Source organism: Polyodon spathula, chromosome 1 (genome assembly GCF_017654505.1).
Source record: "Polyodon spathula isolate WHYD16114869_AA chromosome 1, ASM1765450v1, whole genome shotgun sequence".
NCBI lineage: Eukaryota > Metazoa > Chordata > Actinopteri > Acipenseriformes > Polyodontidae > Polyodon > Polyodon spathula.
In genome coordinates, this window is record NC_054534.1 from 108,729,047 (window position 1) to 108,801,135 (window position 72,089).

Consider the following 72,089-nt stretch of genomic DNA (forward strand, 5'->3'; position numbering starts at 1 on the left):
TTAGGAGAACCATGCAGAATTACAATATAAGAAAGTTTACAAAAGAGTGGAGGCCATTCGGCCCATCTTGCTCGTTTGGTTGTTAGTAGTTTATTGATCCCAGAATCTCATCAAGCAGCTTCTTGAAGGATCCCAGGGTGTCAGCTTCAACAACATTACTGGGGAGCTGATTCCAGACCCTTGAACAAAGATTCTTCAAGCATTCAAATTTCTAAAAGGTATTGACAGTGTCGACGCAAGGGACTTTTTCAGCATGAAAAAAGAAACAAGGACCAGGGGACAAAAATGGAGTTTAGAAAAAGGGGCATTCAGAACAGAAATAGGAGGCACTTTTTTACACAGAGAATCATGAGGGTCTGGAACCAACTCCCCAGTAAATGTTGTTGAAGCTGACACCCTGGGATCCTTGATGAGATTCTGGGAACACTACTAACACAACCAAACGAGCAAGATTCTTACTGCTAGGTATTCAAGTATTCATGTATTAATTAATAAAGTGCTCCCCCGGTGCTTTTTTTCACAGCAATATGTAATAATATAAAACACGCTACATTAAAAACCGGAGAAGTACATCAATAGCTGCCATCTTTCATTACGTCTTGCAGGACATTGTAAACATCCGGTTCACAGACCATATAAATGAACCGAGTTCACTTGAAAACTGCATTGTGAACACAAAACGAACTCGGACCTGAAAAAAAGTGTAAAAGAACAAAAAAAACAACAACTTTAGTTTGCATCCAAATTAACTCTATCCCTCTGCTTGCAGATAAGCACATTGATGCATTGTTTCAAACGAAATGAAGAAGACCGAGTCTGTTTGAAACGAACCCAGTGTGAATGCAGCCTTAAATTCATACTTACATTTTTAAATACACCCAGAGAACCACCAATCCAACTGTGATGATATGCTTTATTAGTCTTTATTAGAACTTATTCAGTGTATCAGGATCCAGGGGCATATTGAGATGACTGTCTGTAATTAACAGTTAGATTTTTTTCATGTGCATCCATTTTTCACAATACTGATGGCTCTTTTCTAACACAGCCATACCAGGAATGTGCTTTAATGAATGTGAACCAAGGCTTTATTAAAATCCATGTCCATTACCACTTATTGGCACTAAAGCAACGTTACCTTTCTTGCAGTACCGAATTCTTGATCTTTTTTTTTTATTATTAAGATTCCGATACGCTATAAAATCAATGATGCTGCTGCTTTCAGGTACCTAATCACGTCCAGTGCTGTAGATCATATTCACTCTCATGGTGTTGCAGAAATTAGCCTATGTGACCTACAAGAAGCAAATAGGTACCTAGAAGAAGTCCTAATAAAAGGCCTGGTCACAGTAATGGATTTTGCCCTTGGTCAGCCCTCCTTACAAGGATACCACCCCAGGTAACAGAAGCACTGGACTGGGTATCAAGCACTTGGCACTTGTGATGTTCAAATCACATGCTGTCTGTTCTGACCAGACTTATTTGCATAAAAGCACAAAGAAGGATGCTATGAAAGTACCAGGGTTAACTGCAGCACTTAAATACACAAATGGAGACGAGATCAATCCCACATCAAAGTGGGTAGTAAGTAGTACAATTTCTTCACAAGCTATGCCCCAACTTGATTGAGGAATAAAACCTCTGCTAACCGTACTGGCTTCAGGCATCGCAGTGACTTTTGGGTTAGACAAGTTTACAATCAACAAGCACAAAAGCAGGCAGTATCTGAACACCATACATGCTCAACTTCCAGTGTGGCACCTGGACTGCATTTCTAAACAAGTTAACAACAGGCAGAGAAACATTTCACAAGCAGTTACTAGACAGCACTCCTCCCTGCTTTTGGGCTGTCTCATTTAGCCATGGAGGCAGCATAATCCTTCTCCAGGCTGTGGATGAAGCGGTGGTTGGCAAAGAGCAGCTGTCCATGTGGCAGGAACCTGTCGAGCAGCGCTTCTATGCGGTCCGCCTTGAGCAGGACGTCAGTGCCGGGGGGCCCCAGGAGGTGCAGCTGGTCCAGGCAGTGCTGGGTGAGGGTGCGCAGGCTGCTCTCAGCCAGCAGGAGGTTTTCGTGGGGCTCGCAGACCAGGCTGAACCCCAGGGACAGCACTCCCAGCCACAGCACAGTTTTCTCCCCCTGGAAGGGCTCTCCCGCCCCCAGTCGGAACATCCCGCAGTCAGCCTCCTGCACGGCTGCCACCTCATCTGAAGGAGGGGGGCAGGATTCGGGGGGGGGCTTCCCTGCTGCTTCACGGGACAGAGTGCACGCCGATTTCACCTGCCTGGGAGAAGATCTTTATTGACTAGTTTCAACGAGCATGATTAGCGCTTGTCCTGGGCCACCTTTACTCATGTAACATTAGTCAGCCTGCCTGTCCTTGAGCTGGTGCCAATGCCCCTCACTATTCATGAGCACGAAATTCAGAAACTGCTTTTTTCCTTTTGAAAGGCTTTTTTTTTTTTTTTTTTTTTTTTTTTTTTAGATCGGGTGGCGTTCTTAGTCAGCACCCTGCCCCAAAACAATGTGCTTAGAAAGCCAGGTCTCTGTTGTTCTTCTATTTTGCAGTCCCTAAGGTACTTAGCGAAATTGGTTTTAGCTTTATGTACATTCTTCAGAAAGAGCTCAAATTCAGTACATTGGTATCTCTGCATGATTTCAAGTGTGCATCACTGAACAGAAAACAGAAATTTTACACAGTGCTTTATACTTTTTGTGAGCTTGCTGATAATGGCTTTGATGATGTAATCTTTTTTAACTGGTTGATGTGTTTCGGTGGGATATGTGACTCTGTCAATTTTTTTTGCCGACTTTTAAAAGCTCTAGATTTTTAATTTTTAAAGTGATTTCCTGGTAAAATAAAGGTTAAATTAAATACCTCAAGTTGTGTCATTTATATATTTTATATACCTACCTGAATTTCAATTTTCAGTCAGCAATCAATTAGACCACTTTGTGTTTTCATTCGGCATCTTAAACAACTTCTAAAAAGTATGATGCACTTTACCATTTGTGGCTATGTGTTCCTTTACTCCTACTATATTAAATTAGACAATCACACTAATTTGCCCATTTTTACAATTTTCCGAGATTTTCAGTTACAGTGGTTTGATTTCATATGCACAAAAAATCAAAACTACAGAAGCAGTGGGGTGTTGTAATACATTTGCACACTTGTAAATAAATTGTCTGTAATTTCTAATGTCTGATATATGACCCCAAGTGTGCAAGAAAAGGGAAAGCCACAGCTCCAGCTGGTCTGCTCACCTGGCCACCACTGCCACCTGTTCCTTCTGCAGCAGCCTCTCTGCACCTGGGCCCAGTCCAGCAGGGAGCAGAACCTGGGGCTCAGAGCAGAAGGCCCGCGAGTACAGAACCCTGCACACCGAGGAAGAACCAGAACCAGCGCTGCCCGGGCACAGGGTGTGGATCAGGAAGCTATGCACCATCCCGGCAACTCACATCCCTGCAAATACAGCATTGATAAGCACCTTCACAACAGCGCATTGATCCGTATGAAACCTTGTGGATTTGTGTTGATTAGTGGTGCGCAGTGACAGCTACTGGCATCACCAGTTGGTGTTTATCACCAGTACAAATCCTACTGCTTGTAAGAAACCGCCAAAAGATCACTGCAATTAATTTAACGTCAGAGCTAAAGAAACACAAATACTGGCGTTAAGTTTAGAAAAAAGGAAATGTCTAGTTATATAGTATATTACTTAGGGATGCGTTTTGTACACCTACAGTACTAGCAGAAGTAAACAAAAATACCTAATTGAGTGCCAGTAAAAATCCTGCTGGAATTATTAACATCTGCCTTAATAGAATCTGTGTTTAAAAACTTTTGCCGAAACGCCCTGCTTTATCCAAGTCGGAATTGATTTACATTTCCCATGAAAAGCTAAGAGACACACGTTCATGTAAAGTGGTTAATGAAGGACCAGACGTGTGTACCCTAAACTGAAAGAGTTGCGACTAGTTTAAACCTGTTCTTTCAAACTCGATTACAATCTTTGTTTTGACAAACAGCCCATAGAGACAGTAAATGATTATGCGGTAGTATGTAAGCTACCTCACATAAACCGATACGACTCAACTACATGTTTTTCCATTATGATTGGTTGTGTCGTTTGTCTTTTTGTACATTCAGAAATTTAACGTGTTTCTATCAGAAACAACACTGAATATTATTACCTTACCGATTTTTCAGTCAAAGAAAACACAAACGGTCCATCCTTTACAACAGGAAGCCACTGCAGTACTCTGGGAGATAGAGTCCTGTCGAGTCAGAAACTGTGTTTTAATGAATGAGTCAGAGTACAAATAAAAACTACAAATCCATAAATTCAATGGGTGAATTCACTTTCAGCTTGCCTTGACGAGAGGGACATACGAGGGCTGATTTTCTAAGTCTTTTATTCCAAACCGTAAATTACAACTTTTTCTTTTTTTCAGAACGATTAACGATGTACACAATAATACAAACGGATTTATAAATCAGGTATATAATAAAGCAGGTGTATAAATGAGCGCTACTGTTTTGTATTCACATCTATTATTCATTGTAATACATTGTTTGCTGTCGTAAAGCATTACTTAACTGACGGTAGGGGGCAGTCAAGCTCTAACTGTATGTAGTGGGGTTGAATAAGTCTGCAGAGAAGTTTGAGCCATTCCTGAAGTTGAAGTCCATTGTTACCATCACGACAAAGATGTACTGTACTACGTAAGCTACCCTCCATATATATATATATAATATATATATATAATATATTATATATTATATATATATATATATTATATGTGTGTGTGTGTGTGTGTGTGTGTGTGTGTGTTTATCAAATGGTCATTTTGAAATCTTCTGTTAAAGCCAAGGTTTACTATTATGTAATTCTCTCATAGCATAAGCATAGCGAAGTGTAATAAATCACAGTGAAAGCATGGTAGAGCATATGTAAGCATTGTAAAGCCCAACATTAAAAATGGTAAACTATGTACATGCAGAGTGTAGCATGGGGAAATTACAAATTATTCCTGCAGACTTACTGCGGGAAATGGTTATAAGGGCAAGCGCAATGTTATAGAAAAGAGCTGCAGGCAATAAGCATTACATGGTTACTTAGTATGACTCTGATTAGTAATGCCACTCAAACCAGTAAAACAAACCAGTAAGAAAAAAAATCAAAACTCTTACAAACCACTTCAGAATCATAAGTTATTGAGAGTTTTTGATTGTGCAGATACATCTTGTATCTTCAGAAATATGATAATGTACACTCGCCTTCCTTATATGGATAGGAACATTCTGAGTGTAGGGCTTGTCCTGATCGCTCATAGACCGTGCTCAGCACGTGTCAGTTATTTCTGTGAATCTGGTAACAGGCCAGCCCGGCTCCCACCCCTCATGAGGTTTTTATTGTGACAGACAAAGCACTGGAATGGGATAATAAATAGCTCTTCAAGGGAGGCCTGGGGACTTTCCTGTGCTATGGAATGTGCTTCCCTCCTTTCACCTAACAGATGTAAAGGATTGCTCCGAGGGTGACCCTCACTTCCTTGCACTGCCTAACAGCCTGCAAAATGAAGCAATGAAAAGAAAGCAGAAGAATGTCAGGAGGGGTCAGCCTTCTAGTGCTACAGAGCCCTTGATAAGCTATCTTCAACCTCAGAAGAGCTTATACGTGTTTACAGTTCAGCCATTGTTGTCTTGGCTAGTGCTCATTTCACCCTTCTTGTATATATTAATGTTATGAAACAGCAGGGGATTTCAGGCATCCTAACAATGAGACAGAACCCGCCAGGATTGAAAGGTAGATGTCTATGCTCTTCAACCCATGCACTGCTTGTTGTCTCACTTCTCCCACATGAACTGTGTCCTTTAGGTCCCCATCATACCATCTCCCTAGACTTTTCACAGGCTTCTCAGACACTGTTGGTATTGCCTCCCCGTTAATGTAGAATCTTTTATCTACTACTTTACCTTTAATTATAGAGATGCTTCTTGATTTAGTGGGCTTGAATTTCATTCGTGCCCATTCAATGTTATTGGTTAATTTGCCCAATAACCGATTAGTGCAGGCTACGGTTGTAGTCATTGTTGTCATGTCATCCATGTATGCTCGAATTGGTGGTAGTCGCATTCCAGAAGCCAAGTGCTTTTCTCCCACTACCCATTTTGATGCCCTAATAATTACTTCCATTACCATGGTAAAAGCCAGTGGAGAAATGGTACATCCTGCCATTATTCCAACCTCTAGGCATTGCCATGTAGTCCTGAATTCTGAAATTGAAAAACTAAATTGCAAATCTCCAAAGTAGGCTTTCACTAAATTTGTTATTGTCATCGGTACGCTGAAAAAGTCAAATGCTGCCCAAAGAAGTTCATGTGGCACTGAACCATATGCATTAGCCAAATCCAGGAATGTCACATGGAGCGCCTTCCTCTCCTTTTTTCTGATTGAATTTGTTGCCAGATTACCCTGATGTGTTCTAAGCATCCTGGGAAACCTGGACTGCCTGCTTTTTGTACTGAAGTGTCAATGAAGTAGTCCTTTAATAGGTAGGTTGACAACCTCTGAGCAATAATGCTAAAGAAAATCTTGCCTTCTACGTTTAATAGGGAAATAGGATGAAACTGACCTGTGCTTGTAGAATCCTTTTCTTTTGGTATAAACACTCCACCTGCTTGGTGCCATGCTCTTGGTACAACCTGTTTTTCCCGTGTCACTCATCAATTTCCACAGGATTCATAGAACTCCAGAAGCACTCTTGTACACTCTGTATGGAACTCCATTAGGCCCTGGAGATGATGATGCCCTTGCTTTTTTCACACTTGCTCTACTTCTTTCCACTCAGGTGCACAGTCCTCCATTTGGTATTCGGTTGGATTGATAGGTAGAATGTCTGAAGGAATTGACATAGGCTCCTGCCTTTTTTTAATCTGTATGTGTTTCCTCCAAATATCTCTCCAGGTCAAACTTAGATCATTTTAGTGTTCCATTCTTCTCACTGGTGAATATCTTCTTTACAAATTTGAATGGATCTTTATAAAAGTTAGTTCTTGCACGCTCTTTCTTTTTGTAGCATTTCCGTAGGCGCTCAGCTCTGCGCAATGTTGCAAGCTTATCTTTTAAGACCCTTTGTAACAGATGGAGTCCCTCCTTCGGACTTTGTTCTGCTTTTCTCCATTGCTTCCTCAACTGCCTCCTTTCTCTAACTAAGTGTTCAATCTCCTGCTGCTTCTTCCTTTTTTCAATTCCAAACCTCTCACTTCTGTATGCGTAGATGATGTCCCCAAATTTATCCAGCTTCTTTTCAACTGTTCCATTTAACCTTTCCAAAGTAAAACAGAGATCCGTGTTTACTGTGCCCCACGCAGTTTCCTCACAAGCTCTTGGCCATTTAACTCCAGGCTTGTGTCCGTTGAGGTTCTTTTCTCTCTAACGCTGGTTCTTCTGACCGGGTTCACAAGGATCATTGGTTTCATCACTAGTTGTATCCACGCAAGTCCTCCTTACGTCTGTGACGGGTGCTGATATCCTGCGAACTGGTTTGCTTCCTGTCGTTGCATTTCATTCGACTGACTTGACTGACTTTGCAAGAAGTACTGATCAATGCGAGACCCTTGTCCCTTCTACCTCAAGCATCATTGAGTTATCTTCCGCCCCCACTCTGGTAGACTCTAAGGGTATTTTTCTCTTTAATTTCTTAGAATCCTTGGGTGGGTGTCTCCAGAATCCTGTTTACCTTTGAAAACATAGAGCTGGATACTGCCAACCAGGGTAACTAACTATTGCCAGCCCCAATGGGGTCTCTTTCCTCCTGCCAGCTGTCTCTCCATGCTGTCACGAGGTCTTTCCCTTGTTGCCAGCTGCACTATTCACAGCAGTCACTGGATGTATCCAGATCTTCATGATTTCCATTACATGAGAGTAGATGTTGAACTTCATGCTGATTTGAACTCGGCTTTCGCCAAGATAAGCACCAACTAAGACGTGGCTTTGCAGTAAACTAATGTGATCCGTCTGCATCTCCATCCATTTGCATTGTTTTCCATCTGATGATGTAGATATCCTTCTGTCTAGTGTTGATTGCTGAAGTGTAATGCTGGCTCCAGGGATCAGCTTATTTTGCTTCCCCAGCGCATCAGCACACACAACTTTTTTAAACAAATTTTTGTCTGTGACTTTTTTTTTTTGCAATGTGAAAGACATTCATGGCTAAACATTTGCCATTGAATTTAGTATTTATAAATTTAGCGACATTGAGGTGTATACTTAATTGATACATAGTTCCCAGGAAATACAAACTGAATATTTTTCATTTCAGCAACTTGGTGAAAATTTATTTAAAAAGTTCAATAAAGGCCAACAAGGACTACAACAAATTCTTCAGGTACTGATGGGACTTTAAAGTCCCATTTACCAAAATACATGTACAAACTATTTTTTTCCCTCTTTGCATACATACTCAATAAAGGAGTTCCTTTTTTAATTACATAACTTAATTTTGCAGACTTTCACTTCACAAAACTATTTCAGGAGTGAGAGGGTTACCTTGCAGGATAATTAATGGCCTTTCCAGTTACCAGTAATTGGTTAAATCAAGGTAATGGTGATTATCTTCAATCATATATTAATTGTGACTTTTCCCCAGGTACTTCCCCTCCCACATTCACTGACTGTGTGAATTTAAAGCTTATATACTGTACAGTAATGACATTTTCATCTCTCGGGTCCCCAGTACAGAATTGTTATCTCTCGGGTCCCCAGTACGGAACTGTCGTCTCTCGGGTCCCCAGTACGGAACTGTTGTCTCTCGGGTCCCCAGTACGGAACTGTCATCTCTCGGGTCCCCAGTACAGAACTGTCATCTCTCGGGTCCCCAGTACGGAACTGTCATCTCTCGGGTCCCCAGTACGGAACTGTCATCTCTCGGGTCCCCAGTACAGAACGGTCATCTCTCGGGTCCCCAGTACAGAACTGTCAATACCGTGTTGCATTTGCAAACTTACAGTTCTCTTTCAGTTACTGCTGTATATATGGTTCCTAGATCACTGATGCTGAGTTTGATTACTTCACTCAATTCACCAGATCCAGACATAGAGCTCTGTATTGAATTGGGTGGCTCACAGATTCTCAAAACTGAGTTCTCCATCCTGTTTTGTATTTGTTGGCATTCACGTTGTCTACAGTGCATTGGGTTTGTAGATATGCAGCAGTTAGCTCTGTACTGTACTTCATTTTCTCTTCAGTAAGGACTTATCGATAGTACATGCACAGTCTCTCAGCTCTTCAGTTAGTATTATATGTTTAGCAGTTACTTGCAGGGTGTTGGTGGGGGGGTTGGGGGGCTTATCACTGAGAAGGTAAAGAGATAGAAAAGATGTTGAGAGCGGGGGGGGCTTCACATAAATTACACATTTCTTAAACATTTGCTCCACTTCCTTTCAAATTCACCTTCCAGCCCCCAGTGGGAGAAGCAGTGGTCTTGGCAGACTCTCCAGTAATGTTTAACTACAGGTACAAGAGCACTCAGATTCCTACAGGGTTAAGAGCAGTGCTCTAGTTAAATCAAGCAGACTCCTCCTGCCATGACTAATTTGATTCAAGTGTTCTCCATTCACCGACAGCAGGACAGGAAACCCTTCGAATGGGATATCAATCAACACTTCTTCTTGAATTATTTATTTAACCAAGAGATTTACCCATTGAGACCGAGGCCTTGTTTACAAGGGGGGGTTGGTTCATTTGCCAAGTGAACTTTGTTGTTCACACTTCACTTCAAACTAATCGAAAAGTGGGAAACCAACCCAATTAGTTATAATTTCATAAACTCTTGATTTTACACAAATGCGATTATGAGAACCTTCAGAGGGCAGTGTGGATTCTGTGCTCTAGAGCAGCAGTATAGCTGTTCCAGGGGTTTTATACTCATCTCTCTCCTGAGGGATAAGGTAAGCTTTAGGGGACAAAGGCATGTGTTTTACACAGAAATCTCCCAGTTCATCTGGAAGTGATTAAAGGTTAGTTGAAGCCCTGGGCTGCCAGTGAGATAATCCACTTTTTCCTCTTTTCATAGCTGAAACGTTTCAGCATTCAACCTTCTAGTATTACAATCCAAGTGTCACTGCACCCTTTCAGGTATATTTTTGTTAGCTTGCTTTATGTATGTATGTACAGTGCCAATAGAAAGTGTACACCCCCTTGAACATTTTTCACATTTTGTTGTGTCAGTGCCTCAGAGTTTCATGCATTTAAATGAGGATTTTTTTCCACTTATCTAAATACCATTGTTAAGAGGAAAAAAGTATTTATTAAGAAAAAATTATATATTAAAAATACAAAACTGAAAGATCATAGTTGGTTAACTCTCCACCCCCCTGAGTTAATACTTGGTGGATACCCCTTTGGCAGCAATTACAGCTGTGAGTCTGTTGGGATAGGTCTCTACCAACTTTGCACACCTAGACTGGGCAATATTTGACCATTCTTCTTTACAAAACTGTTCAGGCTCTGTCAAGTTCCTTGGGGAGTGTTGATGGACAGCCATCTTCAAGTCATGCCACAAATTTTTGATTGTTTTTAGGTTGGGATTCTGACTGGGCCACTCTAAGACATTTACCTTTTTGTTCCTTAGCCACTCCAGTGTAGCTTTGGCTGTGTGCTTTGGGTTGTTGTCATGCTGAAAGGTGAACTTCTGTCCCAGTTTCAGCTTTCTTGCAGAGGGCAGCAGGTTTCCCTCAAGGACTTCTCTGTACTTTATTCCATTATTTTCCCTTCTATCCTGACAAGTGCCCCAGTCCCTGCCGATGAGAAACATCCCCATAACATGATGCTGCCACCACCATGCTTCACAGTAGGGATGATGTTCTTTGGGTGATGCGCTGTGTTGGGTTTGCGCCAAACATAATACTTTGCATTTAGGCCAAAAAATTCAATTTTAGTTTCGTCAGTCCACAAAACTTTTTTCCACATGGCTACAGAATCTCCTGAGTGTTTATTTGCATACTTCAAACTGGATTCAAGGTGGGCTTTCTTGAGTAATGGCTTCCTTCTTGCCACCCTACCATACAGGCCAGATTTGTGGAGTGCTTGGGATTATTGTTGTCACATGCACACTTTGACCAGTCTTGGCCATAAAAGCCTGTAGCTCTTGTAAAGTTGCCATTGGCCTCTTGGTAGCCTCTCTGATCAGTCTCGTTCTTGCTCTGTCATCCAGTTTGGAGGGACAGTCTGATCTAGGCAGGGTCTTGGTGGTGCCATACACCTTCCACTTCTTAATAATTGTCTTGACCATGCTCGAAGGGATATTCAAGGCCTTTTAAATTTTTTATACCCATCCCCTGATTTGTGCCTTTCAACAACTTTGTTCTTTTGAAAGCGCCTTGGTGCTCATGGTTGAGTCTTTGCTTTGAAATGCACTACCCAGCAGAGGGAACCTATAGGAACTGCTGAATTTATCCTGAAATCATGTGAATCACTACAATTTAACACAGGTGGAGGCCACTTAACTTGGTGTGTGATTTTGAAGGCGATTGGTTACACCTGAGCTAATTTAGGATTGTTGTTATATAGGTGGTGGTGGGGTGGGGGGGGGGGGGGGGGGGGGGGGGGTGACACTTATCCAACCAAGCTGTTTCAGTTTTTATTTTTAATTAATTTTCTACAAATTTCTAGAATATTTTTTTCACTTGGAAGTTGTAAGGTAGGATGTGTAGATAAATGAAAAGAAAAACTATTTTAATGCATTTTAATTCCAGGCTATAAGGCAACAAAAGGTTGTCAGTGTGTAGGCACTGTGTGTATGCGTACAGATGTATTGTTTTGTGGCTGCATGGCAGTCACCTTTGCACAGCCACACAATGTTATTAAAGTTTATTATTGAAATATTTTAAATTGTTGAAATGTTTTAAATTTTGAAGAGTGTTGTTTAAAATCTTTAATTGTTTAAACCTTTAATTTTGTGAAGAATATAAAGTGCTGAATTGCAGTCTGCCACTTCTGCGTCCAATATTCTTACCACTGACCGCAGTTTATTGATCATGAAAGTGATGCTGTGATAGGCTAGGAAAGGGTTCACATCACTTTCTTCTTTACAGACCTGTTGCCAAGGGTGACAGTCCCTAACTTTGTCATCATGGCTTCCCGAATGCATGGGTCTAGGTTTTCTCTGTGTTTTTCTGTGATTTGCCCATTTTTGTAATTACAGTCAAAGTAGTGGATCATTCTGGACTCTGTTTTTAAATATGCGTGTAGTGGAGGGGTGTCTTCTATTGCAACATTTTAAATGTGATGGATTGTTTGTGATGGGAGCAATATCCAGTTTGTTTATGGGTTTGTTTGCCCGGCACTGTCCTTGCACCTCATTTTAGTCAGCATTTGTCAGGGTTGGTTTCACACCATTGTGAAGACATGTGTTCAGATAGTTAATGCCTAGGGCTGAATCCAATACACTTTGGGGTTATTAACTCTAACAAAAGATGTGTTTCCATTTACCAAGGTGTCTGTAGCTCCAGGGCTGGTTTTTGAAAAACCTTGTAATCATCAAAGTGATCCAGATTTTGTAATCCTACATTTTGTGATCAAGATTACTTTTATCTGGGTCGTTTTGATCATTTTTTTCAGAAAATGTCACTGCTGGATTACTTTTATCCAGATTACAAATAATTCTGATTACAAATTATTATTATTTTATTTTTTTAAGGAATCTCGATCACAAAATATAGAATTACCAAGTCCAGATCACTGTTATCTAGATTACGTTTTGAAAAACCATCCCTTGCTTATTTTGCCTGTGGAAGTGGAGACCAGTAGAGATGCAATAAAGTAACATCTGCTGTTCTGCATGTCGTTGTGAAATGACAATGTCCCTGTGGTAGGATAGCCGGGAGGACAGAGACTCAGAGACAGTAAACTGCAGTGAAAGCACTGCTGCGCTGTTTTAATCCACAAAAATGTCAAACAAAAACAAATCTCACACACAATACACTTACAGAATAACTGGCACAAGGGCCAAAACAAAAGTTTAAACAAAACTGTTCAGGCTGGGCAGAGCCTCCACTGAACAAATGAACGAACGAACGAACGAACGAACACCCCAAAACACCTCCACCAAACAAAGGATTTTCTCCTCTTTTAAAGCATGTGGCTGGAGCCTAATTATCAGTTATTCAATTAGCTCCAGCCACATTCTCACATGTATTTTGGCAGGGATAGGAAATTAACCCCATCCCTGCCAACCACCACCAAAACACCACACAACAATATTTACAAACAGGACCCTGCCCTGCCACAGTCCCGCACTGCTCTGTTAGTTTTGTTCTGTGCACTACAGTACATAGCTTGTCCTGTGCACTACACCAGTAGTTTTCAACCTTTTCACCTCAAGTACCAGTGTTTCCAGCAGGAACCACCAGGTGTGCCAGTATCTATGTGCAATCTTAAACAGCTCTTATAAAGCAAAGACATATCCCATTACAATCGGTTTTCTCACTGAAAATGTGACAGCATCATTTAATTATCTTACGATGATGTGATTGAAGGAGTGTTCTGGTTGAGGAATCTTATGCCTCTGTGATTCAGTGGTACAGATTGATACATTACAATGGTGTGTTTGAAGGAGTGTTCTGGTTGAGGAATCTCATGCCCCTGTGATTCAGTGGTACAAACAGATTGATACATTACAATGGTGTGATTGAGGAATCTCGTGCCTCTGTGATTCAGTGGTACAGATTGATCATTACAATGGTTGTTTGAAGGAGTGTTCTGGTTGAGGAATCTCATGCCTCTGTGATTCAGTGGTACAAACAGATTGATACATTACAATGGTGTGATTGAAGGAGTGTTCTGGTTGAGGAATCTCATGCCTCTGTGATTCAGTGGTACAAACAGATTGATACATTACAATGGTGTGATTGAAGGAGTGTTCTGGTTGAGGAATCTCATGCCCCTGTGATTCAGTGGTACAAACAGATTGATACATTACAATGGTGTGATTGAAGGAGTGTTCTGGTTGAGGAATCTCATGCCCCTGTGATTCAGTGGTACAAACAGATTGATACATTACAATGGTGTGATTGAAGGAGTGTTCTGGTTGAGGAATCTCATTCCCCTGTGATTCAGTGGTACAAACAGATTGATACATTACAATGGTGTGATTGAAGGAGTGTTCTGGTTGAGGAATCTCATGCCTCTGTGATTCAGTGGTACAAACAGATTGATACATTACAATGGTGTGATTGAAGGAGTGTTCTGGTTGAGGAATCTCATGCCTCTGTGATTCAGTGGTACAAACAGATTGATACATTACAATGGTGTGATTGAAGGAGTGTTCTGGTTGAGGAATCTCATGCCTCTGTGATTCAGTGGTACAGATTGATACATTACAATGGTGTGATTGAAGGAGTGTTCTGGTTGAGGAATCTCATGCCTCTGTGATTCAGTGGTACAGATTGATACATTACAATGGTGTGATTGAAGGAGTGTTCTGGTTGAGGAATCTCATGCCTCTGTGATTCAGTGGTACAGATTGATACATTACAATGGTGTGATTGAAGGAGTGTTCTGGTTGAGGAATCGCATGCCCCTGTGATTCAGTGGTACAAACAGATTGATACATTACAATGGTGTGATTGAAGGAGTGTTCTGGTTGAGGAATCTCATGCCTCTGTGATTCAGTGGTACAGATTGATACATTACAATGGTGTGATTGAAGGAGTGTTCTGGTTGAGGAATCTCATGCCTCTGTGATTCAGTGGTACAGATTGATACATTACAATGGTGTGATTGAAGGAGTGTTCTGTTTGAGGAATCTCATGCCTCTGTGATTCAGTGGTACAGATTGATACATTACAATGGTGTGATTGAAGGAGTGTTCTGTTTGAGGAATCTCATGCCTCTGTGATTCAGTGGTACAGATTGATACATTACAATGGTGTGATTGAAGGAGTGTTCTGGTTGAGGAATCTCATGCCTCTGTGATTCAGTGGTACAGATTGATACATTACAATGGTGTGATTGAAGGAGTGTTCTAGTTGAGGAATCATATCGTCATAAAGAAAACCTGCTGGTGTGTACCAGTACTGGTACCAGGACCACACGTTGAAAACCACCGCACTAGAGGGACCAAGTTGTTATACTGGGGCCAGTACAGTCAATTCCCATTCAGTCTCTGCCTCTCTTTAGACCCTGTCTACAATGGTGCACAGCACCAGTGGTGCTGAACTGTTTGGTGGTGTTGTGATATGGAAGGAGTACGCTGTAAGTATTCACTCCAGGGGAAAAGGCTGGTGCTGAACCCACTCACTCTGTTAAAGTGTGCCTGAGTTCATCAGGTTCTCTTCAGTTGTAGCTGCCAGCCATAGAAGTATGAAACACAGGCTAGTCAACCAGTGTCATCTAATGAATGACTCCTGGGACTCAGCAGAGAAGCTGTTCAGTAGATGGCTGATCTTTGGACAAATAAAGTCCGGAACGAGGTGGCCTATTAATGCTCGCTCAATTGATGGCAGCTGATAAATCCAAGAACTCTGGGTTTCAGTCAGAATTTTAAAGAATTCCAATGCGAGATCTTTGGGTTTCAGTCAGAATTTTAAAGAATTCCAATACGAGATCTTTGGGTTTCAGTCCGGATTTAAAAGATTCCGATGACTCATCAGTAACAGTGTGGCTTGGTGACCCATTCCATATTATTTCCTACTCTTTCCACATCTTTCCTTGTGTCTTGGTCTCTGAGCTGCTCCTCTCCACTAATCCTTTGTTTCTATTCCCTAACCATGTCTTCAGACCTCTGAATCACTTCAACCCTTGGATTAGTCTGGGGCATGGCACCTCGCACCTCTCGAGAACAATCTCTGAAAGATGCTAACTGTGTGAAGATGTGACAGCTGCACACTAACATGCCTAACAGGGTGCTGGGTGAGGCTGGATATCACTGCACACTAACATGCCTAACAGGGTGCTGGGTGAGGCTGGATATCACTGCACACTAACATGCCTAACAGGGTGCTGGGTGAGGCTGGATATCACTGCACACTAACATGCCTAACAGGGTGCTGGGTGAGGCTAGATATCACTGCACACTAACATGCCTAACAGGGTGCTGGGTGAGGCTGGATATCACTGCACACTAACATGCCTAACAGGGTGCTGGGTGAGGCTGGATATCACTGCACACTAACATGCCTAACAGGGTGCTGGGTGAGGCTGGATATCACTGCACACTAACATGCCTAACAGGGTGCTGGGTGAGGCTGGATATCACTGCACACTAACATGCCTAACAGGGTGCTGGGTGAGGCTGGATATCACTGCACACTAACATGCCTAACAGGGTGCTGGGTGAGGCTGGATATCACTGCACACTAACATGCCTAACAGGGTGCTGGGTGAGGCTGGATATCACTGCACACTAACATGCCTAACAGGGTGCTGGGTGAGGCTGGATATCACTGCACACTAACATGCCTAACAGGGTGCTGGGTGAGGCTGGATATCACTGCACACTAACATGCCTAACAGGGTGCTGGGTGAGGCTGGATATCACTGCACACTAACATGCCTAACAGGGTGCTGGGTGAGGCTGGATATCACTGCACACTAACATGCCTAACAGGGTGCTGGGTGAGGCTGGATATCACTGCACACTAACATGCCTAACAGGGTGCTGGGTGAGGCTGGATATCACTGCACACTAACATGCCTAACAGGGTGCTGGGTGAGGCTGGATATCACTGCACACTAACATGCCTAACAGGGTGCTGGGTGAGGCTGGATATCACTGCACACTAACATGCCTAACAGGGTGCTGGGTGAGGCTGGATATCACTGCACACTAACATGCCTAACAGGGTGCTGGGTGAGGCTGGATATCACTGCACACTAACATGCCTAACAGGGTGCTGGGTGAGGCTGGATATCACTGCACACTAACATGCCTAACAGGGTGCTGGGTGAGGCTGGATATCACTGCACACTAACATGCCTAACAGGGTGCTGGGTGAGGCTGGATATCACTGCACACTAACATGCCTAACAGGGTGCTGGGTGAGGCTGGATATCACTGCACACTAACATGCCTAACAGGGTGCTGGGTGAGGCTGGATATCAGCCATTCTTCTTTTTAGTATCCTTTGTTTCATCTCCAGTGTGATATATATTCAGGGTCAAGGCTTCAGACAAGTGGCACAGTGGTAAATAGGAATTGTATACCCTTGTATAGCCCCTTCTGTCACTCTGTGTGTGATTGTTTTTTTCAAGGTTTTGGCAGGACAACCATAGTGTTCACACAAACTGTTTAAAAATATCTAAAAATTCAAATTAAAAAAATATGACAACATCTGTTAAAAGATTTAATAAAAAAAAACAAAATAAACATTTCCGGTCACACTTTAAGGGTGGTTTTTTTGTTTATTAACTGTTAACAAACAGCTAATAAACAAGTTAATGTACATTATTTATTATCGGTTATCTGTTAGTAAATAATGTATAATAGGCCAGCTAAAACTGCAAACACCAGAGCCTTATGGATGATCAATCAAACACCAGAGCTCTATGGATGATCAATCAAACACCAGAGCTCTATGGATGATCAATACCCAGTCAATCATATGCTTGAAATCAGTTCAAATTGTTACAGTAGCAATGTTTAGCAAATTAAAATAGGTTTTTATTAACCCTAACCCTCAGCTAAAAATTAACAGTTTTTTAACAGGTAATAAACTAAAAAATGACCCTTAAAAAAAAGCATGACCACATTTCCTTCTCTATTCTGTTCTCTAAACTGTGTAATCAGTTTGGCACACATTGGGACCATGTCAAGGAGCAGTGAGTGCTGAGGAACATCTAGTTGAACTTGCTTTTTAGTCAACTCTCTTTTTTCTCCAGCGGCGATTGAACCCTTTAACAAGACTCCTGCAGGACCTCAAAGCTGTTCCAGCTTGGGTCAGTTTCAGGGCTTTACTGATAGCTAGATTGAGATTATGGCCAAAGCAATTTAGCCATGGCACATGCATGAGGTCACTAAAGGCCTCCTTTACATTTGAGCCATTGTTTGTTGTACAGCCCCCACTTTTCCAGTATGTAATTGAAAGCTTCTGCAGTGTGATCCTCTGGCAGGAACAATGTCTCCAGACAATGTGCGTGCAACTTCCAGTCATTTGATATGGAACGAGCAGTTACTGAGATATAAGGCTGTCCAGTGCCACCCGGGCGTGTCCTCATATCTGTTGTTGCTGCAACCACAAGGACTTCAATTATTTTTTTTTACTGTACATCTTTGGGATCTCATTAGATGAAAAATACCCTCCTTTTGGCATCTCATATTGGGGGTTTAGTTTAGCAATAAGTTGTCTGACTGCTTCCTTGTTGACTAATTGAAAAGGCATCATTTCCCTGGCTAAAAAGTTCCCTACAGCTTCATTTAACTCTTGGGCCTCTTTGGAACTGGCTTATAACTTCTTCCCTCTCTCAAAGGCTGCCCTAAGTGACATCTGAGTGCTTCCTGTTGCTAAACCTTTGCTTCCTGCACTGACCCCTGGCCCTGACTTCTGCAAATCAAAGCAATCCTTACATTCAGCCTATCTAAATATTTTCTAATTTCTTTTGTTTTTACCTGATTAGTTTTGATGTTTTCATATTTGTCTGATTACATCTTATTCATAAATAAAACAGCTACTTGTTAATGAATATGTGTTATTATACCACCAGCATAGTCCAAAAATGTGTCACATCACATTCTCTCTAAATTGCAATTTTCAAGTGTATTTTTGCTTTTAAATGTAAATGAAACATAACTCTCAAAAATTGATGTTTTAAAATGATGAACGGTCCTCAACTCCCTTCGCTATGTAAAAACTACTTAACTGCTTGTATAATAATACACCAATATTAATTATAACCTACAAATACTGCTCAGGAGGATATAATTTTCCTTTCTTGTCACTTGACTATCATTTAAAAACAATATACTATGCAAAGCAGCTAAACACAACTTGGTAGCAAAATAAAAAGCAAGAGACCTGTTTTATTCAGCAGTACAGAACGAATTAAAATAGTTAATATGGCCAACGGTTACATCAGTGCTCATGTTTGTGTTAATTATTTTTAAACAGGGAGTCCAAAATGCAAACTGTTCTGTGACTGTACATGATCAAATACATGTTAAACTACAATGTTTGAAAACACTAATATTTAGTTGAAACAAAACAAAAAACTGATTCAAGGATATACAGCGGTAGTCAAAGTTATGTTCAAGTACAGTGCACAGAAAGATCATGTTGAAAATTATAGCAGCTAAAACATAAAATTAAACACAATTCAACTATTATTAATAATTCCTTTAATTTTAAACAGTTCATACTTTGTTCCTTACCGACATTGCTTCTTTATAAAGCGTTCAGTGGTGAGCTCTTAAATGCATGAACATATTTGTTATGTTGCTGCTCATGCAGAGACACTAACTCTGCATACTTTACAAATTGGACCCCTCTCTTCAATGATCTGATTGTTGTAATTTTTTTAAAAACCAAAATAATCCCATATTATTGATTTAATTTGTTTCTTGGGGAGTACTGTTGGTTTCCCTCTTCACTATCTGCCATCTTGTAATGCAGTGCGTGCCACAAACATAATTGATCTTACAGTGGGCCAGGTAACACGACCAATCACAGTATTAGAAAAGTAGATGAGTTTCTACACCGGAAAAGAGTATGCAGGATGGAGTATAAAGTATGGTACTGCCAGATCACTTTAAAAATTCCATCACTGCCATTTGAACTTATTTGTATTAATGATTTAGCGTTACGAATTATGACTTGAGGTTGACGAATCATAAATATAAACAATTACCACGACACTGAAATATTGACGATAGTTGTCGAATTTTTATCACGATCATCTTTTTATCGTAACACCCCTACTCTGGGCACCTGCATTTTTAAGAAATCACATGACCTGAGCTCAGTATTTTGTTATCGCAAGGAACAATACTACTCAAACAATCAACCAACCTATTACCTCACTATTTCAAATGTAAACATTATGTATGTGCCTAGTGAGCCATTGATGAAAAACTTACTGTTATACTTTCACTGTTCATTAGTATATCAGCTGTAGTGTAAGCAATCATGTTCCATTATATAAAATGAATTCCTTGACAGATGTTTACTACGTTTTCTATTGCCGAGCACAAGCTTGGGCACTGTTGGCTGACCAGTTTGTTTACCCCCCTCACACAAGTATTCTCTGCACTCCCTGCTGCAGCATGGAGGGGGCGGGTGAGTAGGTGCAAGCTCCCCCCACCCCTTGAAAACATCAGGTTATTATCATAACCCTGGTTCCCTGAAACATAACCGTGTAGGTGTTATCTTCGAAAAACCTGAATAAGGTTTATCAGAACTGCTCGTAGAGCCTGTGATTCAGTCATGACCCACAAGCACTGCATTCAGACCTCAATGTCACTCTTCCTTCAAGCTTGCTGCAATCATGGACACAGCAACCTCAAAGCTGAATGGTTTCATTTTCATTTCAGGGAACCAGGGTTACAATAACATAACAATGTTCCCTTTCAAGTAGGACATGTAACCATTACCGTATGGGCGAATACCAAAGCCGTTGCAAGGGCAATATTGCAGAACTGGATAAGGTACAAGGCTAATCCGAGAGGCACATGTCTCACTCAAACCTTCTGCAAAAAAATCAGCAAGTCCAAGTAAACTGCCCAAAGCTCCAAAACATTGATGTGGAGACCACAGCCCAGACAGCATGGACCTAGAGTCCAAGCACACTCCTAGATCGGAGGCTGTCCGATAAGGTACATGATTCACTGCAAAGCTCAGCAGACTTATCTTGCTTCATCCCAGAGAATGAGCAACTATTCACTGGCTTCATGTGGGGCACAAGGCCGCAGTGGGACAGAACAAACGGGTTGTAGTGCAGAAATACCTATAATTAGTAAAACAGATTTTAATATTATTTTTAATTGTAAAAACACAAATGCATGCAAAATACAGAAAAACTTAAGTACTTCTGATCCAGCTCTCCTGTGAATTCAACTATTGAAAAGGAAGAGTGGTGTGGAGGTCTGCGAGCAGTGCTTTTGTGCCCTGGGGGTGGGCCTCTGATTTTTCCTATCTAAAGCATCAGATACATGTTCTTACATTAAACATTGAAACAGAGACCTCTCTCCTCCTCTGGGCTTTGAAAGTTTAGAAACAATTCCACAAATGTAAGCACTTGGATAAGATTTAGATGCTATTGATGGATTTATTATGGCAGTGAAATAAGATTTAAAAATAAAAAAATAAGGACACCAAGCAACAAATTAAATGCATGCTGCAAACAGTTTGAGCATAGTTGTTTATTTCTGCCTCACCTATACGCGGCGTAGTTTTACAAGAATTATAGGCTGTTCTTCCCATACAGCAATTCCATATGGAATTCGCACACAGAAATCAGTTATACAGCAAACAATTCTTCTCCAAGTAAGATCCTCAAATCCAAAATATTTGCTTTAAAAATAGAAAACTAAAAAAGGGGGGGGGGACATGGGACAGGATTCAAGAACATGTTCAACTCCAAATTGGTAATTTAGTGATGCACAGGAAATTTATTAGAAGCCAAACTACTTCATACAGCTCTGCTGACCAGCAGCCTGACAGTGGAAAGAAGCTTCTTGGGTTTTATTTTTTGGTGGGATGCAACATTAAAAGTAGTTTCTTTTGGGGTTCTTAAGAACGCTGCATTGCCAAGTCTGTGTACCATTGAAGGGTTTAACCTGCAGAGTGGTAAATGTTTGGATGCCAATTTAGGGAGGGGGCAAAAAAAAAATAAAAGGGGGGGGGGGGGCTCCTACTCAAATCCAAGATGACAAGAGCAGACAAAAAACTTTGTTTTTCTTCCATCACTAAAAGAACCATGATTACTCCTATTCCATATGGCTTCACATTAAAATCAGAAATAAATGACACCCGATTAAAACAATGTAACAGATAAAAGGATTTTTAAAAAAGCAAAAAAGGGGGGGAAAAAAAAAAAAAAACATTGTTGCAAACCAGCCGCAACTTTAGCGAACACAAGACGATTTAAAACAAGTGCTTGAATTCAAACAGGAACAGGGGTTATATGGGGGGGGGAGCCCTGACTACGACGCACTTCTTGAACATTTAGGATTGAGCTTGTTTCCATCTTGCGAGACTGCAGTTTATCCATAGTCAATGTTAAAATGGTTGTTTAAAATTGGGGGATTCATAAAATGAAATACTGCTAGTTGTATGTCGAGCACGGCTATTGGAAAGCAAGAAAGATGAAGTCACAGGCACCAACTGCAGCACTGCTTCAGAGCTGGGAGAGACTGAACTACAGCACAGCTGGGATGTAGCGTTGCTGGATACAGAAACATGTAGCAGAAGGGGTCTCTAGCTGGGTCATCCCAAAAGAAATAGGTTTCTAGTATCTTGGTTTCCATTTATCCCACACAAATGTAGGAAACAGTAGGAGGGTTCAGTTGAGTCGAATGAGGCAATGTCAGATACTGCAGATAACAAAAAGCTACTTAACAGCAGATCAACTAGCATGTCTGAACGAGACATCACACACAGCATCAGTCAGTTTTCTTTAAGTATCCTCACCTCAGGTTTACATGGCATAGGTGTTAAAGCCAATCACACACAGTGTGGAAAACAGTCCCTTTCTTAGGGGTGCCTTGCATGTTCATCAAGGTAGTTTGTAAAAGCTGTGATCCTGCTTACCATCCAAACACACACTACCCTGTCACACTTTTCAGCAGAACTCTTCATTTACCAGTGGTGAAACTGCTGGATCAGGAATCACTGCAGTGCCCTTTCTGAGGAAGGCAACACAGTAGCAGAGACAGATTTCAAGATCCTTGAACGAACTGAAGCACCCCCCCCCCCCCAATATTCTTAAATTGACCCTCAGCCAGAGGGCAGTCTGCCGTAGATGGGGGGCAGCATTAACTGAAGTGCATTGGTCAAACCAGCCCAACCCATTCACGCTCCAAAACAATATGAAGGTGCTGAAACTCAGAGCTTCTTGAGCCGGCTGTACAGGTCCCTCTTGCTCCTCTCGCCCGCCCAGGTGCGGCTCTTGAGACGGAACCCGCGCAGATCTTCCTTGAAGTCCTCGTGGTGCATTGGCCTGTAGCTCTGCGGCCAGCATTGATTCTGCAGAGACAAAATGGGGGACTGGTTAGATTAAGCCACTACAGCAGCATCAAGTCTAGTTTATACATATTTAATGTCCTAGTCATACTACTTCTAGGATGTGCAAGCACTAGTTTTAAATAATTCTATAGTGTGTGGTTTAGTTTAGCCTGAGAATAGTCAGACGTACAACCATTCCCTTACTCACTAGGGTTGGTGAATCGAAATTACTCAAGGCTTACCTGGAATTTGGGGAAGAACTCTTTGTATCCACCCTTGAGGATGTAGAGCTCAGGGTAGTGCAGGTTTGGGTACAAGTTCATCATCCTGTCCTTCTCTCTCACGAAACGACACATGCGGGGACCACGCTCAGAGGAGAACTCGCAGTGGAAGACTAGCACCAGGCGCTTCTCCAGGGTGGAGGGAGTAAGGGGACACTTCAGCAAGTAATCCTCCACCTGCTCCTCTGTGTGCAGGTTCACAGCTCCCTGGAACAAGCAATAACAGCGAGAGAGAGGGATGAGTCAAGGGTGCAAGGTTTTAAAAAAAAAAAAAAAAAACCCCACACACACACACACCTGAGAGGAAAGTTTTAACACCATGTAATGGAAATCATGTACTACCTACTTAAGCGGTCAGTGCAAAGTACCATGAGGATTTTATGAAATTACATTTTCCATTGTTAAGCTGAGGGAACAGAGCCACTTGAGTCTTCAAACTAGCTTCAGGACACTGCATGGCACACCAGGGGAAACATGGTTTGATACAGCAAAGCTGCCTCACACCAGGTCTCCCAGAAGCAGGTTTCAAGCCACTGTTCCTAAAAGTGGCTTTGTGTTCCCTCCGCTTCTGGACAGTATAGTAAATAATGCAAAGTCACAGGTTAAGAAAGTGGTAGACTTGATAACCAAGCAGACTACTCCTGTACAGTTAGTATTACAAGATCCGTTGCATTACCTTGATGTGCCCGCCTTCAAACTCGTAGGGATAGCGGCAATCTACTATCACAATGCGTTCCACCCGATCATCAAATTCCCCACTCAGAGCTACTACCAACTGTAGAGAAAGGAGGGCGATTATTTACAGGGAAGTTAGTCCAGTATGGATGTCTGGAGAAAAAAGTACTACTACATCTAGACAGGAGATATTGCTCACCATTTCAGAAGTGATGTACTTCAAATCCTGGTGCTTCCCATCCACTGTAGGTAGAACAAAGGGCTGCAAAAGAGAACAGAACACAATGAGCAAATTCCTTCACAAGCATGGACTCTTTTCAATGAAGATCTTGCTGCAGCCCCAAAACAGAACTGGAAACTACATCTAGGGAGGAAAAATAAAATGTAACTTGTGCAAGTACTGGGTTTAAGTATGACTATATATTGTCTACCATTGAGCATTCTATTGTTATGGATGTAGATCCTTTACCTTGGTGAAGTCTCCAATCAGCTCCTTCATATCATTGTCTAGCAGCAACTCAATGTCACAGAAGGACTTGGACCTCTGAAGAAACCGAGACTTCTGCAAGAAACCAGGATTCAGTCAGAAACAGCTTGGACAACATGATCTGATTGAAGAAACTGTACTTGCAATCACACCATTAACCAGCTTAAATGTAGAGCAGTTGACAGCTTTTTAATACCAAGTTACCCAGCAGCCAGTCCTGGGATTCAGAACCACTCTGAAGTGTCATCCAAGTTACCAGGAGCGTGTTAATCCTACTGTTAAACAAACCACTCTGAATGGTAAACCACTTGGTGAGACTTGCTCATGCTGCAAGAGGAGATCAGTTCAGAGCAAAATTTACCAGGAGTCTGGCTGTTCAAACTCCTGGCACCAACCTGGTCATTTCAACATAACCAAGGTGCCCAGCATATTAATAGAAAGGAGTACTGACCACTTGTGCCTCTTCCTCCTTGTCTTCCTCCCTGGCCACAGACCCTGCCAGGCTCTTCCTTCTCTTGATCTTCACAGGGGTGTTCTCATCTCGGGGTCTCTCTGGCCTCTTCAAGGCCAGTCTGGTGGCAGAGCAAGGCAGCGAGGGCGAGCGGAACAGACCGCGAGGACAGTTACGGGTGAGCAGCGCCTGCGAGAGACCCACTGAGATTTCAGCAAGTGCTTACAGAACTTAAATGCTCACAAAACATGGTATCCACCCAGGGTAACTGAACTTACACAGCCAGTTTCTTCCTCCTCGTCCTTACGAACCAGTGGAGCAGTCAGCAGGCTGGCCATTCCAGTGGGCACATCCGCATCATTCTGAAGAGAAAAAAGAATCACATCTCATGCTATTCAAACCAAATCGCACATTTGTAGAAGGTAATTTAGTTTAGATTTTTGGCAATATTGCCTCAATATCCCCATTACATGTGGATGATGCATTTATTCATGTGGCTGCAATTTATGCACATAGAGTGACAGTTTTTGCATTGCATCTTGTACACAAGCCAGAATTAAATCATGCATAGAGATATTGCCTTTGGGACATGACTACAAGTTCTTTGTTAGCCCAGCTTTTCTGCCTTACCTCTACATCGTCATCCATAATTTCTAGGAATCCGTCGTCGTCCTCGTCATTAAAGGAGCAGGTTAATGAGGATCGCCGAAGGACCACGGGACTGTTGTCATCCATGAAACACTTCTGTTCCACAGGGGGAGGCGAGAACTGCAGGGAACACAGCAGTTGTTTATACCACTTAAATTTTATGCAACTGTACCGAAAAGGAGGAAAACCCTGAAAGGTTATTTGAAGATCAAGAGCAGTTGTACATGACCACAACAGCAAGCAAGATTAAGAGATTAGATGTAGCTGCTCGCAAGTTACGCAGATACCTGGTCTAAATTTGCCAATAAATCCAGTTTCCTAAATGGCTTTTCTGCTTGCAGTATTATGCATTCTACTGTGAAACAACTCAACCCCCCCCCCCCAATCACTGTGATAAAGTCAAGGGTTCAAAGACTGAGTGCAGAGGGTACATACCATGAGATCAGGGGCAGAATTGGGCCGTTGAGAAAATGGCTCCTTGCCCTCTCCTCCATGGATGGTGCGCAGCCGGCAGCAAGACGCAGGCCATGTCGGCTTCTTGAACTCAAACCCCTCCTGCATCTGCAGAAGACAAATACACAGGTTCGTGATCTGCTTCAATGTGCAACTGTGCATGCCAACACTGCGCCGTTACAACCAGGACCGCTTACCAGTGGTTGCTTCAACACAGTTTGCAATAGCTGGCGTATACCAAACCCCTTACCGATCTTACTAAGGTAATCTTCACTTACATTCTCCTTGTTGCCTCTAGAGACTTGATCACGTCGAACACCGAAGACTCCAAAATCTGAGGAGTCTGAATCTTTGCCTTTGAGAGCAGGGCTAGAGCCCAACAACCTCATCTGCAAGAAAACCATGAGAATGTAAAGAAACACACACGATTCCAATACAGGACCACAAACTGGATGGGGGGGGGGGTCCCAACTAGCCATATCACAATTCTGTGACAGTGAATTGTTGCACTCTTTGTGGACTGATAAATTGCACAGATTAGAAACTAAAGTCAGGTTCACTTGACAGTGTGGTAAAAATACTTTCAAAATCATTCTGAGCCACAATAGTAAATCAGTAACAGCTATTTCAAGAATCTACGTGGTTTCAAACAGCTAACGGTGCAATGCCTCCCAGTGCAAGAAAACTGTGCCAAAATTTTAAATAAATACACAACAGGAAGACTAAATAATTTACAAGGGGGAACAAAACAGTTAACTGGAATCAAGGTGTTATTCTGAAAGTTAATCAATAGAACTTACCGGGAGAGAGTTTATTCTTCTGATTGGGACCTTGCTACTGGGGAGGAAGAAAAAAAAAAAAAAAAAAAAAAGTACATTAACAGAAATGCAGCACACTGACAAGGGCAACTTCATTGATAAGCTTGTTAGCCCAGCTGTGTTAAAGGAAAGAGTCAGGCTGCTGCAACCCAGCACACTGACAGGATGGCAGGTGTGTCTTGTTTGGAAATTTCACCCCCAGGCTCAAACACACACTACAGCAAGTAACCAGACACCATGGAATCTCCTGGCACGGAGTTACCCAGCCTTCCACAGGCAGGATTACCAGGGTTCCTCCAATTCCTACACATTGATACAGGAGTGGGACGACTCAAGTAGTGTGAGCAGACAGGCCCGAGGCAGCAGGCTCCCGCTCACTGAAGCGAACTTCTTAAAATGTTCGATTAAATCAAATCCTTGATTTGTCCCCAAACCACTTCTGCATCCATTCTACATGCAATATCAAAATAAGGCTATTGGACATGTTTTATTGAAAGCAATACACAAAATGTCCCGGTATGTGTAGAAGGTTGCCCAGCTTTAAAAATCACTCACTCTCTCTCTCATTTTGACAGTTAAGTGCCAATTACATTTTAAAACACCCAACCGCTAAGTTTGTAGGTGGGGATAGGTATGAGGGGAAAAAATTAAGTTGATACTTACTCTTTGATCACTTTGCCAGAGTCCAAGATGGCTTTCTCAAACCTACAATAAAAATACAAAAAGTGACATGCACATGGGTTATAATGCTCTTACTTTAAGATCAAAACTCTTACAGCTCAAAAGTTGCATTGGTTTCCAACAAGGCATTTTACATTATATAAAAAAAGACTATCCAGGCTGGACCACCAAAGGGCAGACTCAGGAAACTTCAGACAAACAGAAGAGCCAGCACAAATGGGGAGGGGGCACTCTGCACCCAAGCCAATTGTGTTTACAATTAGACCCTGACCCAGATACAGAGAAGAGCCAGCTAAATAATGAAAAGCAAGCTGGACAGCCAAAGAACTCAATTAAACAAAGAGCAACAAGAGGCCGGGCCCCTTCATAAGGTCAAAGCTTTCTCCTATAGCAACAGCTCTACCCCACCTATATGCAAATCAGGCTTTTTTTATGAAGAGGTAGCTGTTCGTCTGCTATGTCTACCCCGAGGCACCACGCCAACCCCCCACAGCAGGAGCCTTTTGTTACTGGATCAATGTGGGACTGGGAACAAGTGTGGCCTTTACAATAGAGAGGGCTGAGTTTCACTTAGCTCACTCGAGCAGGAAGCTGCAAGGGCTCTATTGAGCACGTGCATTAGAGAGAAACCCCCTCCTGACAATTTACAAAAGGAGGGACAGATGGAAAGTGTGCCGAACCTCACCAACAGCGGTGGGGGAAAAATAGAGTCTATTGATATGCACCACTGGCTGCACTGGAATGCAGTTTCCTACCAGACAGCTGTGCAGTAGAATTTAAATCCGGGCCAGACGTGGAGAAGACTGTTCATTAATACTTTCAGAAATAATGGAGTGCCAAATAATTTGCAGCGCAGATGCCCTTTTGTCTCCAAGGGCCATTCAAGTTACCACACAGGTTAAATGAAGTTCAGTCAAAGTTTAAACCAAGCCTATCTGTTCAAAGAACACCCATTTAATGAACAGAAATTGACTAAAAGACTGATCTGTAATAAACCAGATTTTTTATAGCAAGGGCAATTGCCCTTTAAGGTGTTGGTGGTTTACTATAAAGCTGAAAAAGATGCAACCACATCTGCTGGAAATTCAAGCAAGCCACTAAAGTTTGGGTCAGCATCCCCTCTTGTATTGCAAACACAAACAAGCATAAAATCTTACCTGTTTGCATTCCAGGCTGATAGAAATCTGGCATTACACAGCCCCACACCAGCTTTCAAGAACCAGATAAGGCAAACCGAACAGGTATGTTTGTTGTTCACTCCAATTAGTCCCCCCCCCCAAGCCAACATTCTGACAGATCTATGAAGGAGTCAGTTCTATAGATAGGAGGTGCAAAGGTCTCACTGCAAACCCATGTAAAGCTAACTTTGAAACAATGATGTTCCAGGACGTGGTTTTTAAATTTGCCTAGTAATTTGTGTCAAATTTCAAAGTGGGGGGATTAAGTTGAAATGAATCTGAGTAGATAGTATCAAACCAATAGGAAGAAACGTGTGCTCCTCTGACAGCCAATAGTTTGACACTAGGTCTGGAGCATGCACTATGCAAACTCCCTTTCACATGTAAATAAAGTAATTTGTCATGTAAATTGCTCAGTTATGCAAGTACTTTAGTCATCCTAATTAGAAAGATAATTCCTATTACATCTAGTAAAACACTGCACACCATTTGGCCAAATGTCCAACATTTACATTACAAAAAAAAAGATTTATTGGAAAGATTAGATTGTGCTGCATTTCAATGTTACACCTACAGTTAACACTCAAAATCCTGCTATGACAGAGAACGACAGAATACAAGGACACTCCCAAAATCAGTCTTATTACCACAACAGAAGTAGCGTTGCAAAACAAACCACAGAGCTACACCCTATAACTACAAAAATTCAAAACTTCAATAACCAGCAAGGGAGTGCATGCAGTACTTTGTGCTCCCAATTGCTTTTAAACCACCACTTCCCTGGTGAATGGTCCAGAGTGAGTTGTTGAAGTACAGCACACCCTCGCTATATGAACCTGTTGGCACCCAAGCCTTGTTTGTTATAGCAAAAGGACAATCAAAATGAACGATAAACTAAGTTAGAGATGAGATTGTGAATCAAAGTAGAATTACATGTGCCTGTTCACCTCATGTAAGCAGTATTCTGCCTTTGCTTTATCCTATTTGTTAAAGAATTAAAACGCAATGCAAAAAGCAAATATCCCCCCCAAATTGAAACTGATCCCAAATCTTAATCCAACAAGCAAGAATCCCAAGCATCTTTTGTTCCAAATCAACCTGACAAAGTTGCCCCCAAGTTGAGTCTCAAGCCCCCCCCCCCCCCCCCCCCCCCCCCCCCCCCCCCCAAAAAAAAAAAAATCAGCAATTATACTAATCCCAAAGCCAAGCTACTAGTCAGGGGGAGGTTAAATCAGCCCCACACAAGTAGTAACGAAAGACATAAAATGGAAACTTACGCCTCCTCGTAATCAATGGGGTCTACGGGACTTGGAGAATCCAGACACAAACCTGCAAAAAGAAAATATATTTTAATACATCAAGGGATCACAACACCCCCTGCTCCAGTTAATCTGTCAAACCGTAGAATTGTTACATGAAAACACAATTGCACATAGCACAAACTGGATTGGGTTCAAACCCAAGTCCATTGTTGTTGTACCATGCTATTGGGCACAGACAACCCCAATAATGTTACTTCCAAGCATACTACACACTGCTGGTATAGGACTCCATTGTGCATAGCAGTGCCCACCCCCCCAAAAAAAAAATAAAATAAAAAAAATCATGCGAGACAAAGTTTGAAGCTAACCTGCATCGGAAGTGTCCGAGGCAAAGGATGGCATCTTAAGAGGTACATTAGCTCGTCTCTTCGGGGTGTCGCACTGGCTGCAGTGATGTAAAGGATAGTGTTTGGTAAGGCGATCAATACAAAATCTTGCAATTCACACCACTTAATCCAAAACGGTCCAGCTCCGACACCATTCTGTCAAGCCCATTCCATGCATGCACAGTGACACAAACTGCTGAACTATCACACAAGAGGAAACCAAGTCAACACCCACAGGGTTAACTTTCACTGTACCACCAAGCCAGGACTTCAAATGACCTCCTGCCTGCAAACTACAGGCTTCCCACAGATCAAGCCAATTTAAGCCTCACAATAATACTAAGAATGTGTACAGCTTGTTACAATTTCAGTGGGTGGCTGGCATACCCAAATATACAGGTAAAAGGCCTGCCAGGTGGTCCTATATCAAGCACTGTGAATGCAGCAAGCGCCATAATTGAGAAGGCAACAAAGATAAAAGTATGGGCACCAATTAACTTCACTAGGAGGCATAACATTTTACACAGACCCAAGGCAATACAAGCAGACTAACCTGCTACTTTAGAAACAGCTGGCAAAGGAATTACTGAAACCTGTCCAACAGCGCCCTCAAACCATTTTAGGAGGTTAACCCTACACCTATTTTACATTATTATTTTGTATATTTCAAAACTGTGGACTAGGCATCTGCCCAATTAAAGCACATATGCCAGTAAGATATTCGATGCATTCCATTAATTTCACTGTACAGTTAAGCAACATTATAAAGGCACGTTTTCATACCAATATTTCCAAGTGGTATTGTACATTATGTACAGTGTACCGAGAATGGCAATTGCAAGGTAGAGACTTCTTAGCCAGTCGCTTCGGTACTAGAAAGATTACTGTTCTTTCAAACAAGACTGCAGGGTCACTGCTTACTTTGCCTCCAATAAACAGCCTGTCCACAAGGAAAAGATACGCGGGGAAACACCAATACATGCTGGTATGTCCAAACAATGTGTACCGCCACAAAATTGTATAAGTGCATTGAATAGACTTCCTTTATTTCTAACTTGCGACACACACACACATCTATATACACACCGATAGCATTATATGCAGCGTACAGGAAACACAATAGGAATGCGAAACGCTTTCTAAAACAGTACAAACATAACATTCGCGTCTATGAGAAATATTAAAGAACTCTTACCTTCCGAGGACAGCGAGGCTGTTCATGTTGAGGGCCAGATTGGTAACAGGGGACAGCACGCCAGCAAGCTCTGGAGAATAGAGAGTTTTAAGGCAGGTCGAGCTCATGGCTCCGATCCCAGGTAGAGATAGCGAAGGCATCCCAGTGATACAGCCCGGCCTTCTGCTGGGGCTAAAATCAGCGAGTACTTCATCCATTCTGGCTCCAAACACAATCCAACGATTTACCAATTAATAATACACGACGCTTGTTTCCAGTCTTCAATATATTTTTACTAGTTCTCAGTTAACTTAAAATATGCTTCGTAGATGCAAAAACTGAACTCAGGAACATATAAAGATATATATTCGATTTACAATAAAACAGAACTTTGATTGGTCACATAACTTATATAAATATACAAATCCTACGCTTAAAACTGATAAACACTTTAAGCAATATAACTTATTTCAGAGAACTTAGACTTATCAACATGAAAATATATATTAATTAGTATTATTATTTGTATAGCAAGCTTAAAGGTAGTTTCCAAGTCAGTGATCACCCTGCTTCTTTTTTTTCTCTGACTGTCTCTTGAATTTGAACCAAAAAATATGTGGCCTGAGATGCAGACTTCATTTATATTCGAAAAATAACTAGGACTGGCGCGGCAATACCACCAGCCAATCAGCGATACTGACCAACCAGAGCAATTGTTTCATTCCCACACAAACTGAGGGCATTGACCCAATCATAAAACATGAACCAATGACTGTTCAGGGTGAAGAAATAGGCAGGGAAAATAGGAAATCTTTTTTTTTTTCCCGCGGAACATTTTAAGCATCCAGAACGCCCACATGCATATTCTCAGCCAATCCAAACCACGATTTAGCATCATCATTTCCAAATAGTCCAATTGAATAAGAAATCAGAATTTATTTCTGAAACGGAATGTTCTATGTGGCTAAGATGTCTTTTTCAGGGGTGGACATCTATTTTGAAATTAATAAAAGGACTTTAAATAAAAACAACATACTAATTTGATAACGAGTATTTAATATACTATTAACTGTAGTATGATTAATAGAAAAAAAACATAAATATGTTACATTTAAATCTGCACTTTCCAGTCAAAGCAGCTGCCAAACACCCCCTCCACTGAAAATAACACAAACTCCTGAGCAAACAGCTGTCGATTCAAAATGAAGAGGGAGATTTAAATTTGAAACTATACCTAGAGAAGGGCATATCCTTAAACAAATACCGATAGCACGATAGCGATAAAAGATCAACACAAATATAACACAGCTTTCAAACGTGCATGCGAGTCCGGCACCTCAAGTTATTTTTTATTTGCATTACATTATTGTATGTATGTATGTATTTATTTAGGGGGGTGATTTGCAGAAAATGGCTCACGCATACCACTTTCTGTAATGATCTATGTCTATTATATAGGGAGATTAAACGATGAAACCAAAGGTTTTGTTTTGTTTGCAATGTACCAAAAAGGGTTTAATCTGCAGTGTTCCTCCAGCTTGCTCACATACTACACAGTACTCTGTATTTCATTGATATATTGATCACGATAGCTATACTATCTGGTATTATGTCATGCTTTCTATACATTACTGTGTTTGCCTTTCAAACGAACATTGAGAAGCAGCCTATCAAAGATAGTTATACAATAACCTCGATAAATTACTCATAGGTCAAATCGGTCCTGATATTGCGAGCCTCCTCCACTACCACCCACTCAGTATTTCACAATATCGAACACAGAAAGAAAAAGAGAAAAAGGCGCGGAAGGCAGTGTGCAAAACATCACAGATAATTGTATCAATTAAAGTAAACTGCTCATGACAAAAAATAAAATACACGTTTACACCGTACTGTACAGCCAAGTTGTACGAAACCACGCCCACAAGCGTGCATACATCTTGCACCATCGTACAAAAGACAAATGATCGGTTGGTTAAACTTCAGTTGGTTTCTTTAAAAAAATAATACATGTCTTTATGTGCAAAAGTATTTTTAATATACATCCCATGGTGCTCAAGAGTGCTTTATGCAGAAATATATGAATTCGTGTGAAAGCTCGCGAATAATTATAACAACACGAGTATATATATATTATATATATATAATATATATATATATATATAATATATATATATACGACGTGTGTGTGCTGATTATCCACTGTGTATATTTTATTTGCGTGCTTTCCTTGTAATGTATTGATTTATGAAATACGGCTATCACTCATGTATCTTTTTTATTTTAAGGAAATAAACCCTCATCTCTTTTGTGTGGCCTTTGTTTACAAATACCGTAACACAGGTGCCACTGGTATCACTGAAAATAATAATTCAAATGTAAACATAATCAATAAGTCACCAATACCGAATTGGTCGCGTTCATGTGCTAAACGCTTATTATCTCTGCAATCCAGCGCTATTGTGTTTTTGTTTTGTTTTGTTTTGTTTTTTTGCATCTTTTGAGTAATGGCGGGAGCCTGTGTCAAGGGAGCGCTTCGCACTGCTCCTCATTGGATTAGACCCTATCAATGGGACAGCGCCGGGAGAGGGTGTCAGATAGCAGACAAAATCGCGACACAGTCACCTTGCACAGCAACTCCCCTCTCTCCGCACACACACTGCTGTCCCCTCTCCCTCTTTCTCTCTCTCTCTCTCTCTCGAATTGTGGGAGGAGCCAGGTGGGGAGTGGAGCGCAGGAGTTGCGATTCAGGAGAGTCTAAGCTTTTGCAATTATATATATATATATATATATATATATATATATATATATATATATATATATATATATATATATATATATATATATATATATATTCTGTGTTTTATGCTTGTTGGTTCATATTCGTTGGTAATAGTGTTAGTATCTTTGTGAGTCTTTGTTGTTTGTTAAGCTGATTCTAGATCAGCAAAAAAAGTGCCGATATGGCGTGTAATTGGGGGGAGAGGGGGTATTGACTCGTCCGCATGGCTGCCGCTGTGTAAATAAGCTGGTGGAGGAGGGTCTTTTATTGAAGTTTCACCTTTAGTAATACCCGTAACCAAAGTAATACTGTCTGATGTCCCTCCCTTCTTTATAAACGAGTTACTAGAAAGAGAGTTATCAAGATATGGAAAATTAATGTATCCCATTAAGATGATCACTCTAAGTTGCAAAAATCCTAGTGTGAAACATGTTTTTTTCTTTCAAGCATTTATTTTATAAAATGACAGTAATTTAGTTATTGAGGTAGCGTGAAATTTTAACATAGAGGGGACGAATTGTATCATTTTTGCCAGCTCTGATACGATGAGATGTTTAGAATGTGGAGCTCAGGGACAACAAAGAAAACAGTGCCCGAGAAACAGGGATCGAGCTGAAGCAGAGCAGGATAAGGGAGCTCCTGGTGTGGAGGAGGTTGGGGGCGATCGGGGAGAGAGGGAGGACGAACAGCCCCTGGAGCCAGCAACGCCCAAGTCAGCGGAACCAGCAGAGCCCGAGTCAGCAGAGCACGAGTAAGTGGAGCCAGCGGAGCCCGAGTCAGGGAGCCAGCAGAGCCCGAGTCAGCGGAGCCAGCAGAGCCCGAGTCAGGGAGCCAGCAGAGCCCGAGTCAGCAGAGCCCGAGAGCCAGCGGAGCCCGAGTCAGCGGAGCCAGCGGAGCCCGAGTCAGGGAGCCAGCAGAGCCCGAGTCAGGGAGCCAGCAGAGCCCGAGTCAGCGGTGCCAGCAGAGCCCGAGTCAGCAGAGCCCGAGTCAGCGGAGCCAGCAGAGCCCGAGTCAGGGAGCCAGCAGAGCCCAGAGTCAGCAGGAGCCAGCAGAGCCCGAGTCAGCAGAGCCCAAGGAGCCAGCAGAGCCCGAGTCAGCGGAGCCAGCAGAGCCCGAGTCAGGGAGCCAGCAGAGCCCGAGTCAGCGGAGCCAGCAGAGCCCGAGTCAGCGGAGCCAGCAGAGCCCGAGTCAGCGGAGCCAGCAGAGCCCGAGCCAGCAGAGCCAGTCAGAGCGGAGCCAGCCCGAGTCAGCGGAGCCAGCAGAGCCCGAGGCAGCGGAGCCAGCAGAGCCCGAGTCAGCGGAGCCAGCAGAGCCCGAGTCAGCGGAGCCAGCAGAGCCCGAGTCAGAGGAGCCAGCAGAGCCCGAGTCAGCGGAGCCAGCAGAGCCCGAGTCAGCAGAGCCAGCAGAGCCCGAGTCAGCGGAGCCAGCAGAGCCCGAGTCAGCGGAGCCAGCAGAGCCCGAGTCAGCCAGGAGCCAGCAGAGCCCGAGTCAGCGGTGCCAGCAGAGCCCGAGTCAGCGGAGCCAGCAGAGCCCGAGTCCAGCAGAGCCCGAGTCAGCGGAGCCAGCAGAGCCCGAGTCAGCGGAGCAGAGCCCGAGTCAGCGGAGCCAGCAGAGCCCGAGTCAGCGGAGCCAGCAGAGCCCGAGTCAGCGGAGCCAGCAGAGCCCGAGTCAGCGGAGCCAGCAGAGCCAGCAGAGCCCGAGTCAGCGGAGCCAGCAGAGCCCGAGTCAGCGGAGCCAGCAGAGCCCGAGTCAGCGGAGCCAGCAGAGCCCGAGTCAGCGAGCCAGCAGAGCCAGCAGAGCCCGAGTCAGCAGGAGCCAGCAGAGCCCGAGTCAGTCAGGGAGCCAGCAGAGCCCGAGTCAGCGGAGCCAGCAGCGGAGCCAGCAGAGCCCGAGTCAGCGGTGCCAGCAGAGCCCGAGTCAGCAGAGCCCGAGTCAGCGGAGCCAGCAGAGCCCGAGTCAGCGGAGCCAGCAGAGCCCGAGTCAGCGGAGCCAGCAGAGCCCGAGTCAGCGGAGCCAGCAGAGCCCGAGTCAGCGGAGCCAGCAGAGCCCGAGTCAGAGCCCGGTGCCAGCAGAGCCCGAGTCAGCGGAGCCAGCAGAGCCCGAGTCAGCGGAGCCAGCAGAGAGAGCAGCAGAGCCCGAGTCAGCGGTGCCAGCAGAGCCCGAGTCAGCAGGAGCCAGCAGAGCCAGCAGAGCCCGAGTCAGCGGAGCCAGCAGAGCCCGAGTCCAGCGGAGCCAGCAGAGCCCGAGTCAGCGGAGCCAGCAGAGCCCGAGTCAGCGGAGCCAGCAGAGCCCGAGTCAGCGGAGCCAGCAGAGCCCGAGTCAGCGGAGCCAGCAGAGCCCGAGTCAGCGGAGCCAGCAGAGCCCGAGTCAGCGGAGCCAGCAGAGCCCGAGTCAGCGGAGCCAGCAGAGCCCGAGTCAGCGGAGCCAGCAGAGCCCGAGTCAGCGGAGCCAGCAGAGCCCGAGTCAGCGGAGCCAGCAGAGCCCGAGTCAGCGGAGCCAGCAGAGCCCGAGTCAGCGGAGCCAGCAGAGCCCGAGTCAGCGGAGCCAGCAGAGCCCGAGTCAGCAGAGCCCGAGTCAGCGGAGCCAGCAGAGCCCGAGTCAGCGGAGCCAGCAGAGCCCGAGTCAGCGGAGCCAGCAGAGCCCGAGTCAGCGGAGCCAGCAGAGCCCGAGTCAGCGGAGCCAGCAGAGCCCGAGTCAGGGAGCCAGCAGAGCCCGAGTCAGCGGAGCCAGCAGAGCCCGAGTCAGCGGTGCCAGCAGAGCCCGAGTCAGCGGAGCCAGCAGAGCCCGAGTCAGCGGAGCCAGCAGAGCCCGAGTCAGCGGAGCCAGCAGAGCCCGAGTCAGCGGAGCCAGCAGAGCCCGAGTCAGCGGAGCCAGCAGAGCCCGAGTCAGCGGAGCCAGCAGAGCCCGAGTCAGCGGAGCCAGCAGAGCCCGAGTCAGCGGAGCCAGCAGAGCCCGAGTCAGCGGAGCCAGCAGAGCCCGAGTCAGCGGAGCCAGCAGAGCCCGAGTCAGCGGAGCCAGCAGAGCCCGAGTCAGCGGAGCCAGCAGAGCCCGAGTCAGCGGAGCCAGCAGAGCCCGAGTCAGCCAGAGCCCGAGTCAGCGGAGCCAGCAGAGCCCGAGTCAGCGGAGCCAGCAGAGCCCGAGTCAGCGGAGCCAGCAGAGCCCGAGCCAGCAGAGCCCGAGTCAGCGGAGCCAGCAGAGCCCGAGTCAGCGGAGCCAGCAGAGCCCGAGTCAGCGGAGCCAGCAGAGCCCGAGTCAGCGGAGCCAGCAGAGCCCGAGTCAGCGGAGCCAGCAGAGCCCGAGTCAGAGCCAGCAGAGCCCGAGTCAGGGAGCCAGCAGAGCCCGAGTCAGCGGAGCCAGCAGAGCCCGAGTCAGCAGAGCCCGAGTCAGCGGAGCCAGCAGAGCCCGAGTCAGCGGAGCCAGCAGAGCCCGAGTCAGCGGAGCCAGCAGAGCCCGAGTCAGCAGAGCCCGAGTCAGCGGAGCCAGCAGAGCCCGAGTCAGCGGTGCCAGCAGAGCCCGAGTCAGCGGAGCCAGGAGCAGAGCCCGAGTCAGCGGAGCCAGCAGAGCCCGAGTCAGCGGAGCCAGCAGAGCCCGAGTCAGCGGAGCCAGCAGAGCCCGAGTCAGCGGAGCCAGCAGAGCCCGAGTCAGCGGAGCCAGCAGAGCCCGAGTCAGCGGAGCCAGCAGAGCCCGAGTCAGCGGTGCCAGCAGAGCCCGAGTCAGCAGAGCCCGAGTCAGCGGAGCCAGCAGAGCCCGAGTCAGCGGAGCCAGCAGAGCCCGAGTCAGCGGAGCCAGCAGAGCCCGAGTCAGCGGAGCCAGCAGAGCCCGAGTCAGCAGAGCCAGCAGAGCCCGAGTCAGCGGAGCCAGCAGAGCCCGAGTCAGCGGTGCCAGCAGAGCCCGAGTCAGCGGAGCCAGCAGAGTCAGCGGAGCCAGCAGAGCCCGAGTCAGCGGAGCCAGCAGAGCCCGAGTCAGCGGTGCCAGCAGAGCCCGAGTCAGAGGAACCAGCAGAGCCCGAGTCAGCGGAGCCTGAGTCAGCGGAGCCAGCAGAGCCCGAGTCAGCGGTGCCAGCAGAGCCCGAGTCAGCGGAGCCAGCAGAGCCCGAGTCAGCGGTGCCAGCAGAGCCCGAGTCAGCAGAGCCCGAGTCAGCGGAGCCAGCAGAGCCCGAGTCAGCGGAGCCAGCAGAGCCCGAGTCAACAGTGCCAGCAGAGCCCGAGTCAGCGGAGCCAGCAGAGCCCGAGTCAGAGGACCCAGCAGAGCCCGAGTCAGCGGAGCCAGCAGAGCCCGAGTCAGCAGAGCCCGAGTCAGCGGAGCCAGCAGAGCTCGAGTCAGCGTAGCCAGCAGAGCCCGAGTCAACAGTGCCAGCAGAGCCCGAGTCAGCGGAGCCAGCAGAGCCCGAGTCAGAGGAACCAGCAGAGCCCGAGTCAGCGGAGCCAGCAGAGCTCGAGTTAGGGGAGCCTGAAGCCGAGTCGACACCGCAACAAAAGAGACACAGCCACAACCAAGCGCGGCAGCCTCAGGAGAAGAGGCTGGACAAAACGAAGAGTTTGAAATGGTAGCGAAAAAAAGAAAAAGAAAAGCAAATGGCTTGAAGAAGGAGAGATAAAGCGGGACTGTGTTAGTGTCTGTGGGCAGCTGTGCCACCTTGTCTGGAGGAAGAAAGCAGTACAGAACTGCCCCAGTCTGACTATGAGATAGGTAGTAAGACAGGGGGTACTGAGGCTGAGGCTGAGGCTGAGGCTGAGGCTGAAGCTGTGGCTGTGGAGAGCGGCGAGGCTGCTGAAGACGGGGCACACGGCGAGGAAATTGAGGGCTTGTAATTGAGTCCTTGTTAATCTCGGACGCCCCTGATAGCCAACCCGTCAGCAAAATACTATATACATTACAGTATAGTAATAACTTTGTTGACAGTACCGAAGGTGCAGTGGCTTGCAAAAGTATTGATCCCCTTTGGCATTTTTCCTATTTTGTTGCCTTACAACCTGGAATTAAAATTGATTTTTTGGTGGTTTGTATCATTTGATTTACACAACATGCCTACCACTGTGAAGATGCAAAATATTTTTTATTGTGAAACAAACAAGAAATAAGACAAAAAAACAGAAAACTTGAGCGTGCATAAGTATTCACCCCCCCAAAGTCAATACTTTGTAGAGCCACTTTTTGCAGCAATTACAGCTGCAAGTCTCCTGGGGTATGCATCTATAAGCTTGGCACATCTAGCCACTGGGATTTTTGTCCATTCTTCAAGGCAAAACTGCTCCAGCTCCTTCAAGTTGGATGGGTTCCGCTGGTGTACAGCAATCTTTAAATCATACCACAGATTCTCAATTGGATTGAGGTCTGGGCTTTGACTAGGCCATTCCAAGACATTTAAATGTTTCCCCTTAAACCACTCAAGTGTTGCTTTAGCAGTATGCTTAGGGTCATTGTCCTGCTGAAAGGTGAACCTCCGTCCCAGTCTCAAATCTCTGGAAGACTGAAACAGGTTTCCCTCAAGAATTTCCCTGTATTTAGCGCCATCCATCATTCCTTCAATTCTGACCAGTTTCCCAGTCCCTGCCGATGAAAAACATCCCCACAGCATGATGCTGCCACCACCATGCTTCACTGTGGGGATGGTGTTCTCGGGGTGATGAGAGGTGTTGGGTTTGCACCAGACATAGCGTTTTCCTTGATGGCCAAAAAGCTCAATTTTAGTCTCATCTGACCAGAGTACCTTCTTCCATATGTTTGGGGAGTCTCCCACATGCCTTTTGGCGAACACCAAACGTGTTTGCTTATTTTTTTCTTTAAGCAATGGCTTTTTTCTGGCCACTCTTCCGTAAAGCCCAGCTCTGTGGAGTGTACGGCTTAAAGTGGTCCTATGGACAGGTACTCCAATCTCCACTGTGGAGCTTTGCAGCTCCTTCAGGGTTATCTTTGGTCTCTTTGTTGCCTCTTTGATTAATGCCCTCCTTGCCTGGTCCATGATTTTTGGTGGACGGCCCTCTCTTGTCAGGTTTGTTGTGGTGCCATATTCTTTCCATTTTTTAATAATGGCTTTAATGGTGCTCCGTGGGATGTTCAAAGTTTCGGATATTTTTTTATAACCCAACCCTGATCTGTACTTCTCCACAACTTTGTCCCTGACCTGTTTGGAGAGCTCCTTGGTCTTCATGGTGCCGCTTGCTTGGTGGTGCCCCTTGCTTAGTGGTGTTGCAGACTCTGGGGCCTTTCAGAACAGGTGTATATATACTGAGATCATGTGACAGATCATGTGACACTTAGATTGCACACAGATGGACTTTATTTAACTAATTATGTGACTTCTGAAGGTAACTGGTTGCACCAGATCTTATTTAAAGGCTTAATAGCAAAGGGGGTGAATACATATGCACGCATCACTTTTCCGTTATTTATTTTTTAGAATTTTTTGAAACAAGTTATTTTTTTCATTTCACTTCACCAATTTGGACTATTTTGCGTATGTCCATTACATGAAATCCAAATAAAAATCCATTTTAATTCCAGGTTGTAAGGCAACAAAATAGGAAAAATGCCAAGGGGGGTCAATACTTTCGCAAGCCACTGTATATATATCAGCTCTTAAGTAAATAAATGATATTATTACCATGCATTTTGGAGTTTATTCTAAAGAGAGTATGTAGTGGGAGTAAGTACCCTGTTTAACCTAACTAGTAATTGATCAATTCTGCAATACTGTAAATCGAGGCAGATGGTCTTGGATTTGTGTGCTAATGTTGGTGAAACAGAAAACTCTCCTTTCTTTGACACAGAACCTGTTGAATGTACTGTAATTAGAAAAGAAAATGATTTGCTTTTCAGTGAAAGAACTCATTCTTAACCATGTCATGTAACATCCCCCACCGCCACGACCACAACGACTGTAACTTCAAAGTTAGGGTTAGGAGATGAAGCTGCCGACATTCACAAAGTTAGAGTTAGGGTTAGGAGAGGAAGCTGCCGACCATCACAAAGTTAGAGTTAGGGTTAGGAGAGGAAGCTGCCGACCATCACAAAGTTAGGGTTAGGGCTAGGGGAGGGAGCTGCGGATGATCACAAAGTTAGGGTTAGGGTTAGGAGAGGGAGCTGCCGACATTCACAAAGTTAGGGTTAGGGTTAGGAGAGGGAGCTGCCGACATTCACAAAGTTAGGGTTAGGGTTAGGAGAGGGAGCTGCCGACATTCACAAAGTTAGAGTTAGGGTTAGGAGAGGGAGCTGCCGACGATCACAAAGTTAGAGTTAGGGTTAGGAGAGGGAGCTGCCGATGATCACAAAGTTAGGGTTAGGGTTAGGAGAGGGAGCTGCCGACGATCACAAAGTTAGAGTTAGGGTTAGGAGAGGGAGCTGCCGACGATCACAAAGTTAGGGTTAGGGTTAGGAGAGGGAGCTGCCGACATTCATAAAGTTAGGGTTAGGGTTAGGAGAGGGAGCTGCGGACGATCACAAAGTTAGGGTTAGGGTTAGGAGAGGGAGCTGCCGACGATCACAAAGTTAGGGTTAGGGTTAGGAGAGGGAGCTGCGGACGATCACAAAGTTAGGGTTAGGGTTAGGGGAGGGAGCTGCGGACGATCACAAAGTTAGGGTTAGGGTTAGGAGAGGGAGCTGCCGACGATCACAAAGTTAGGGTTAGGGTTAGGACAGGGAGCTGCCGACGATCACAAAGTTAGGGTTAGGGTTAGGGGAGGGAGCTGCGGACGATCACAAAGTTAGGGTTAGGGTTAGGGGAGGGAGCTGCGGACGATCACAAAGTTAGGGTTAGGGTTAGGAGAGGGAGCTGCCGACGATCACAAAGTTAGGGTTAGGGTTAGGAGAGGGAGCTGCCGACGATCACAAAGTTAGGGTTAGGGTTAGGAGAGGGAGCTGCGGACGATCACAAAGTTAGGGTTAGGGTTAGGAGAGGGAGCTGCCGACGATCACAAAGTTAGGGTTAGGGTTAGGGGAGGGAGCTGCCGACGATCACAAAGTTAGGGTTAGGGTTAGGGGAGGGAACTGCCGACGATCACAAAGTTGTTGACCATGTCAGGTTGCCATCTGTCCCTGTTTTCCCTGGATCATCATGGTTTGGAGGAAGGTATGGCGGGGTTTCAATGTGCCTTCCCGGGACACTAAAAGATAAAAATGTGTAATGTTATGCATCCATGTAGATTACTACAGGAACATCTTAATGCCACACTGTAAATTGAGCCCATGTTAGATATGGTATTATTATTATTATTATTATTATTATTATTATTATTATTATTATACTATTAATTAATTTATTTGTTTATTTATTTATTAGCAGACGCCTTTATCCTGGGCAAATTACAATTGTTACAAAGTATCACATTACAGAATATCAGATTATAATAAAGAGCAGATTACAGACTATCACATTACAGTAAAGAGCAGTTATAAGGTACAGTAAAATCAGTAGAAAATAAGATCAAATTCAAATAAGAGTGAAATAAAGCATACAGTAAGTAATTACATTTAAGACCGAGTTCGCAAAAGTTCTATTAACGTACAGTAAAAATATTACCTTATAAGAGTAAAGTCCATTAAGAACATGTAGTCAGTATGATAAGTGGATGAGAATGATTTCAAATAAGAGCAAGTACAAAAATCATGAATATGGAGAGGGGGAAGGAGTGAGAAAAGGAGGACAGCAGTACATGTGCGGAGAGAGGGAGAGAGACAAGGACGACAGCAGTACATGTGCAGAGGGAGAGAGAGAGACAAGGAGGACAGCAGTGTGTGCGGAGGGAGAGAGAGACAAGGAGGACAGCGGTACGTGTGTGGAGGGGGAGAGAGTCAAGAAGGACAGCAGTACGTGTACAGAGAGAGAGAGAGAGAGGAAGACAGCAGTACTTGTGCGGAGGGAGAGAGAGAGAGAGACAAGTAAGACAGCTGTATGTTTACCTAGGGAGAGAGAGACAAGGAGGACAGTGGTACGTGTACGGAGGGAGAGAGAAAGAGAGAGAGAGAAGGGAGAGAGAGAGACACGGAGGATGTGCAGAGGGTGAGGGAGAGAGAGACAAGCAGGAGAGCAGTATGTGTGCGGAGGGGGAAGAGAGAGACAAAGAGGACAGCAGTACGTGTGCAGAGGGTGGGGATAAAGAGAGAGAGAGAGAGAGAGAGAGAGAGAGAGAGAGAGAGAGAGAGAGAGAGAGAGAGAGAGAGAGAGACTTTTGACTTTTAACAGCCTTTATTAAATCACTGCAATTAAAATCCATTCAATAACAATAAGGTAAAACACAACACAATTAAGATACTTGCTGGCTCCAGGGAAACCACCCCAGGCAACACCAATCCTAAAAAACATCATGTTCTCCTTTAAAAACAGATTTTAACCAAATAAAAGGATCATAAAATGTAAATAAAAACAAAAACCCTATATTAAAAAATTTAAACAGTACTTTTACTGTGAAAACAGATTAAACCCAAAGTAAAAACACTGTAAAACAATAAAACCAAATAGAATTAAAACTAGAAGTTAAACAGCAGCTCTCCCTCCTCACTCAATGAGCACAAGTCGTCTCCTATACACCACCTCTCCTGAAAGCCCTCCAGGTTACAGACTATTTTAAAATAATTAAAATCCACCATTACCCGGTAACTACTAAAATCGTCTGACAACGTCTACTAGTCCTGCATCTAAAATCTTATTTTTCCTGGATTTTAAAATGGCCAATTTTTCCTGCCCTAAAATAAAGTTAATTAAAACACTCCTATTCCTTGTTTTAAAACTATAGGGGAACCCAGAAATAAAAATCTCCTTGCTGAAAGTCACCCCAAGAGCTTGCAGGAGCCCCTGCAGGAGGTGAAAGAATGACCCCAGCCTGACACAGTCACTGAACGTGTGGAACACGGTCTCCTCCTCCCCTCAGAAAGAGCACTCAGCACTGATGCTGGGGTCCACTCTGTGGAGGAACCTGCCCGTAGACACAGCACAGTGCAGGATCCTCCATTGCAGGTCCCCTGCTCTCTTGGTGAGGGGCTGTTTATACAACACCCTCCATACCGACTCACTCTCACTCAAACAGGGCAAAACCCGAAGGCTTCCAGGACTTTCACAAGGTACAGTGGCTTGCAAAAGCATTGACCCCCCTTGGCATTTTTCCTATTTTGTTGCCTTACAACCTGGAATTAAAATGGATTTTTATTTGGATTTCATGTAATGGACATACACAAAATAGTCCAAATTGGTGAAGTGAAATGAAAAAAATAACTTGTTTCAAAAAATTCTAAAAAATAAATAACGGAAAAGTGGTGCGTGCATATGTATTCACCCCCTTTGCTATTAAGCCTTTAAATAAGATCTGGTGCAATCAATTACCTTCAGAAGTCACATAATTAGTTAAATAAAGTCCATCTGTACGCAATCTAAGTGTCACATGATCTGTCACATGATCTCAGTATATATACACCTGTTCTGAAAGGCCCCAGAGTCTGCAACACCACTAAGCAAGGGGCACCACCAAGCAAGCGACACCATGAAGACCAAGGAGCTCTCCAAACAGGTCAGGGACAAAGTTGTGGAGAAGTACAGATCAGGGTTGGGTTATAAAAAAATATCCGAAACTTTGAACATCCCACGGAGCACCATTAAAGCCATTATTAAAAAATGGAAAGAATATGGCACCACAACAAACCTGACAAGAGAGGGCCACCCACCAAAACTCACGGACCAGGCAAGGAGGGCATTAATCAAAGAGGCAACAAAGAGACCAAAGATAACCCTGAAGGAGCTGCAAAGCTCCACAGTGGAGATTGGAGTACCTGTCCATAGGACCACTTTAAGCCGTACACTCCACAAAGCTGAGCTTTACGGAAGAGTGGCCAGAAAAAAGCCATTGCTTAAAGAAAAAAATAAGCAAACACGTTTGGTGTTCGCCAAAAGGCATGTGGGAGACTCCCCAGACATATGGAAGAAGGTACTCTGGTCAGATGAAACTAAAATTGAGCTTTTTGGCCATCAAAGAAAACGCTATGTCTGGCGCAAACCCAACACCTCTCATCACCCCGAGAACACCATCCCCACAGTGATGCATGGTGGTGGCAGCATCATGCTGTGGGGATGTTTTTCATCGGCAGGGACTGGGAAACTGGTCAGAATTGAAGGAATGATGGATGGCGCTAAATACAGGGAAATTCTTGAGGGAAACATGTTTCAGTCTTCCAGAGATTTGAGACTGGGACGGAGGTTCACCTTTCAGCAGGACAATGACCCTAAGCATACTGCTAAAGCAACACTTGAGTATTTAAGGGGAAACATTTAAATGTCTTGGAATGGCCTAGTCAAAGCCCAGACCTCAATCCAATTGAGAATCTGTGGTATGACTTAAAGATTGCTGTACACCAGCGGAACCCATCCAACTTGAAGGAGCTGGAGCAGTTTCCAGTGGCTAGATGTGCCAAGCTTATAGATGCATACCCCAGGAGACTTGCAGCTGTAATTGCTGCAAAAAGTGGCTCTACAAAGTATTGACTTTGGGGGGGTGAATACTTATGCACGCTCAAGTTTTCTGTTTTTTTGTCTTATTTCTTGTTTGTTTCACAATAAAAAATATTTTGCATCTTCACAGTGGTAGGCATGTTGTGTAAATGAAATGATACAAACCACCAAAAAATCAATTTTAATTCCAGGTTGTAAGGCAACAAAATAGGAGAAATGCCAAAGGGGGTCAATACTTTTGCAAGCCACTGTAGGTGTGGTCGACCCTATCAAAAGCCTTCTCTTGATCAAGGGAGACCAATCCCACATAAAAATGACATGTTTCATTCAGAGTTAAAAAATCCCTAATTAAAAACAGGTTATCAAAAATAGATCTTCCAAGGATACAATAACTTTGATCTTTGTGTATTACTGTACTTAAACATTTTTTAAGCCTATTTGCAAGACACTTGGAAATTATTTTTGAATAAAAACATAACTGCGAAACAGGTCTCCAGTTCTTTAAAAGGCAGAGGTCTCCCTTCTTGGGCAGCAGTGTGATCACTGCCCTGTGGCAGCTGAGAGGCAGTTATTTTTTCTCTAGACTCTCCTTTAGCACATGGAAGAAGTCCTCCTCAATCACCGGCCAGAAATGTTTGAAAAACTCAGCGGGGAGGCCATATATCCCAGACGCCTTCCCACTGGAGAGCTGTGTCATTGCAGTAGTCAGTTCCTTAAAGGATAGCTCTGTATCCAGTCCACTCTGCTCCTCCTCACTCAGGCTGGGTAGATCCTGGAGCAGGGTTTCTGTGTCATCAGGATCACACTGTTCTTTTCTGAATAGCTGCTTGTAGAACTGCACCGCCGCCTCACTGATCTCCTCTCTGCTGTGTAGTTCTCTGCCGCAGGGCGTCCGCACACACCTCAGCTGCTGGCTGCATGCTCTCTTCTTCTCCAGGCTAAAGAAGAAGGAAGTGGGAGCGTCCATGTCCCTCAGCTCCATGAAGCGAGAATGCACCAACCCCCACTTCACCTTCTCCTCCAGCAAGCTGCCCAACACGTTTCTTTTTTCTTTTATTTTTTGTAAGGTTTGCTCATTAGAGTGATCTTCGTTATTTTCTAAATTTAGAATGTCTCTCTCTAACTCCCTGACTGCTTTGTCCAGTGACCTGGTTGTCTCCAGAGTGTACTGCTGACAAAAAATTTGAATTAGTTTTTTCCTAACGTCCCACCACTGCCTTAAATCCTGATAAATGTTCCTTTGTTTTTGCCAGACTTTCCAAAACTCTTTAAAAACTTTTCCAAATTTGCAGTCTTTTAATAATTGAATGTTAAAATGCCAATAAGATGATTTGTGCTCTTCGGTTGGAATAAGTACATTGACTATCAGGCAGTGGTGGTCCAATAGACTATTGGGAATGATACTTGCCCCTACAAAAAAACTGAGGTGACAACGGAATGAACAAAACTGGTCCAGTCGTGCTCTAGAAGTGTAATTATTACGGGACTGGGACCAAGTGTACTGTCAAGCATGAGGGTGCAGACATCTCCATACGTCAACCAGATCACTGGACTGTAAAACTGCAGTCAGCTCTCTGGAGGACTGAGGATGTGGCTCCTCAGTATTTCTATCATTTATAAAATCTATAGTGCAATTAAAATGACCCGCAAATACGTCATTATTATTACATTTTAAAATGGTTTGATTCAACTTGTTAAACAACACGGTTCTTTCTCTTCCTGTATTTGGTGCATAAATATTTATAAAAGTAAAGTTAAAACCAGCTATTTGTGTCTGTACTTTTAAAAGCCGCCCATTCTCAATCTCTTCAACTTGCTTTATACTGACACCCAGGTCTGATTTAAAAAGCACCGCTACTCCCGCGCTGGTGCTGGAGCCGTGACTGAACACAACACTGACCTCCCCACTCTGACAGCCAGACCGCCTTGTTCTCCTGCTCAATGTGCGTCTCCTGAAACATCTCAACCCCAGCCCTTTTCTGCTTTAAAAAATCAAATAACTGGGCTCTTTTAAAAGACTGTCTACAACCATTAACATTAAAATAAATAAAAATAGACTTCTCCATGGCAGCTAAAATATTTAAGACCATCAACTTAAAACAGACACTAAAAAATAAAAATAAAAAATGTATTATAAAAATCAACTTTAAAATGATGTTTTCGATCGTATCATCTTCTTTACTGTCTGTACTACTTTGTTAAAACGGTATCTAGCTCTTCAAGTGTGGACTTCCTGGAGACTGCATATGCAGAATGTAAAAACTATTTAAAATCAAGAAAAAAAACTTGTAATGTCCACTCCCCTCTTACAGTGGCTTGCGAAAGTATTGACCCCCCTTGGCATTTTTCCTATTTTGTTGCCTTACAACCTGGAATTAAAATGGATTTTTATTTGGATTTCATGTAATGGACATACACAAAATAGTCCAAATTGGTGAAGTGAAATGAAAAAAATAACTTGTTTAAAAAAATTCTAAAAAATAAATAACGGAAAAGTGGTGCGTGCATATGTATTCACCCCCTTTGCTATTAAGCCTTTAAATAAGATCTGGTGCAACCAGTTACCTTCAGAAGTCACATAATTAGTTAAATAAAGTCCATCTGTATGCAATCTAAGTGTCACATGATCTGTCACATGATCTCAGTATATATACACCTGTTCTGAAAGGCCCCAGAGTCTGCAACACCACTAAGCAAGGGGCACCACCAAGCAAGCGGCACCATGAAGACCAAGGAGCTCTCCAAACAGGTCAGGGACAAAGTTGTGGAGAAGTACAGATCAGGGTTGGGTTATAAAAAAATATCCGAAACTTTGAACATCCCACGGAGCACCATTAAAGCCATTATTAAAAAATGGAAAGAATATGGCACCACAACAAACCTGACAAGAGAGGGCCGTCCACCAAAAATCATGGACCAGGCAAGGAGGGCATTAATCAAAGAGGCAACAAAGAGACCAAAGATAACCCTGAAGGAGCTGCAAAGCTCCACAGTGGAGATTGGAGTACCTGTCCATAGGACCACTTTAAGCCGTACACTCCACAGAGCTGGGCTTTACGGAAGAGTGGCCAGAAAAAAGCCATTGCTTAAAGAAAAAAATAAGCAAACACGTTTGGTGTTCGCCAAAAGGCATGTGGGAGACTCTCCAAACATATGGAAGAAGGTACTCTGGTCAGATGAGACTAAAATTGAACTTTTTTGCCATCAAGGAAAACGCTATGTCTGGCGCAAACCCAACACCTCTCATCACCCCGAGAATACCATCCCCACAGTGAAGCATGGTGGTGGCAGCATCATGCTGTGGGGATGTTTTTCATTGGCAGGGACTGGGAAACTGGTCAGAATTGAAGGAATGATGGATGGCGCTAAATACAGGGAAATTCTTGAGGGAAACCTGTTTCAGTCTTCCAGAGATTTGAGACTGGGACGGAGGTTCACCTTCCAGCAGGACAATGACCCTAAGCATACTGCTAAAGCAACACTTGAGTGGTTTAAGGGGAAACATTTAAATGTCTTGGAATGGCCTAGTCAAAGCCCAGACCTCAATCCAATTGAGAATCTGTGGTATGACTTAAAGATTGCTGTACACCAGCGGAACCCATCCAACTTGAAGGAGCTGGAGCAGTTTTGCCTTGAAGAATGGACAAAAATCCCAGTGGCTAGATGTGCCAAGCTTATAGATACATACCCCAAGAGACTTGCAGCTGTAATTGCTGCAAAAGGTGGCTCTACAAAGTATTGACTTTGGGGGGGTGAATACTTATGCACGCTCAAGATTTCTGTTTTTTTTGTCTTATTTCTTGTTTGTTTCACAATAAAAAATATTTTGCATCTTCACAGTGGTAGGCATGTTGTGTAAATCAAATGATACAAACCACCAAAAAATCTATTTTAATTCCAGGTTGTAAGGCAACAAAATAGGAAAAATGCCAAAGGAGATCAATACTTTTGCAAGTATATATATATGTGTGTGTGTGTGTGTGTGTGTGTGTGTGAGTGTGTATATATATATATGTGTTATATATATATATTTGTAAACATTTTATATAATTAGATAAAAATTTTAATACTTACTACATTTTTGTGCATCTACAGTATAGTGTTAAAGGGTTCAATTAGACTCTACATTGTGTTAAAATCTGTTGCGTTGGCTTTATGTTTAATTCTTTATGTCTGTCTGGCATGGTTAGTTAGCTGTTAAATAATCTATTGTATTCAATAAGGAATTGAAGCACTAGTTCAGAATGAAATGGGGTCTCCATTTCACTGTAATTTGTATTGTGGCTGTATTATTATTATTATTTTAAATATGCATTTTGAAGATAAAGATTTTTTTCAAGTAAAACAATCAAGATAACTATGTGGGCTGTAGATCACTTGATTTGAATTTAATTTAAATGAAGTTGGCATATGGCACAGGTAGTGACCAGGTACCACTGAGGGCTATATCTGCAGATAGCATTTTTAAAAAGTATCATGTTTGGTACCAAAAAAAAAAAAAGTGTTGTTTATTCGTATTGAGGGGAACAATCAAGATTGGGAAGTGTTACGAGTTTGTTCCGAGGACAGATAACCCCTGGCATTAAACATGCAGGCCGTGGCTGTCTGTGATGATGTCTTTGTTCATTAGTGGAGCAGCAATAGCTACACGTGGTGTTGATGAGGAGTTAATACTCTCAACAAGGGACACTCGATTATCCTGATTCATACCTAATACATTCACAGACAGGGAGTCCAAGATGGAAGCAAAAGGCAAAACACTGAAGTGCACAGACTTTATTCAAAATACTGTAAGCAGAACTTTGTTAAGGAGCAGCTACATTATTCTTGAGATTCCTGTAGTTTCTTGTTGGTTTGTTTTTTAAATTTTCTTGTTCTTGGACCATTTGCATTGGCCCTTAATTCCTGCTAGACATGTCACGTTTTTTTAATTCTCTCATTAACGTAGTATATAATACATCAGCAGCATCCTATATTGCAGCCAGGAAAATAAATTAATCAATTACTGATGTGATTTCTGAAGTGATTTATGATGGCAAAAAGCTCTTCAAATTGAACTTACCATGCAATGCTTAAGCAAAGCAATGTTGGGCTTGGTTAATACTTGGATGGGAGACCACCTGGGAATACTGAGTGCTGTAGGCTGCATGTTAAGCTCATATATATATATATATATATATATATATATATATATATATATATATATATATATATGTATATATGTATGAGTCTCAAGTTGTCTACAAATGCGGCACAGGCTTTTATAGTATTTCAGATTTGTGTTCTAGTATAAATTACAGTCATAATTTTACTATGTTACAAAATTGAATACCTTAAGGGCTCATCTGTTGTTGATTTATTTAGTACCTGTAATGTTACAATCTAAAAAGCAACAACTTTAATGCACTCTGGAGATTTTGAAACAAAATGAAGTGCTGCAGTTTAACAAACAACAAACAGACAGAAAAGGGCAAATATTGTCCAGCAGAATAGATATACTTTATTTTGTAATATTTATTTCGTAGTAACGCGAGTCCCACTGGGTCCCCCACTTCAGTGCTGACCGGCTGGTCAGGAGGGGCTCATTTTCATTGGTGCTGAGTGGGGGAGTGGGGGGGGGGTTCCCATCAAGCACAGGCTTCAATGGCACTGCCAGACCTGCCAAAAAGATCAGTGTAATTAACAGCTGCAGCCATGAGAAAGGCAGGGCTCTTCAGTGCTGGAGGTGTCTGAAAAAAGGTTCCGCTCCCGACTGAGCTGTTGACGAGAGTTAAAGAGACGCAGAACACCCTTTAAAGATTGTATCTTCATTCAACAGCTTTCTTTAATGGCTTCTCCTGGGTCAGGGAAGGTCAGGTAGTGCCAAACGTGGCCAGTGTGTCAGTGTTATATCACACCGCTACACACACTCACAACCCCACACTCACACTGACACACTCACATCCCCATTCACTCACACTCACAACCCCACACTCACATACACTCACACTCACAAACCCACTCACACTCACTCGCAACCCCACACTCACACGCACAATCAAACTCACCTCCATGCTCACACTCACAAACCCACACTCGCCCCCAAACTCACACTCACAACCCCACTCACCCCCACGCAACCTCACACTCACAACTCAACACTCACAATCCCACACTCACCTCCATGCTCACACTGACACACCCCCACACTCACACTCACCTCCACAGTCACAACCCCACACTCACAATACCACTCTGACACAACCCCACACTCACCCCCACACTCACACTGATACATTCACAACCCCTCACTCACAACTTCACACTCACAACTCCAAACTCACCCCCACATACTGGTTTTTGGTTATTGTTAGATTGTAAAACCTCTTGTGTTATTATGTCTCAATAGAGCTTTAACCCAAATATAAGAACATAAAATAATGCAAAAACCAGAGGAGGCCATTTGGTCCATCATAGACTTGTGATCCATTATCACCATGCTGCTGTTGCCACCATGCTACATTTTTACCAGTGGCTGTCCCTGTATGCTTCCATGACCCCTTGGCACAGAAGTTTTATCATTGCTTTGCTACAGCTTCATTGCCTTGGAGTATCATTTAGTATGAAATGCTTCCAGTGAAAAAACAACTAATTGGAGAAAGTCGATGCATCACTTTTTTTGGCAGTGAACCAAGTCATGCAGAAGTTATTGGCTGACTTTTATTAACAATGTGATAAGAGTTTTGAGTGTTGTAAAGTAATGTCCAGTGCTGAGTGAAACAAGGAAAACAAACCTGTATGAGCGACACTAATACTTGAAAATGAAAGGATTAATGTTTAGCTACTAAAAAATTTGATATAATCATCTTTTCACAATAAACAATGAACAATCTGCACTTACAGAAAAAAAATGTTGCATGTGACTTAAAGCATTACATTGTCATTTTTTTGGCGTATGGCCCATTGAGTAGTTAGACCCAGAACATAAAATATTCCCAGGGAACCCATTGGTCAGACGGGCTGGCAACAAATGTGTGTTGGTGTGGAATGACCCATATATACATGTCTAAAGAATAATAAAGTTCCCCGCTGGAATTAAAAGACTTTAGTGAAATGTATCCACCCCTTTGCACCCCCCACCCAATAACAATGGCATTCCTGTCCTGTGCTGGACACTTCCCCCATTCGCCTGTGCAGAAGGTTTTGTGCTGCCAGACACAGGCGGAGGCCTGGCTACCCCCATCCCTATACACAAGGCAGGGAGCTGGCATGTGCAAACAGGGTATTAGGGAGCTGGAAATGAGGGTTGGGGGGGATGTAAACCAGGTGCTAATTCAACTCCACCTGAAAACCAAGGAAACACCACAGTGCAAGGGAACTCCTTGTGCAACTGCTTTCAGGGTATTGCTCAAAGCTATTAGCAAAGGCTCCCCACCGACACCTTTATTCAGAGTAGAATATTTAGACAGGAGAAAACTTTTAGTTGCCATGTGCCATAACAGCCAGCAGTATCAGACAAAAGCCTTGAGATTTGCATGTGGGCTTGACTAAGATATTATAAGGTATGGTAAGCCTTGGCAGTGAGTTGTGTTTGCAATAGTAAGAGGGCTGTAAGTGGTACTCCTGAGGGCAGTAGCACTAAAACAAAACAGGATATACTCAGTTGATCTCAACGGTGGCAGATCAAAATATTGTCACTGTTTAAAAATAATAAACAGGCCAACATTATGAAAGTAAAATGTCTAACAATACATTAGAGGCAGTTTAGGTTAGGATATGAAAATGAATTATTTATTTCATTTTATTCATTTATTGCATTTATCGCAAAGCACTGTACAGTACTGTAACAGGGCAAGGAGCCCTTTACAGTTTATTTATTTATTTATTTTTACCAGGAGGAGAGGATCAGGTGTGTAAAAGCCATTTCCCAGGCCAAGCAGGGAGAATGGATGAGATGGGAAAGTGTGCAACAACGCAAGATCAGCTGGCAAGACATATGGACAATGGAACAGAGCAGGATCAGTTTCCTCATCAGATCAGCATATGATGATCTCCCATCACCACAGAACCTTAACCTCTGGGTGGGTGAGGATCCCTCATGTCCTTTGTGTTTATCACCTGCAACATTAAGACACATTTTGACAGGGTGTAAGGTGGGTCTTAGACAAGAACGGTTCACTTGCCGCCATGACCAGGTGCTGCGATGTTTGGCCTTAGCATTGGAAGACAAGCGTAACCTGACCAATAAGTTGCCACCAGTTCCATCAAAGCATTACACACAAAAGACAATATTTCTCCATCCAGGAGAGCAACCACCAAGAAAAGGTATTAAAACCAAGCCTCTGCCAGGACAACTGGAAGCTGCTAGAGACTGGAAGATACTGGCAGATGTTGGTCAATGGCTTATTTTTCCACATGAGATTGCAACCACTAACCTTCGACCAGACATTGTCTTGTGGTCTGGATCAGCACACCTTGTAGAGTTAACAGTGCCATGGGAAGATGCTGTGGATGAGGCATATAACAGGAAGAAACTTTGGTATGCTCAACTAGCTGTTGAAGCGGAACAGTGAGGATGGAGAGTCTGAGTTTACCCAGTTGAGGTGGGTTGTTGAGGATTTGTGGCACACTCTACAACTCGGTTTCTCAGAGACATCAAGTTCAGTTGCCAAGAGTTGCGCTGCGCAGTGAAGAACTTATCTGAAGCAGCAGAAAGGAGCAGCAACTGGCTGTGGTTGAGACGGAAAGATTCTGGATGGGGATCTCAAACACAATAGACAGAAAGCAACGCTGATGTACAGGTAAGTAAGCTGGGCTGAGCTGAGTGGGGGATGGAGGGGGTGATGCTGGGACACCAGAATCACTGTCGAGCCCTCTTGAGATGTCGTGTGCTAGTCAACGAAACACAGATGATGGAAGGTGCCCACTTGAAGACCCCAGAGATGTACCCTACTTAGCTCAATCCAGACAGTTGTCATGCTGATGCGCTGGGGAGACCGCACTGGGTTGATCCCCGGAGCCAGCATCGCAGCCGTTGTGAGTGCTGATGCGCTGGGGAGGCAAAATGAGCTGATCCCTGGAGCCAGCATTACACTTCAGCAATCAACACCAGAGAGAAGGATATCTACATCATCAGATAGAAAGAAATGCAAATGGATGGAGATGCAGATGGATTACATTAGTTTACTGCAAAGCTACGTAGCTACAACTTAGTTGGTGCTTATCTTGGCAAGAGCCGAGTTCAAATCAACCAAAAGTTCAACATCTACTCTGATGTAATGGAAATCAGAACGGGGTTTCCCCCTCCGTCCCTGGGCAGTTTATTTTGTGTTTGTTTATTATGATTTATTTATTGTATTTATGATGGCAAAAGCCATCTTATTGTGTATTTGTATTTATTTAAAAAATGTACTGACGCCGTAGCCACATTGTTTTGTTATTGTGTTGTTGTTGTTTTGTTATTGTTTTGTTGTTGTTTTGATGTTGTTTTGTTATTGTTTTGATGTTGTTTTGTTATTGTTTTGTTATTGTTTTGTTTGGGTGTGTTCTGGCAGAGGCAAGGTCAGCAACTCATCCTCTGCCAGGAATAATAAAACCTTGTGGTAATGTGTGGCTGTCGGCTAGTGCGTTGTTAAACCAGCCGGCAGTCACACATAATTAATAAACTCGTGCAGATTGTGGCCAAGGGGTAATAGAATAATTACTAACTAGTTAAACCACTCGGCCACGGTATATAAACCTGCAACTCTCTGCACTCTGGGTGGGTGTGTACAGAGGAGAGTACGGGAGAGCTAGAGGAGAGAAACGAAACAAAACTGAAGCAAAGCACAGCATAGGATTAGTGAAAGCGATTGCCCAGCCTGACCGGTTTGTTTAGTGTGTGTGATTTCTTTTGTTTAATTATTTATTTTTGCTCTGTGAGCAGTGTCTGTTTTTGTTAAAATATGTTATTTATTTTTGTTCTTTAATAAATGGCGCTGCAAGCGTCTTTTGAACTCTGGTACCTTGTTTGTTTTCTGTTCCTGCATCTGGCCTGACGTCACCATTCGCCCCCCTGTCACAAGTACATAGCAGAAAAAAAATTGAAAAAACACAATACATTTGTATAGCATGTCACACATACAACTGCCACAATCATACCATTTAAATAACAGATCTAAATAACAGAATACAACACAAAAGCACCGATTTTAAAGTTACATTTTAATTTTTTATTTGTTTCAATTAAATTAGAATAATATGATGATCTAGCCAACGCCAGAGTCTTCCTATATTTAACCAGGTGGCCCTTCCATGTGATGTAACGAACGTGCAATTTAGATTCCTGCCATCTCCGTTCTATTGTACGACCCTCATTATGGCATAGCTATCCTTAAAACCTCCTTTAAAAAATTACCAAATAAATTGCAATAACCGCCTGCTACTTACATGTGCTTGTTGTGCATACAATGCCATCACTTAAATACTGTAAATTTCAAAATCTGTTATAAGGGTAGCTGCTCCGTAATTCAAATGTAGTGTATTAGTGTTTCCATTGCTATTACAACATGAAGGTCACTGGCAAAAACTCCTTACAATGTTTGCCAAGTTTGATGTGAAATACAGTACAAAGATGGCACAATTTGACCAGCTTTAACATTGTGACACTGCTGTGACAAAGCTGGAATATGTCCAAATACTAGTCTTTACACAATAGACTCAGTCAGTTTTAATGCATGGAATTTCTACAATGTACATAACTAACTTTAATGTAATTCAGGTCCCTTGCTATACAGCCCCAATACTTGTGGGAGGTGCATTTACATTTTGGATTGTACCAATGAAACCTCTCATTCAGCTGTGCTGAGCCTTGGCATGGAGTTATTGCAACATCAGAATGAGAGTCATAATGGGCTCTTTTAGTTCCATCTTCTGATTTGTTGAGCAAATTAAAGTAGGAACCACTAGCCTTAATTTGATGAAACTTGATATTTGTCAGGCACACACTGTGAAAGTAGGTCATGGTAAGGTACTTGACAAATGTATCTGTGACCTGGATGGCTTGTGGGTGACGTCAGACCCGGAAAAGATGGACAGAACAAACAAGTACTACGGGTGAAGCACTGGTGTACGCATTTAATAATAAATAAAAAGACTGACCAAACAAAAGGAAACACTTATATAAGCCAAACGGCACGGTGGGCAAAACAGACAAACACAACAGATGCGGAACAAACAAGTAATTGTTTTCTAGATTTATTCTTTTTATCTCCCGACGTTTCTCGCTCCGCCTCTGAACACACTAACCTTGTTCAGCCAAAGATGCATGTTTTTATATATGTGACCGTCTCCAGCTTACTAATACACTGATCATTCTGGAGATAGTCACATTTGGCACAAGCTTGGCATGGAGGGGGAATTTTAACCCCATCGATACTGTAAAATAATTAACAACAAAACAACGTTCACACGCAAGACAGTACCTGTAAATAATAATACAACACATACAAATACAACATAACACAAAACATTACGCACAGGGGCGAGGAATACCCCGTCACACTATCATTTGTAAATTAAACTAAATGCATTATAAGTGGAGATAGATGTGCTTAAAAGTGGGGGTTCAACCGTTTGTAAAATAACATTAAGAAAAAGTAGGCCATCGAATTGACAGTTTCTGTTGCAGATAAAATTCCTGAATCTTTATGTTGTTTTCTTTGTGTTAATTGTTACTTAATCTCATTAAACGCTTTGTGTGCCCTTTTGGTTTCAATAGAGCGTGTCACAGCCATTTACAGGAGACCCCCAGTCAGCAGCACGGTTTAACTCAACACAATCACGCAGAGCATACAAACTCCCTGCAATAGAATTTCAAAAGTTCTTGTCTGCAGTCATTTTTATTTGTGTTATTTATTGAGTTTCACAAGCCCTGGCAGATTACAGCCATGAATTAATCAAAAAACATTATTTCTAATAATAATAATAATAATGAGAAAACGTTGTTATTCTTTGGTTTCATATAGAAGCCTGTGGCTGAAGTGTTTGAAGATGAGTGCAAATGCAAGGAGGTGTTTATAAACTAGCATTGTTTACAGCAGCATGGTAAATTGTGATAAACGCTGTGTAGGTGGATTTCTAATGCATGTTTCTCTTTGATGAGTCAGACCCATGAGCAAAGCAATAGAAGTAATTCAGTCTAAATAAAAAACAACTGTAACCTGTGTATACAGAATGTGCTGTGGGTGAGATCTTTATAATGTGTGAGATCTAAACTCTCAGTGAAATTAGGGTAGCGGCAGCTAATAGGGTCCAATGCTAAATGTTCACTTTTCAGTAGTACTCTTCCAAAAGCAAACACGCTTTTCCTGTGTATAAACACAACCACCTAAAACAACAAAGGTGTCGCAGGAGTGAAATACTTGATGTGGACGACCTGTTGAAACCATGTGGTGCTGTCTGTACTTGCAAAGGACTCTGGCATCGTCGCTGTGAATCTTTGTTAAACAAATTGGTGGTAGTTTTAAGCTGGCTGTTGAGTTTAGGCAGTGTCACTAACGTCAGTCAGAAATATTAGCGATACAATAAATAATCTCCTGACTAGCCAAAGTAAAATCTGGAATTCCCCTTGTCTGCAATCATTTTATTACTCTTCAGAAAATGCGCCTTTGCCTTTGCACTTTTTTTGGCAATAGGCCCTTCATCTTCAGTTCCTGAAGGTTGTAGTGTATGTGAATTACTTTTTACAATAATGGCTTTATTCAATACAGTGTAATATATAATATTTTCATGTCCTGAGGATCAGAATAATGTATATTATTTTGACAATATAAGGAAGAAAATCATATGTTACATGGAACTGCATTTTCACTGTGGAAATGTGTCTCAGGTGAGGAGTAGGTGCTGGGGTTCACTATTTCAATCACTATTTTAACCCAGCAAACTCTCCGCGTTGAATAAGATTAAACAGTCTAGCTCTTAGCGTAGAGGGCACTAAGTCACTTTTACTAGTCTTTTACTCCAGCATGTTAGAGTACACTGTTTGATATTCTACAAGACAAAAGAAAAATCAATGTAACAAAACAAAAAGGAACAACTTGTTGTGAAGCAGTACTTAATTTGCATTCTTTTTCTATAAAAAAATATTGTTATCATCTCATTATTACAGTATAAAGATATACAAAACCAAGTAAACAGGAAGTTAGATTTGAGACATTTGAAGAAAACAAAATACAAAATACAAACAGAAGCAAACCAGCACAGGCACTTCTTAACCAATTTCCATTGTGTTTATTCTACATTTCTAAAGTTAAGGAAACACAGAGACCCCTTTTCAGGAACAGTGGCTTAAAACCTGCTTCCAGGAGACTGGGAAACTTAGTTTGAGGCAACTTTGCTGTATCGAGCCTCCCCTGGTGTGCTGTGCAGTGGCCTGAAACCTTGTCTCCTGAAAACAAGTTGCAAGCCCCAAAGTGGCTTTGTGTTCCCTCAGCTTAAGTGTTCCAAAGCATATTTATTTTTCATATTTCAATGGCCAGATTGTAACAGTGTGATGCCACAATAGAAGCTTCACTTATGAATTCAGAGCTCCACGCAGCAACAGTAACTTTTAACCCCTAAAACACAAATAAATCCCTTAATTCAACGTATCATACCGAGTAAATGGTTGATTACGTGTGGTATAAACAAAAGCACAATGTTCTGAGTGGGTAAGTCAAGCCATCAATCTGTGAGTAACTTGGGTTGATTTGTGCCTTCCCTCACTCATTGATTATTAGAACCATAGTGTATCATCTCTATATTCTTCACTGTGCTATGCATTTTCGCAGTAACACGAGGGGTGTGCAATTGTAATGTATGTCCCTGCTGCAACTTTGAGTTAGTAAATTGAAAATCTCAGAGTGGAAAGAAATGAGCGTTGCACACCCTTTGTGTTCAAACCACCCCATGTATGAAATTCGGCTCAAGGGGGGATTTTCAGAAGCATGTCCATTGAAAAGGATATTAATTAGTAAAGCTGTTCAAGAACTGACGCGTTCCGATGCATTCCACCGCATTCCAGCACGCTCCTGCTCGACAGCACCACTTAAGCAGCAACAGACCTGTGTTTGTGACACAGTTTGAACTTGCACTTGAAGTCTGCAGGATTATCAGCAGGTGTTACAGAAGTATGGCTCTTTTGAGCTGACAAACACATTCAAAGGTGTCGTGCCTGATAGCTTTGCATTGCTAAGTCTTGTGCAGTGTTCCTTAATAGCTCAGTACTTGTCACCCAGACTTGCTGGGATTTGCATTTGAAGTTTCTGTCTTTGTGAGTAAAATTATGAACTCTGGTTCAAGCTCAGGTTACCACAATAGTGCTCATTTCAGTATTACATTAAATTCGCTCTGTAATTTTTGCAGAAGAAAGACAAGCTTCCCTGCTCCTTTTAAAGCTGCTTGACCCAGCGTCAATCTGTGAACCAAAAAACCCTTTCAAGCCTTTTTAAAACTCAGGACGCAAAGCATACATTTAGAAATGTGATGCCCTTTTCCTCAAGCAGTGTATATAAAGAAAACACTAAAAATGTATTTGGTTAAATTACCCCTAAGGGGTGCATAGAATAAGGTATGCATATAATTAATTCAATGTGCCCCTGTGGCAAAGTGGCAGGAGTGATGCAGTGTGTTAAAGAAGCACACAGAGATAATTGAAATCTGGTTTGGAAATGTACAGTTTATTTAGTGACAATTGGTGTGGTGCTGTTCCAGCTTAGTGCTGGCCCTTGGCGACAACTCTGGAACTGTGTTAGCTGTCTGGTAATTTACAAGACAAGACAATTACAAACAAACAAAACACAACACTCATGATACAGTTTCTCACAGGGTCTCTCACAGTCCTTCTCGGTTCTGACAAATATAAACCAGTGCGAAGGAACAGACTGCAATTCTCTGTCCCCTTTTATGCTGTCACACATGACCCCTTGGTAAACGAGTGCAACCGCCTCTCCAATCTGCTGCTGCCACGTCGTTTCCCTTCCAGGTCAATGCGTTATTGCAATGGAGTCCCACCCCCTTTCTAGCTGGCTGACTTCCCTTGAAACTGGGAAAGAACTGTCAGGCTAGCCCATCCAGGGAACTCTGTTCTCACTGCTTAGCGCCCTCACAGGTCGGGAGGGAGATTTACAACCAAATATCATTGTATTTCTGTCACAGCCCCCGTTTTGAATAAAGTACTTTGATTATTAATTATGCTTATAAAACTGAGACCAAACAGCCTAAATGATATCGGGTCACATTAAAGAGTTTACAAGAAAATAATTACAATGAAGAAACTTCACATCAGGGATTATAAATTACCACATAATGGGGGGCCTCCCGTGTTTCCGTTGCACACAAAGCTGCCATGTAGAGACATTCAGAATGGTAAAGGCCTGTGCTATATCTGAGCCTTTTGTCACTGAACACAGGACCACAACCACAGATCCGTCTGTCTAGATGGCATGGTAGAGCAGAAAACAATATCTGCAGAGGGAAACTGTCTCCAAAGGCTACTTTACATAATTGAAATATGTAGTGTTATTTTGTTTTGTTTAATATCATATTATGCATGTTTATTGCCATTCTCTTTTGTTATTTCTGCTTAGATCACTATTTGATAACCAGAAACAATGTCCTTTTTCAAACCATAGGATCTACTCAAAGATGAATGAGGTGGGGAAGAATATTAGTGTTGCACTGTGCTCAGACACCCATAGGTGTAGAATTGTGCAATAAAGTCTGTGTGATGCGGATATGGTTCCCCACCTTGCTTCAGAAAATTCCCAATTTGCCTCCCAGAAGACACTCAGTGGAGTGACTCTGGAAGACCATGGCTGCAGTGGATAAGAACACCAGCTTGGCAACAACACACACAATAAACCAAAAAAATGAATAAAATCAAGTTCTATTGACAAGGACCATTCGCTTTACACTATCTATCTAAAACAATATCCACACCTTTGAAAATATATCATGAATAATGGTAATATATAGCACACAACGCAGGAAGAAAACACTGTTGACAAAAACAGGTTTTTCTTTGTTTTGTCAGTTTAGGCGCAAAATATAAACAAATGTCCTCCTGAGATACTGGTATGTTCTCACACAGGTGCCTGTCTTGTCATGTCTTGTAGTAACAGGTGGGGCTTCACTTGTTTTCGCTCCTGTGTAAAATGTTGTCCGCAGGGGAATGTGAGAAGGGTTCTGTAAACAGGAAGCTCCCTTTTTGCACTGCAATACAAAACCGTTGCCATGGAGCTGTCTGTGCCTTCAAAGATTTGTGAGCTGATTCACATGCACCTGGTACTCAAAGTATCACCACATTCTGCCCAAAACAATTCTCATTTTAATAGACACTGGGAACTTTTTTCCCCTTTTAAAAATGCACTGCAGTATAATATAGGAAATTAGCAAAACATATAAAATATAGTAAAGCCATACTGGAAACCAGAGAATTTCATGGTAAACCATTTTTAAGCTGTGGAAAATGGGGTAAACTGAAAAATTACTGTGCAAGTTTACCATTTCTATTTACTAATCTCTCTATATAGGGGTCACTCTAGCTGGTCTATAGTTGTGTGTTGCTTGTTGTGGTGGCTACTCTAGTTGGTCCATGTGCATATGTATGTATATTGTTATTAGGGGAAACACGCTCTCGTGTTCATCTTAACATGCAGCTGCTAAAACCCACTGAGGAGAACAATAAACTCAAATAAATGAGCAAGGTGAAAGTCAAACACAAAGGCATTGCTGCAAGCTGAGGCTTGGAAGATAAACTGTCAGTATTGAATCATTTGTGAGCGTGGCGGTCTCCAGTCTCCAGAAGCGACTGGTGCTGGGGTTGGAGATATGGCTAGTGGATTATATACGACAGATGCACTTGCAGGCTTCTATAGAGACTAGCCATGGCCTAGGAATGTCATGTTAATAGATTGTTTGTAGATATTTTAAATTATAAACTACCTAAAAAAAAAGTAAAGTAAAAGTAAAAGTCTTATAATTGTTCATAGAATTTGTATGCCTTGGTCTTCCTCTAATTTAAGATTATTTATATACAGCTATAGAAGTGAACGTGTTGATCCCATAAGACTAAGAGATTTGATACTAACTTGCCAAAATATTTAAGAGAAGACAGCATTACAGACCTTGATAAGTTCAACCTACAATTCTGAGCTACTTATGGTAGGATAACAGTGTAAGCTGTGTTGGTACATATACAAGATGTACAGCAGCACTTTCTTTTGGTAATAACTTTTAATACAATCAGCAGGACATGTATGAATAATACACTAGCTTTGGGGACTGGCTGAGCTTGCCTGAGAAGGCTAAACTGACCTGCAAGGGGAGATTCCTTTACCTCAGTTTCCACTCCTCGCCTGAAGAAGAAACTTTTGTGAATTTTGAAAGCTAGTATGTTTTATAAACATCTTCAGGGGATCCTATTAAAAGGCATCGCCAAAAAAAAAAAAGTAACGTAACAGCATTTAAGAGAATATTAGATACAATAAGATAGCTGTCTCAGCCTGAGGGAAAACATGCACATCCTGTAGGAAGCATTGTCTCTTTGTCTGCTCACTATATCCTGTACTGGTACCCAGCATTAACACAGGTACAGTGTCAGAGAGGAGGCACTGTCTTTCTCTCCGCTGGCTATATCCTGTACTGGTACCCAGCATTAACACAGATACAGTGTCAGAGAGGAGGCACTGTCTCTCTCTCCGCTGGCTATATCCTGTACTGGTACCCAGCATTAACATAGGTACAGTGTCAGAGAGGAGGCACTGTCTCTCTCTCCGCTGGCTATATCCTGTACTGATACCCAGCATTAACACAGGTACAGTGTCAGAGAGGAGTTACTGTCTCTCTCTCCGCTGGCTATATCCTGTACTGGTACCCAGCATTAACATAGGTACAGTGTCAGAGAGGAGGCACTGTCTCTCTCTCCGCTGGCTATATCCTGTACTGCTACCCAGCATTAACACAGGTACAGTGTCAGAGAGGAGGCACTGTCTCTCTCTCCGCTGGCTATATCCTGTACTGCTACCCAGCATTAACACAGGTACAGTGTCAGAGAGGAGGCACTGTCTCTCTCTCCGCTGGCTATATCCTGTACTGGTACCCAGCATTAACACAGGTACAGTGTCAGAGAGGAGGCACTGTCTCTCTCTCCGCTGGCTATATCCTGTACTGGTACCCAGCATTAACACAGGTACAGTGTCAGAGAGGAGTTACTGTCTCTCTCTCCGCTGGCTATATCCTGTACTGGTACCCAACATTTACATAGGTACAGTGCCAGAGAGGAGGCATTGAGTCTATGTGTGAGCACTGGAATATGGGCATGGGTCTTTGCCTCAGTTTTCCTCACTTTCACTGGATGAATTTGATTGTAAATGGAAGTGTAAAACATATTTGTCTTCACAAAGTTTGATGCTTAGACAGACAAACATGATACCTCCATACAGTATACCCCAGATCTTGATACTGATAATAAAGAGTGACTTCCTTCCACACCCTGCTAAATCCACAGCACTTTCAGACAGTAACTAACTGGGAATGCAGATAAGTTCAAGGTTCATTGTGATGTAGACCCCCCCCCATCTTTCAGTGGTCTCCTTATCATTAAGATAAGCATCTGAAGAGGTTTTGGAGTAAGTACTGAATAACACTGATTCAACCATTTCCCATTTAGACATTCCTGCAATAGAAGAGGCGTTCTCTAGTAAATAGTAGCTGTTTACAGCTGGATAGCACCCAGCTTTCAGAAAGCATTGTGCTGGTCACGATTGCTTCTCTAGCTATAAAATGTTCTCTCGAAATGATTTGCTTGAGAATCCAGCCCAGTGTGTTTGAACATGTTCAAACTGTAGTGTATTTATTGTTATTTACTCAAATCAAACTTTGGGTCTTTAAAAGTAGGATAAGGATCCATTATAGCTGTAGCTATGATTTCTTTGTTAGTGGGATAAACTAACAGAGATAAGGCCCCAATTAAAATACATCTTTACAGCCCTGTTGGGAATCGTGATTTCATGTCACCATGAAACCGGGCAGTAACAAGTGATAGAAGTGGGGCTGGATTCTGCAACTCTTCATGCAAACTGTTCTGGATGATAAACACCCTTTATAATTCCAAAGTGAATGCAGCACACGTTACCTTCACTCTCCTCAGACGAAAGTCCCATTTGTTACTCATGGTTTGTTAACTTTATTGGGTGCATTTTTCCTTTTGAAAAAAAATAAATGTTAATGACATTTTGTAGTAAATATCTTTGATCATGTTTTTATTAAGTCCATCCCATACTGGTGCATTATAGGACAGAAGTTTTCTTTTGCTATATTAATCTGAGCATGTGAACTAATGATTAATCGTATCTTCTAAGGAGCTGCAGCAACAGCAGGAGAAACAGGCAGCTGTTTCATTTAACTCACTCATTATATTTTAAATATAACACAAATGTACTAACTTGTGCCATGAATTAAATATGTAAATGTATTTAAACCCTTACTATATCATAAAGCTATTAAATGGTACTCTCATTTTAGGTACAGGTAACGCTTTATTTTACCTGGTAAGTGAAATTGCTTTTCAATTCCCTATTTATTGAAGTTCAGTTCCATGTTAATAAGCACTCAATAGATATGCAACAAGGGTACTTGTGTGTATTCACTGCCACTGGAATTGTGTGCTCATATTCCATGTGTAGGTAAGACAGTTACTGTAAGCAAGTATTCCGAAGGTTTGGAGTGACATTGCCGTCTTATTGAATATGTCAGCACAATAGCTGAAATGCATGTTCTAGGGTTGGTCTTTGTTTCATCCCTGTTCTAGATTGTTCAATTGAACCAGTTACACATCCAGCCAGAGTCTGCAGTAGTTGATGATCTCATTGCAGCTCTTAACCCTGGAGTTGGCCCTCCAGGACCCTGACTGGACACGCCTGCGATAGAGTCTATATGTCCTCCTGCCTGGCTTCATGTGCTTTTGTTTTGTAAGCCCTATTCACAAAACATTACTGTTTTAAGAAATGTTTTGTTCAGTGCTCTATTTTTATACTTGTTTGTAGCATGTTGTCAAACACAAAATTGTTGGTTTTCTTTTCTGTGCTGTTTCTGTACTGTTTGACAAGTTTTTGACCAAATTTTATGTCAATAGACTAAACCTGTGTTCAACCTTAGCAAATTCTGAGTGTGCACACAAAGGGTATTTTCAGCTTATCCAACACTGTTGTGTGTCAATTAACGTGGTATAAAAAACTATAACACAATTTCAAATGGGCATTTCACAATACACCAAACACAACTATTCAAGTGTGACGGCATGTGACGGAAAGATGAGTTCTGGTGATGAATCTTCCTCCCGACCTGTGAGGGCGCTAAAGAACGGGAGGAGAAGTATCTGGAAGGGCTGGCCTGACAGTTCGTTTCCGGGTCAGGGAAGTGGGTCAGCCTGGAAAGAAGCGCGACTCTGTTGTAAGTCCGTATTTATTTGAAAGGTAAACGAGAGGCAGCTGCAAGTAATAAGGCAGCTGCAACCATTTACCTAGATATCATGCGGGATTACATATAGGGGCCAGGGTAACGCTGATCTTTTCCTTCGTTTGGGTAAACTCATGGAGAGAGAAGGACAGAGAGAGGAGCTCTCATTATTAAAAGAAAAGACGGGTTACGTGTTTTGTGTTTGTCTGGGTAATAATTGTCCGTGTTTTGCACCACCAGACAGTTGAAGCACAAATCCGGAGCTGTCGCCGAGGGTCAGCATGATCCGGATCACTACTGCACCACCGACACGAAATACCTGTGTTTGCACTCACCACCAGCACCATTGCACTCACCCAGGACTGGTGACCGTGTGTTTGTTTGTTCGGGACTGTGCCCTATTATTGCTATCCCCGTGCTTTACACATGGTTGTGTATTGCCGGGGATTTATTATTTAACGGTCACCAGACCTGGATTATAAATAAAAGCACCTTTTTTCACTGGAAACTGTTGTCTGCCTGTCACTCCTGCATCGCATCACCGCTACACCTGTTCCCCTCCACTAGCCACTTTGCCACACGGCACAACACTTTACATGCTGTAAACTTTTGCTAACCTCTGTTGCTGAGTGATTTTTTTATAAAACATTTTTCGTATAATCATATTTAGCTGAGGTTATTTGTTCACAGATATATTTAGCTCTATTTTTTAATATTGGGGCATTTACCTTTTGTCTTAAGCCATTACTTGAAGAGCACCCATTTGTTTCATTCTTTTTTATTAACATACTATAGGACAACAAATGCTTTGTAAGGTTTCAAAAGATGTCGTGCTTTTCCCATGGTTATATCACGGTTTGTAATATTTTAATAGGCTTTACCATAACTCTCTGTGCTTAACTCTCTCTCTCTCTTTCACACACTTTGGTAAACCTTCTCAAATGAGTTGATCGTAAGGCTTCTCTGTTAATGGGGCACTAACGAGACCAGCCAATACAAAACACCTGCCAGACTGCCATGCAATGCAGGACCAGTCCCTGATGATCTGCCTGGCAGGAACGTGTCCTATTTAATCAGCCCATCCCTAAAAACAGCATGATATTACGAGGTGTCAACTGACCTATCTGCTTTTCTACGTATATAATTCTTTGTGTATTTAGAAACACACTGAACAGCATCACACATGCAACCTGGCAATAGAGCAGGGCTGGGCAAAGCTGGCCCTTCTACTCCTGATCTTTGTTCCAACCCTGTTTGAAATTGGTTAATTGAACCAATTCAACCTCTATCCAGATCTTGAAGTTGTTAATGATCTCATGTTATCTTGATTGGACACCATTTTGATTCATTAAATCAAATTTGTATTTCTTGAATCCCTTTTATAACTGTTTCAGAGAAAGAATTAGAATTAGAAAGAATTAGAGAATGTCAAACACAGTCCTTCAAAACAGCACAGGGCTCCTCACCTGTTTTATAAAAGTGTCCTGATGAATTAAACAAGGTTTGATATTTCTTAAGAACTGCTTAAAAAACAACCTCACGTCATGGACCCCCAACATTTGCACATAACATCAAGGTAATTTCATGAGATGCCTAAATCCATTCCCAATGCACAGTATGGCGACAGATACAATTACATGCTATGTTGTTCATTCATTTTTCTAAATCGGATTATAATTGTTTGCAATAGTATGCTCTGTCTGTAAATTGCCTTGTGGTCTAATCAAGGCTAAAGGAAAGCATACGAAAGGGGTGATGTGTAAGCATTCTCTCAGGTTAAACAGTGCTAAACTGCTAAACAAAAATAGTGGGAACATGTCTCATGAACTGAAAACCTCATTGTGTCTCAAAATGGGTTTTAAAAAAAACAGTCAATAATAAAAACTTTCCTTAAAACAAGCCTTTGAAGTCTGTAAACGTGGTGCCTAATTTTTCTGCTTCCTGGCTATTTTTCTTGGTTCTTGGTCATTCACAGCATGCAGCTCACAATGCTTTCATTCTCTATGCTTTCATTGTGCTTATATATAAAAAAACATATTTATTATGTTACCACTGTAACCATCTTTTCCATCTGTCTGTCCATATTTTATATCTAGTGTTTGCTTTCCTAATCTAACTATATATGAACTTTACCCTCCTGGCTTATTTATCTTCTAGCTATCCATTCACTGGTGGTGTATCACTAAAATGTACATGCAGTACACTCCACATCACAAGACAGAGCATCCCATACTGGGATTGTGTTGGTAGCCCAGTGGGCAGTCTTCCTCTCCCTGCCCTGGGACTCAGGCCTCCATTGTCACTGACTCTTTGAACGCAAGCAGGGGTCCATAAAGGAGTCCTAAGCAAGGCTATATAACCCAGTTCTCTTTTTTCGTATTTGCACTAGCCACGTTATCACTGGTCCACCTTTTCAAATGCTGACGATGTCTCTGTTGTCTGCTTGTTTGTTTTGCTTTAATGTGCAGTAGGAACCTGGGGCCTTATTCACAAAACAAAATGTTTTAAGGAATGTTTTGTTTGATTGATTAAATCAAGTTCGCAGCTCATGAAACTTGCTTTCATCTGCTTTGGAAAGTGGTTATTAGTATACAAAGCACTATGTAACCTGAGAAAACATGCTTCAAAAAACTGTCCTTAAAACATTCCTTAAAGTTCACTGAATCGGACACCTAGGAATTTGCTGCCTGTATTGTGGGGCTTATTTATACCAGTGGTCTAAATGCAAGCCATCATGTGACCTACCCCACAGAAAATTATTATGTACCAAGAATCTATAGCATAACTCTTTTAAACAAAGAGGAACCACTAATTGCTTTTTTGGCATCATAGTTATTTTGATAACTTCCCTTAGGCATGACCTGACCTGAAACTGTTACAAATCAATGGTCTGTTCAGAAGTGGTAATTAGGGACTCTTAATAGGGTTTACGTGCTAAGGGAAAAGGACCGCAGGAGTTGGATGTGCTGATTCAAGAAAAGCCAGTTTGCTTTGTTTTTATTTAAATTTTGCTGCCAGTTGTTGTCAGTTGATTCAGCAGATCTACAAATGCTCTGTGTCCTTGGAGAGAGTCCAGCAAAAAGCAACTAGACTAATCCCAGGGCTTAAAGGAACAAGCTATTCATTTAGCCTAGAACATTGAAGTACTAGAGGAGACTTGACTGAAGTCTTTAAAATCTTAAAAGGAGCTGACATAGTTAACCCTAGCCAATGAAACAAATAAATCAGGATCAGAGGACACAGCTGGAGCTTATGTGTGGTGGTGGGGGTATGCAATGGACTCCCTAGCCTTGTTGATAATGCTGAATTATTGGAATCCTTTAATTCTTGACTAAGTTGTAACAAGCCGCAAGGAACCTGTTGAGTAGAGACAAGACAGCTGATACTCAGGCAGGCAACTAAACTGCAATCTTTGGTGCTTTAGTGCTTTTACACAATGGTATTGTTAGGAATATTAACACAAAACCAACATTCTTCAGGCTTGTAGTCTGGAAAACACAGCTTTTCCCTGGGCAGAGACACTCACTGAACCAAGCATTTACATCAGTGCTGCTCCTGCTTCTCGTGGAAACTGTTCCTACAGCATACCCCACCCCAGACTAGGCTTTCTGCCTCCTTGTATTCTCACCTGTAAAATCAGCTTAAATCATCTGGAGCCAGAGCTTTACCTGGTGTGCTCCTCATTTGCAGAACTCTGTTGACAGGCAGGTTGAAAACATTGGATTCTTTTAAGTCTAAATTGAAAACATACTTTTATGAATGGTCGTAGCTGGAGTGTTTTGTACATATAAGCTCTACTGTTGCGTTTTTAACTCTGTACAGCGCTCTGGGATGCCATGGCCTGAAGGGAGGCTGCTATATAAAACACATTTGTATTGTATTTTATTAGCTGTTTAATACCACAGAAGCACTTGAATCTACATTCATATAGAGGGAGAACAGTATCTCTAAAGGAGGTTGTGACAGACAGACAATGATTCTTGGTGGTAAATCTCCCTATCCACGTGGGGAACAGAATACTCTGACCACGTTAACTGACACTTCGTTCGGAGGGCTAAAAGGAAGTCGGTCATGTAGAAAAAAGGTGGTGCTTCGGTACTCATTGACCCGGAGGGCAAATGATGTGGCAGCTGCAGATCGTAAAAAGCAGCTGGAATCATTTACCAAGGGGCCATGAGTGACGTTATGAATAGGGGGGCGAAGCAGTGTATCTGTTGCTTGGTTTGTGGTTATTAATAAGTGACCTGGAAGGACTGTATTTGTGTGGTGAATAATCGTGAGTGTTTGTTTTGTTCTGTTTATTGTTGCTTGTAATCACCAGAAGGCTAACACGTTCCGGAGCTGTCGCCAGAGGCCGGCACAAACCTCGAACACCACTTCACTTGTATCACTATAAACTGTATTTGTACCACAATCATTAATTCATGCACTTAACAGGCTTGTGTAGCAGGTGCTACTGATTTTACTATACTTAAGCACAACTGATCTGCACAATTAACAGGTGTGATAGATTTCAACAACACAAATGTGTTGATGAATTGGTTACGCTTACCTTTTAAAAGCAGTGTGTTCCTTCATTATGCGATTTTACACATTTGCCCCGGTAGTTTGCTGGCCAGCGTTTGGCGAATTAAGGTAGGTCGGTGTGATTCTTTTACTTGGAGAATTATTTTTAATTGCGGTTCTATTTTAGTTCTAGTATCTGTAGGGCGGACTATCAGATGATTTGAAGGTGGACTCGCCTGAGGTAATTCTATTTGTTTAGGGGTGTGTGTAGGGTGGGTTTATGTATTCTAGAGATTGCAGCTCACCCGAGGTATTGTGATTTTTAATTGTATAGCAATAAATTGATTTGTGTGTGGAGACGCTGCTAACCTTTGTTTTCTTTTCATAGGACAAAGAGCGCCTTCCACTGTTTTTCATAGATAGTTTTTATACGGTTTCCTATAGTAACTTTACAAACGTGTGTGACTCTTAATGGCTGCATGAGGAGCCTGTGAATAGCTTTACGTACTATTTGTCTATAGCTTGTATTGAAACTACCTTTTTTTTTTTTTTTTTTTGCGGAGTTCTTGTGAAGGCGGTGCACTCCCGATTGCCTGGACAGTGATAGAGTCACAAGGTGTTTTGCTGTGGATTTTGGTATTGGGTAGAGCACTGTGCTAAGCACATTATATTGTGTTATTTTTGGTTGATTTATCCACGTTTGATAGTTTTTGTAGTCTAAATTGATTTTCATTCTCTTTATTGTTTGACACAGTTTCTTTTTTGTGTGTGATTGTTCACAATGTGGCTCTATCGCTCTCCTGGCTTTTGGTGGTTGGCTGCCTTTAACAGTCTACAATTAAATACTACTGAATCCACTACCATTAAATACTTCCTATATAAACCTTTGTATTAAATACTATTGAATTCACTACCATTAAATACTATCTATTAGAACCTTTTATACTAAAAATTATTGCTTTTGATACCATGAAATACTCCCTATTTGAATAGAGTGCTTTGTAATTGTTTTTAACTTGTGTTGGATTCAATTGGGGGTTGTTCCTATTTTATATAAATTGTTTCAAACTGTACCGACCCTTGTACTTTCATTTATTTGAATGGTTCTTGTGTGGGGATTTTGTTAAATTTTATTCTTAGGAGTTCCCCTCTCCTATATATGAAAAGGGGGTGGTGCTACACTATGTATTTTGTGTTTTACTGTGGGTATACAATAATGAGAGTTATTTTGGGACCAGCCCAGTGATTGTAAATGTA

At 42.6% G+C, this 72,089-nt stretch overlaps 2 protein-coding genes across 4 annotated transcripts; both read right to left on the reverse strand.

Moving 5' to 3' along the window:
• Positions 1-901: 901 nt before the first annotated feature.
• LOC121312878 (AP-5 complex subunit sigma-1-like) lies at positions 902-4,294 on the reverse strand. 3 transcript variants are annotated; one of them, XM_041244796.1, is made up of 3 exons: positions 4,201-4,294; positions 3,266-3,464; positions 902-2,282 (listed from the first exon to the last, which is right to left on the reverse strand). In XM_041244796.1, the coding sequence occupies exons 2-3, from the start codon at positions 3,445-3,447 to the stop codon at positions 1,853-1,855; spliced, it is 612 nt and encodes a 203-aa protein (XP_041100730.1). In that variant the 5' UTR covers positions 3,448-3,464; positions 4,201-4,294; the 3' UTR covers positions 902-1,852. The 3 variants fall into 3 exon arrangements, with proteins under 3 accessions (XP_041100730.1, XP_041100822.1, XP_041100914.1); XM_041244888.1 differs by having other exon boundaries at positions 4,196-4,254; XM_041244980.1 differs by lacking the exon at positions 4,201-4,294 and adding an exon at positions 3,773-3,978.
• Positions 4,295-22,130: 17,836 nt separating this feature from the next.
• LOC121312996 (M-phase inducer phosphatase 1-like) lies at positions 22,131-32,230 on the reverse strand. The gene is made up of 15 exons (XM_041245112.1): positions 31,678-32,230; positions 30,465-30,541; positions 30,112-30,163; positions 27,639-27,680; positions 26,958-26,994; positions 26,436-26,546; positions 26,140-26,265; positions 25,687-25,824; positions 25,335-25,418; positions 25,057-25,245; positions 24,588-24,680; positions 24,318-24,380; positions 24,120-24,218; positions 23,405-23,650; positions 22,131-23,183 (listed from the first exon to the last, which is right to left on the reverse strand). The coding sequence occupies exons 1-15, from the start codon at positions 31,872-31,874 to the stop codon at positions 23,043-23,045; spliced, it is 1,695 nt and encodes a 564-aa protein (XP_041101046.1). The 5' UTR covers positions 31,875-32,230; the 3' UTR covers positions 22,131-23,042.
• Positions 32,231-72,089: the final 39,859 nt, after the last annotated feature.

What these genes read in the sequence shown, in the direction of transcription:
- LOC121312878 (XM_041244796.1), bottom strand. Translation starts at nt 3,447, where the DNA reads ATGGTGCATAGCTTCCTGATCCACACCCTGTGCCCGGGCAGCGCTGGT. An exon ending in CAGGTGGCAGTGGTGGCCAG is followed by an intron (nt 2,283 to 3,265) that starts GTGAGCAGACCA and finishes ATCTTCTCCCAG; the next exon opens with GCAGGTGAAATCGGCGTGCA.
- LOC121312996 (XM_041245112.1), bottom strand. Translation starts at nt 31,874, where the DNA reads ATGGATGAAGTACTCGCTGATTTTAGCCCCAGCAGAAGGCCGGGCTGT. An exon ending in AGTACATCACTTCTGAAATG is followed by an intron (nt 24,219 to 24,317) that starts GTGAGCAATATC and finishes CTTTCTCTACAG; the next exon opens with TTGGTAGTAGCTCTGAGTGG. An exon ending in TTGAAGGCGGGCACATCAAG is followed by an intron (nt 23,651 to 24,119) that starts GTAATGCAACGG and finishes TGCTTGTTCCAG; the next exon opens with GGAGCTGTGAACCTGCACAC.